At 37.0% G+C, this 72,089-nt stretch overlaps 3 protein-coding genes across 3 annotated transcripts; all 3 read right to left on the bottom strand.

The window, feature by feature from the left end:
* Positions 1–15,385: 15,385 nt before the first annotated feature.
* LOC122278341 (probable LRR receptor-like serine/threonine-protein kinase At3g47570) lies at positions 15,386–18,611 on the bottom strand. Its single transcript, XM_043088540.1, has 3 exons — positions 18,518–18,611; positions 16,046–18,043; positions 15,386–15,863 (listed from the first exon to the last, which is right to left on the bottom strand). The coding sequence occupies exons 1-3, from the start codon at positions 18,555–18,557 to the stop codon at positions 15,514–15,516; spliced, it is 2,388 nt and encodes a 795-aa protein (XP_042944474.1). The 5' UTR covers positions 18,558–18,611; the 3' UTR covers positions 15,386–15,513.
* Positions 18,612–18,652: 41 nt separating this feature from the next.
* Positions 18,653–19,728, bottom strand: LOC122278342 (LRR receptor-like serine/threonine-protein kinase ERECTA). Its single transcript, XM_043088541.1, has 2 exons — positions 18,859–19,728; positions 18,653–18,759 (listed from the first exon to the last, which is right to left on the bottom strand). Exons 1-2 carry the CDS (start codon positions 19,685–19,687, stop codon positions 18,653–18,655), a joined length of 936 nt encoding a protein of 311 aa, XP_042944475.1. The 5' UTR covers positions 19,688–19,728.
* Positions 19,729–25,259: 5,531 nt separating this feature from the next.
* On the bottom strand, positions 25,260–59,151 carry LOC122278264 (vacuolar protein sorting-associated protein 53 A). The gene is made up of 24 exons (XM_043088425.1): positions 58,879–59,151; positions 58,669–58,763; positions 58,309–58,365; positions 57,979–58,129; positions 53,332–53,402; positions 45,300–45,424; positions 44,218–44,378; positions 43,962–44,103; positions 43,103–43,166; positions 35,020–35,199; positions 34,894–34,935; positions 33,553–33,657; positions 33,424–33,483; positions 31,207–31,284; positions 30,876–30,983; positions 30,709–30,774; positions 29,857–29,934; positions 29,650–29,783; positions 29,470–29,563; positions 28,979–29,056; positions 28,404–28,466; positions 27,409–27,477; positions 27,208–27,303; positions 25,260–25,772 (listed from the first exon to the last, which is right to left on the bottom strand). The coding sequence occupies exons 1-24, from the start codon at positions 58,925–58,927 to the stop codon at positions 25,491–25,493; spliced, it is 2,448 nt and encodes an 815-aa protein (XP_042944359.1). The 5' UTR covers positions 58,928–59,151; the 3' UTR covers positions 25,260–25,490.
* Positions 59,152–72,089: the final 12,938 nt, after the last annotated feature.

The following is a 72,089-nucleotide window of genomic DNA, read 5'->3' as shown; positions in this document are numbered from 1 at the left end:
GGAGTTTACATAATTTTTTTATAAAAGTTGAGTTTGATCAATCTTGACCATGTAATGCCCTTTTGTACAGGACTCTTTTATAATTTGAAGAGAGATATAGTATGCAAAGTCCACTACATCTAAACAAAAAATTTGTAAAAATTCTTGATCATACTATTTCATGAGCATCTTTAAACAATGTTTATTGGCATTGATTCAATGATATCTATGAGACGTGGTTGGTGAGAATGAGTTACTAAAGCCAAACATACCGATAAAACATACAGTAGTAATTAGGGATACAATTCCCAATCAACAATCCCGCACTCCACTACAACACAATTTGTATTTTGTGACAGAGGAACCGTCACAAAAAATGACCTAAATGTCACCAAATACGTTTGGTGACAGTTTGAAACCATCATCAATGACCGTCACCTAATGTGCATCACATACTACAATTGGTTTGGTATAACGTTCGGAAGTGACCTTTTTTTGTGAAGGTTGAAAACTATCACAAAAAGTAACGTTCGAACATATGACATAACGTTCGAACGTTAACCCGACCGATTGGCATTCGAATGACAGAAGTTGACGTTCATTGATTATTGTTCAAATGTATCAGTAAACGTTTGAACATTGATACATCCAAACATTAACTGCAATAAACGTTCTAATTTTAGTTCAGACGTTAATGGTGGTCTGGCTCTTTTATGGGGACAGGAGGTTGATTTGTCTATTATCTTGTACTCTTCTAATCATTTTCATGTCATAATTTTTTATGCAACTTTTAGTTTGGGGCGTTGGTTTTTAACTGCTTTTTATGGCGGTCTTGAAACTCACTTGCGATCTCACTCTTGGGCGTTACTCTGCTCGCTGCGTTGTCCTCCCGGGGAGGCTTGGTTGGTTATGGGTGATTTTAACGAACTGTTATACCAGCACAAGAAGAGGGGGGGTAAGCCTCGTCCTGAGAGGCAATTATTAGCCTTTCGGGATGTTCTTGAGGACTACCAGTTGAGGGACTTAGGCTTCTCGGGTCCTAAGAGGGCTTTTCCATCCCGTGTTAGTGAACGTCTTGACCGTGTTTTGGTAAATTCTTCGTGGTGGGATTGTTGTCCTCATGCTCGGGTGACACATGGCATGGTCGTTTATTCTGATCACTTACCCATTTGGGTAACGATGGAGGGTGATTTTCCATCTTCATCTTTCAAAAAGCCTTTTCGGTTTGAAGCCATGTGGGTGGGTGAGCCTGCCTGTGTGGAGATTATTTAGCATGTTTGGGGTGGTGGTGATTTAATGGCAGTATCTAGGATGATTAACGAAAGTGGGACTTAGCTACGGCATTGGAACAGGCATTCCTTTGGCAATGTCCAAATGCATCTTGCAAAAGCTCAAAGGAATTTGCAAGGACTGGTTGAGTCGGAACAGGGGAGTGTGGATGCTGATGCAATTAACTTAGCGCGTCATGAGGTACAAAGTTGGTTAGAAAGGCAGGAAATTATGTGGCATCAGCGTTCAAGAGCAGTTTGGCTTAAGGAAGGGGATAAAAATACTCGGTATTTTCACATGAAAGCATCCCAACGACGGAGGAAGAATGGTTTATTCCATATTCAAGATGATCGAGGACAGTGGCAAGAAGGCATTCACATGGATAGGGTGGTCCTTGAGTATTTTCAGACCCTATACACCAGCTCCAATCCTAGCATAAATGTTTCCTCTGTGGATTTTCTTCAACCTTTGTCTGGGACAGTGACTTCGAAAATGAATTCTGATTTGATGAGAGAATTTCAGGCTGAGGTCAAGCTTGCGCTATTTTAGATGGATCCCATCTCAGCCCCTGGCCCCTATGGCATGTCACCTATTTTTTACCAAAAATACTGGCATGTTGTTGGGATCTCAGTAACCTCGGCAGTGCTTCATGCTTTGAATGCAGGTTCTTTTCGTTCCTCTCTTAATTGTACTCATATCTCTCTTATACCAAAAAAGAAGTGCCCTTCTCAGATGGGTGATTATCACCCGATTAGTTTGTGCAATGTGATTTACAAAATTATTACAAAGGTTCATGCTAACCGCCTGAAATTTGTTTTACCAAGTATCATTAGTGAGAGCCAAAGTGCTTTTGTCCCCGGACGCCTCATCTCGGATAATGTTTTAATTTCATGAGTTAATTCATTATCTTAAGCAGAAAAGGTATGGGAAAAAGGGGTATATGTCTTTAAAACTTTATATGAGCAAGGCTTACGATCGGGTGGAATGGATTTTTCTGCAATCTATTATGAAAATTATGGGGTTTCATCCTCGCTTTGTTCAGCTCATCATGTGTTGTGTTCGGTCGGTTTCTTTCTCGGTTTCTTCCATCTCTAGGGTTGAGACAAAGGGATCCACTATCCCCTTATCTCTTTCTTCTATGCACTGAGGGCTTCATTTCTCCGTTAAATATTGCTCGGCTGAACAAGTCAATAGCGGGTCTGAAAATCTGTCGGGGAGCCCCTATCATTAATCATCTTCTGTTTGCGGATGATAGCCTTGTGTTTTGTAAGGCTGATAAAGCTGAAAATTTGCAGATTCAGAAGTTGTTGGGCAAGTTTGAAGCTGTCTCGGGGTAGAAAATTAATAAGGAAAAAACAGCTATTGTTTTTAGCGGTAATGTTGATGCTGCAACGAGGAATGAGATTAAGATTTTGTGGTCCCCCTCTGAAATTCAACAATACGAAAAGTACCTTGGGCTGCCACCTATTGTTGGGAGGTCTAAAACTCGAGCTTTTGACTCTATTAAACATAAAGTTTGGAACACACTGCAGTCCTGGAAGGAGAAATTGCTGTCACAAGGCGGTAAGGAAATCCTTTTGAAAGCTGTCACCCTATCCATCCCCACGTATTCCATGAGTTGCTTTCTCCTCCCCTCTAAGTTATGTTCTAACTTGGTGGGGATGATGGCCAGATTCTGGTGGGGCCAAAGGGGGAGTGAGAGGAAAATCCATTGGTTGAGTTAGGAGAAGTTGTGCCAACGAAAAGCTCAAGAGGGCTTGGGGTTTAGAAATTTGCATAGTTTTAATCTAGCCTTATTGGCTAAACAAGGCTAGCGCTTGCTTACTGATGAGCATTCCTTACTACACAAGCTCCTAAAAGGTAAAGATTTTCCTCAATCCTCTTTTATTCATGCTGGTTTGGGTCACTGTCCATCTTACACCTGGAGGGGTATTTGGGAGGCGCGAAAATGGCTAGTGACTGGTTGCAAGTGGAGAATTGGGACTTGTACAGCAGTTAATATCTGGTCAGATCAATGGATTATAGGGCATAAGTCACTCCTTGCCGAAGGGGTAGTGGTGCGGGAGGAAGTTTGTAGGAATGTCGTTAACTCTCTGTTTTTACCGAATGCAAGAGCTTGGGACATACCTAAGCTTAGGGCTCTCTTCAATCCAAATGTAGTGAGTGACATCCTTAAGATACAGCTTTGTTCAGTTGAGATGGCTGATTGTAGGGTGTGGTCTCTTGAACAAAATGGTCTGTTTAGTGTTAAAAGTTGCTATCGGGTCATTCATGATGCGCTGGGCACTCCTTTCCCTAAGGCTTCTTCCCGAAGTAGGCCACTCCTTCTTTGGAAGCATTTATGGAAGATGAAGGTACCAAATAAGATCAAAATTTTTGCTTGGCATGCATGCCAAAATGGACTACCTGTGGGCACCAACTTATTGCATAAATGGAGATTATCAGATTCCACCTGCAAGCTGTGTTTGACTGCTCCTGAAAATACCACTCATGCCTTGGTATCTTGACCTTCTTTTCACGTTATTTTCTCCACTCAGTTTCCTGGTTTCTACTTTCATAATACACGTATTGTTGTGGACTTGGCTATGGATATAATTGCATCTCGTAAACCTAAGGATCTCTTTGTTTTCTTTTCTTTGGCCTGGAGTTTTTGGTTTCGGCGCAACAAGTTTGTGCATGAGCAGGTTGTAATTCCTCCTAGACAAGCAGCCGAAAATGCACTGGTCATGGTGCACAGGTTCAGGCAGATCCATAAACCAATGAGGGACCTATGTATGCATTATAGATGGAAAGTGCCTAGCCCGGATTGGTTGAAACTCAATGCTGACGGGCCTGTTTTCTCTAATTTGGGCAGAACTGGTGTGGGAGCTGTCTTGAGGGACCATACGGGTAAGGTGCTAATGGTTGTTAGTAAAGCTGAAGTGGAGATGGAGGGTTCCGAAACCCTGGAATCGATGGCAATTTTTTGAGGTATTTAGCTGTGCGTTACAATGGGCATACCCAAGCTTATGGTGGAGAGTGACAGCCTATTATGCATTGAAGCCCTTCAGCTCAATAACATGCATCAGTCCATGCTAGGGGGATTATATTCTGAAATTAAGCGCCTTGCTGTCAGATTTGAATGCTGTGAATTTTCCCATGTCTATAGGGAGGGTAATCAAGTGGCACACATGCTAGCTCGGAATGTTTCTAGGATTGATTCGATTGCTGTTTGGTGGGATTGTATTCCAGACTGTATTTTACAAGTTGTATGGCTTGATGAATGTCTGTAATCATTACTTCCTTGATTAAAGATAAGTTTTTGTTTTCATCATAAAAAGAAAAAGTATGTTTACATTTGAACATTTAGTTGAACGTTGGAACGTTATTTTTTAATTTTGTTTAATTACGTTCAAACGTTTGTTCAAATGTGAACCAACGTTTGAACATTTTGTATCTATATTCAAATTTACATAACAGAAATACTAATTTCATAAAATTAAAAAAATTAAAAAACATACTGATTCTATCATATTTACACACCATAGTTTAACAACTAACAATGTCTTACAATGTTTCAAAATTAGATATTAAAGCACTAATAAAATTGATAAAATTCATTTCTTCTTATTTCCTCCTTGCCCACCGCGATTTTGTTGCAAAGCCATAACACGCTCCATTTGCACCATCATCTCCTGCTGTACTTGCTCTTGGATTTCACTGTGTATTCTTTCCTCTTGGTCTATCTGTCGGTCCTGCAAATGCATCTCTAAATGAGACTGTCGCTTTAAGAGGGACTCCAACTCTTGCTGTCTCGACCTCATATACTCTTTCAAGATAATACTTAATCATTCTCTCCAAGACAGAAAGCTTGTGAGCATATTTACAATCTCTCTCTAGTTTATCAAAATAACACAACTATTTGTTTGACATTGTTATTATATATAAAAATAAAAAATATTTTTATTATATAATTGTTATTATTAATATTTAAATGTTATTATATATATTTTAAGAAGCTTGATACTTATTTATTTCTTATTATTTATATTATAACTTAGTAGAAGCACATATTAGTTATAATTAGTTATTATTTCTAAAATGTTTACTAATATCTATATACTTAGTTGAGTGAGTTATTTATTTATGAGAAATACTTTTTGCAGTCGGCAGATGCAGTCGGCGTGCAGTCAGCTGTAAAAAAATGAATTAATACGGGACCTACATGAAAAAAAAAAAAAATTATTTTTACAACTTTTTTTTATTCATGTAGGTCCCCCTGAATATAAAAAAAAATTATAAAAAATTTTTTTTATAAAATTATAAAAAAAATTTTATAAAAAATTTTTTATAATTTTTTTTATTCATTCCGTACAGCCGACTGCACGCCGACTGCATGTAGCAAAGCCCTTTATTTATATAGAAAAAAAGTATATAGTATATTCTAATTAAACATTTATTTGATCCATTATTATAAATTACTCTATTTTATATTAAATATGGAGTAATTTATTCCTTCCAACTCTCAACTTATTTGATGACTTCAATACCTCTTTTTTTATTAGTATTTTACTTTCTTAATTTATATATATATATATATATTTAATAATATAATGATTTCAAAAGTCACAAGGGTAGGAATATTTAATGTGTTACCACCAAATATAGTTATTATATGTACATTATACTTTATATATAGTTAAGTTATTTACTTATAAGTTGCAATAATCATATTCTAATTAAACTAGTATGAATATATTATATATACTTATTACATATTAAATATTTATTCCCATATTAAATGTTAATAATAATCATCACATTTTCACATATTCACAACATATTTAATAAATATTCTTACAACATAATCACAACAATTTCACATATTCACAACATAATTAATTAATATTCATACACAAATTCACAATCTATAAACATATTCCCCACATATTCAATAAAAATTTACAAACAATAATCACAATATATTGACATATTCCCAACATATTCAATAATACAAACAATAATCACAATATATAAACATATTCCAAACATATTAATAAAACAAACAATAATCACAATATATGCATATATTGACATATTTACAAACAAATTCTCAATAAATTCACAACAAAGTTTAGAAATATTCCTAGCCTAAAAAAAAATGTATCAAATCAAATAGTTGATTACAAGCTCCCCCAAATAATCCTTCAAAAAATATACAAACATAATTAGTTCACTTAGAGTAAATTTATTAACAAATAATATAAAAAATTTCTAAGTGAAAGTAATCTCACCTTACCCCACTTCAAGAACTTGCTAATTTTTGTCAATTAGCAATTACTTTCTAACTCTCTCTCTCACTCAAGCTCTCTCACTCTAACCCTCTCTCACATATTTTCTCTCTCTCTCTCTCTCTCTCTCTCTCTCTCTCTCTCTCTCTCACACACACACACACTCTGAAGCATACCCACTTCCCGTCTCCCTCTCTCTCACTCAAGGTCTCTCTCACTCAACTCTCTCTCACTCAACATCTCTCTCACTGTAACCCTCTCTTGTTCGCACATGGGATGAAGCAAAAATGAGGCTGCTTTTTATCTCGTGCGTGATTTGATTCTAAAACATTTCATTTGTTCTAATTTTTGAACGTATAAGTTATACGTTCGAACGCTAAATAGAAATGTTCGATCGTTTCATATTTTATAAATAATATTCTGTTGTTAATATATTAATATAAATATGTTATAACTAATAATTAAAATATATATATCAGTTCTATATCTTCTAACTAATATATAATATATTTTAATATAACATAATATATTAATATTTTAATATATTAATATGATATGTTATAAATAATATATAAATTTGCATTGTCCCATATGCAAGATAATATATATATTCTTAAAAAATAGTTGATTATTTTTTAAAAATTAAAATATTCTATAAAAAAATTGATTTCAATTAATAATTTATGGCATAGGGGAAATTATTTATGGCATCAAAAAATGGTTACTTTCAATATATCATCGTCACTCTTAATCAGCTCAAACACACTAAACATCTCCTGCTTGCAGTTTATTGTCCCTTGCAAAAGTGTACCAACCACCAGACATGGTTAGGGCTATAAAATGAACAGACTATTCGACAGGCAGCTCGAATTCGACTCGATTAAAGTCGAAATCAACTCGAATCGAATATTAAATGGGCCGTTCGTAAATATAAAATTATGCTCGATTATTAAACGATACAAACTCGTATAAAGCTCGACCGGCTCGATTAATATTCGTGAACAAACTCATATAAAACTCGACTCGACTCGTGAGCTCGACTCGTATATATTTATACATATATAATACAATATATATGATAGCCAAAAGTTATATATATAATTTATAATATTCATAATTATGTATATAGACTTAGTCTTACTTATAGTACACTACATATACTATATATAAATTTATAATATGAACTTCTAGTCTATAAGACTAGAAGTTATGATGAATACATGAGTCCAATAAATATATAACATTTATAAGTTTACAAATTATGATGAATACATAAGTTTTATACAAAAATAATATTATACAAAATATTTTTTATATATAAGTTTTATATATAATAAATATATATAAAAATAAAGAAAATCACTCAAATATTATTACTAAATTTTGATAATTACATAAGACATTAGTAGGCTAATATAGATTATAATTATAGTTATACTAAATCACTATAACTAATACTAACATATAACTAATACTAATAGTCTAATATAGACTATAGTTATAGTTATACTAATATAGTTATACTAAATCACTATAACTAATACGAATAGTCTAATATTAATACTATTATATGGTTATATTAATCACTATAACTAAATCACTATAGTTTATAACTATATATATTTATTATCAATGTATTATTATAGTGATACTAATAGTCTATAACTAGTATTATAGATATATACAAAGATAATTATCAACCAATGGGATGATGACAACTATTAAAAGGATGGACATGCAACTCTAGAGCCACCAATGAGAGCTACCGTTAGTAGTTTTACTGTGTTTTCTTTTAGTCTTTTTATTATATGTATTTTTTTATCATCTTTAAATATTTTTTTAAAAAAATATTCACAATATTATTAAAAATTATGTTTTTAACAACAAAGTAAAAAAATAAATAAATAAAAAGGCTAGTGGTGGGTAGCTCATAGCTGGGAGCATACCTTTAGCATTATTCCAAAAGATATAACAAACATTACAAATATAAATGCTGATAAAGTAGTAAACTAATGATAAAGGACTTGGAAGAAAAAAAAAAAAAACTAATGATAAAGGACTTAATAGTAATTTCCACTACCGTAAGACTAGTGTTGTTGCTTCCACGTGTGATTTCCATCTTCTTTCCCAGTGCATGATCCAACGGCTACGATCCCATTGCACTTCACATCACCTTTTTGACCAAAAGACTTCAGACCAGATTCTCATCATTTCGTCTTGTTCCTTCCCAAAACCTCCAAGACTCAACCTTTCTTCTCAAACCGTCGATTGTAACAGAGAGCCATGCCTTGAGGGAGAAGAGAGAGAGGTTACGAAGAGAAAATCGTGCGGCAGTTCGTTCGCACACCTGGTGACGATGGCGTTAAGCCATGCTTGACTTGAGGAGCGGCTGGGAAATGGGTGGGTGTTAGATGTCAACAATTTTTTCCTTTTATTTATGTTGCCTTTTTTTCCCTCTAGATCCGAACAGATCTTCATATATTTTGAGAGATCGTGTTAGATGTCAGCTTTGTTAACTCTCTTTTTTTTCCCTTTCGGCTGATCATTATTTTTTATTTTTCTTTCAGTCTCCTCTTCTCTGTTCTTTTTCTCTTTTGTTTGTTTTTTCTTCCATCTCGGATCTGCAGGGAAATGAATACATGTTGTTCATTTCCTACAAATCCAAGTTAATGTACATTTTTTTAAAAACCTTTTATTTCGGTTGTTGGTTTTCTTCCCCTATAGATCCTAACATATGTTGATATATTTGAAGAGATCGTGTTCATATCTCAGTGTGCTTAATTATTATATTTTTTTGACCTTTCCAATTGATCTGCTAAAATTTTGCATTAGCGAGCCGAGCTCGAGTCGAGCTTGGGCTCGGCTCGTTAACAGAACTGAGTTCGAGCCGAGCTCGAGCTCGAGCTCATTTTCCTTGTACACGAGCCGAGCTCGGACGTTCTCATAGGCCCGGACGAGCCGGGCTCGACTCGAGTAGTGAACGAGCCAAGTTCGCACACCCCATGCTTACTCGAACTCGGCTCGTTTACAGCCCTAGACATGGTAACCCAAGAACTAGTACTCAAAACATACAAAATAGGTCACTACTGAAAAAAATAGCAGCATGGAAAATCACAACTTAGAAAGAAGTTTCGATGCCCTTATTCACTCGAAAAACACAAATGTCACCTACTTCCAAATTATTGTCCCTTGCAAACACTCTCCAACCACATCCAAACACGCCTCTTAACATTGTAGCACTTATTTGGAAAATGTACTTGACAGGCTAGTATCTCCGATTTGAAACCTGAAGAATTATATCATCTATCTTATTATTCAAATAACTCTTTAAAAAGCTTAAAGGTAGATTCTAGTTTATTCAACACAGAAATGAAGATATTAATTATAGTGTTGTTCTGAAAGATATAAAGTATATTATATATAATATACTATATAATACTTATACAAACTTATATATTATATATATATAGAATATTATATATATATATATAAGTATATATAACATAGTTATATATATAATATTCTATATATATAAATATATATTATAGTATAATATACTATATACTAGACTATATATATAAGTCTAGTATATAGTATATTATAGCATATATATATAGTTTATTATATAAGTATATATATAGTAAATAAACTATATAGTATAAACATATATAGTCTATAATTATACTAGTAAAGTATATAATATATATTATATATCTAGTCTAGTATATAGTATATTATAGCATATATATATACTATATTATATAAGTATATATAAGTATAAGTATCTAGGGTACTTATATAATATTGTGTACTTATATAGTATACTATATATATAGTTGGTTTTATATATACTTATACTATAAAACCAACTATATTATATATATAGTATTTTTTATAATATATAAAATAAAATAAAATATTTTATATTATATATTAACTATAGAGAATATTATAATATATAAAATATTATAATAGACTATATTTTCTAACATATAAACATTCGAATGTACTATTTTATAACGTTGGAACGTACTAAAATATATATAAAATATAATAAATTTGAACGTTTTAATTATCACATTCAGTCGTTTAATTTTACGTTCAAATTTAAAATTCATAAACGTTCAGATGTTAACATTAACGCCCGAATGTTAATCAGACTATGTTAGAATGTATTCTCTATTTAAGCCAAAAACTGAAACAGGAAAAGTTATTTTCACGATGTTTCCCATTTCGGTCTACCGTCAACGTAGCCGTTAAACACTCGCCGCCGCCATCAAATTCCACCACAATGTTAATAGAATATTTAAGAAATTTAGGTGACCGAAGTTTCAACTCCATTTTCTGGCCACCACGAGTTGCCATTGGCTAATTGGCCATCATTTCTTGAAGTGTATACTTCATTTCTACGGCGGCATTTGGCCATTTAAACCAAAATGTAAGTGATTTTCAAGAATGACCGACTCAGCCATTCTCTGTCATAACGTTCTGACGTTTCAACCAGAACATTCAAACGTATGACAATTCAAATGCAAAGCCATTTGAATTCCACGTTCAGATGCACATTTTAGTACATTTGAACGTTCCATGTATTAGTATAGTTACGTTCGAACGTTTAATATAAACATTCGGACATAGTACTTCCCAAATTTATTGCCGTTTTGTCTTTTATGTTCGAATGGGTATATTTTATGTTTGCACATAAATTTTGATGTTCAAACTTGTAAGGAATAACATTCGAACACACGGAATAAAAAATTTTAGCTGTTACACATTAACTTTCGAACGTGTATGCTATATGTTCAAACAAGTAGTAATTATGTTTCAACATGAACACATACGTTCGAATGTTAAGTTAAACGTTCGAACGTATGTCCAGTTGTGTTCGAACAGTAATGCAGAGCAATTTAAAAGCTACTCTTATGCTAATAATTTTTTTTTGCTTTTCTATTTTCAGGATATGACTCATCCTTTGCATACCAGAAAACGGGGGAGGGAAGTAGCCACTGAGGACACTGCTATGATCGGGGCTCACACTGTTATGGTAGAGCAAGAGCTCCTGATTAATCAATTTGACAGGCTCAAATGGGAGCAGACGTGACTCAGAGGTGTCTTCTTCAATAGAGGCTGGTGAAATATCTGCTCATTGAGGCGGAAGGTATACCCCTCAATGGTTCAGGAGTTCTATATGGGGATGCACTCCATGCCTCAGGACACATCTTCTCACATTGTGATTGTACGCGGTTTGTCGTTTGAGATTTCACCGGATATCATCACTTACCACCTCTGGATTCGTTGAGTAGTTGAGACATCAACTACAGCTGACTCTCAGACTAGCGATGCAGCCATGGTTCGCACATCTACATCTACATCTGCACACGACACACTCAAGGCAAGTGAAGGCACTTCTACTAGCCCAGTTGAGCCATCATCAGCTAGAGGTCAGATCGGTCAAAGGTCAAGGGTACTGACCGTGTTGCTCGGGATGATGATCGAGACGATGATTTCTACATCCTCACCAGGAGAGACTGCATGCCGATCGAGAGGAAGAATGCCTTCAACCAAATACATCTGCTACCTTTCTTCCGCATGTTGCAACTTATTGTTGCAACAAACGTGGATCCTATGGCACGTAAGACCACATTTAGTAGGACTCGGGCATAGTTTTTTATCCAAATGGCACGTGGAGATCCCCTCAATTTGCCACTGCGCATCTTTGAGAGGATCCATTACGAGGCGAGCATCGTCTTCACGGATAACCTCCCATATGATGTCATCATCAACTAGCTATTACTTGATTGGAGCGTGCCAGTCTAGCCGGGTGAGCGGGTGGCAGAGTAGATGAACCCCCTCAACATGACCACGCATCGACATAGCATTGAACAGGCGAGGGGGCATCCTCGACATTAGCCACCCCCTTTAGCAGATCTAGTTCCTCCAACGCAGCTTGGGCCCAATGTGGGGACTAGTAGTAAGCAGCCGATGAGTACATCTGAGGGAGATGCATGGCAGCTTGGGTGGATGGGTGATCTCACAGCTGACTGTACATACTGATCGACAAATCATGGCTGTAGAGAAGTCTGTGGCCGAGATAGCCCATCGCGTAGATATCCTTAATGACAAGGTTGAATCCTTGACTGAGGAGATACGAAGTACGAATTTCGTGGACAACACGTTCATCTAGGTGTTGTTTACAAAATTCTATCATATTTTGTATTTTTCTTTTAATATATGTGAGGAAAAATATTATTTAATATATCTATTATTTTTTAATTTCAATTCTCAATCTTCTTTAATATTAGATTTTCCAACTATAATATTAAATCACTGCACTTCAAATATATATAAATATACAATTATATTTTACAAATTATGTATATATAAATATATATTACAATTTTTAGACTTAAAGTTACAACTAACATTCAAACATTAATTACTAACGTTCGAAAGTTGGTGCCAAACCATTTCACGTTCGCACGTTAATAGCCTCAATGTTCGAATGCATATGTAACTTTCGAACGTAATTTTTATCTCCTTTCGAACGTAAAAAAAAATCTTATCTGTCTTTAGTGACGGTTTTCAAAAACTTTCACAGAAAATACTTTTTAGTGACGGTTTGGAGACTGTCATAATTTCCCAACCGTCACGAAAAGCTAAATATATTGTAGCAAGGGTACTTAGGGTAGATTCAGACATATGTTTAAGTTGGTCAAGAATGCAACCGTGAAAGATTCAGACTTATGTTCAAGTTGGTCAAAGTTATTTTAATGAATCACTTTTGCTTTTGCCTTAATAGGAATAGAATGCATACATATCATATGATTGCCATTTATCACCTATGGCATGTTAGCGTAGCCACGTGAATCGTGATAGAATTTTTCTATTATTTATTATTTTTTTAAAATTTAATTCCTCACAATTTTGTTTTAATAATTTTGTATTATATAAAGGCCAAATCGCATACCTTGCGCCTTGAATATAAAGGTCGGGATACACTCATGTGACGCAAATAAATAGAAAAGAAATGAAACTAATAAAAGCTATAATTATTCTTCGGTATCGTCATGCTTTTTATTTGTAGGTGAGGATGGATTGAGCCGAATAATGACCACAACCCAATGCAAGATTCCTGAAGCCTAGATAGGTGTACCAATGAAAGGAGAAAGCATCTTCTATTCTTATTAAAGGAAAAGGACCACAAAAGTTAGAAAGTAGAGGCATTTGCGTTTGGGTATTGAGGAATTTTGAGGTATTTTGTGAATGGTAGTGAAAAAATGATAAAAAAAATAATGATAGAATACTGAATAGTAATAAAGATTATGTAAAAAATAATAAAAAAATAATAAATAATAATAAAATATTCTCAGAATACCTTGACACCCAAATAACAGCAACACTAGACTACTGAGACTGCTACAAGATGGAGGCAATAATACCAGGAGTGTACGTTAGATCTATAAAGAAATTCATTTGTCTAGTTTAATGTAATATGTTATCAAATCTATTTTATAATAAAAAATATTTTATAATATAATGTATTATATAAACTATTTCATTTTATAAATTTTGATATTTTTTATAAGATTTTTTGTAAATCAAGCATTTCTCATAATAAAAAAACTCGGCAACAAAAATAATGATCCAAACTAGTTTACCAAAAACTGTATAAATGTGTATACAGTCTTTGGTAAACTATGCTTTTATAAGACTATGCTAAGAGCTAGTTTGGGAACACATGTATTCTCAAATATTTTCATATGTTTCCTTTCGAACACCACTTAAATACAAAACACTTTTCAATTTCAAATTTTTAAGTTTTTCATCTAATCGTTGTCTAATCATTACAATTTTCACAAACTTCTAAACAAAATACAAAAAGAAATACTATTTTTTCAAATTTCAAAACAATAATAATATTAAAAAACTATATTCAAATAATATTCTTGTTCAATTTTTTTCTCTTTCTTCTCAAAACTCAAACTATTTTATTACTATTTATAAATAATTTTACTACTATTTACAGATATTTTGAAATATTATAAGCGTTCAAAATAGGCCTAAGTGTCGACTTTATTTATATTTTAGATGAGTACGACTTTTTATCTAGTCTGATCCAAAATATCGCATCTATTGCTAGGAACATAATTTACATTATTGTAATATAAAGGTTCATTTGTCAGTTGGCTTGTCGTTTGCAACAAACTAGCTAGCTAGAAACTTGATGAAGCTTATTAATGAGAGGTCGGCGTTTCAGGTTGGTGATAATGAAGCCGAAATTATGTTTACTGTAACTTTATTGTGCACAAATGTAACTCCATCACTTAGGCCGGCCATGTATGTATGAGATTAGTTTATGCTTAAACTCGCTTTATGGAAGGATAAATGACTGTTTCAGACCTAACCCCAGTGCCAAACATTAGTATAGTGAAGATTTGAGGCTTAAGGCCATTAGAGACCTCCATTGATAGAGGAAAAATTAGAATTTTTGGGTTTGTCCCATTTTTAAGACTTGGCTGCCTAGTGCAAATGGAGGGGCTATATATAGCCCCCCTCCCTTTAGATGATTGGTACAAATAGAATCTCTCTCTCAAATGTGTTTAGCTCTCTAATCTTGACATTTAAGCGGTGGAATATGTGAGTGCTATTCTGGTTTTACCACGTGACACGTTCCACCATTGACGATGACGTTTTCAAGCGAACAACTACGATGGAGAAGTTTGTGGAACAACCTTACAATTCTGATATAAATTTTCTAGCACCTAGATATATATGAGAAATAGATGACACGATACATTCATAACATTAATTGACAGAAAAAGTTGTAGTTTGGGAACAAAATGAAAACTTAGATAGTTCCATGATAATATTGCAAAAGAACTAATAGTTTAAGGTGTAAATTGTAATTTTTTCTAAACACAATGAAGCATAACGCCTAAATCCCAAACATAAGAGGCAAAAACATGAGGAGTTGTAAGCAAACTTGACACTAAACTTAGCTTCTTCTATCTAGTATAAACTTTAATTTGACCTTATTGAGTGTCACTGAAACATTTTTTATGTCAATTCTTTGTATAGGTGACTCTGCACAACAATCCAAAGCCAATCTCATAACTGAAGATATGCAGTCCTCCATGGCAGCATGTTCTTGTTCATTTCTCAACAAATTGGCATCAACAATATCGAGTATTGAAGTGAGCAGTGATTCATCTACCCAATGTTTCAAGGTCATTTCTCCAATAAACATGCCATCCGTAGGCTTCTTTCTTGTGAAAGTTTCCATTAGTAGAATGCCATAACTATACACATCGCCTCTTGTAGAAACAACTCCATCTAGTCCATACTCTGTGGATAAAATTCTATCTCATCATATATACTTTCTTATTTTATAATAGTGAACAAACAAATATGAAAAAAAAAACTACTTGTAGATCAAACTCAAATATATATATAAAAGATATTTAATTGCATGTGAATGAGTAGAAGGATGAACATGAAATTTGAAATAGAAAAGTTTGAAAATTTACCTGGTGCCATGTACCCGAAAGTAGCAAGAGTCATGGTCTGCAACATAGAGTCCTTATCATCTAAGAGTTTGGCCATGCCGAAATCGGCAACATGTGCAACCATTTCTTCATCTAATAAGACATTGCTAGGTTTCATATCACAATGAATAATTGTTGTTGAATAACCATGATGAAGGTATTCTAATGCTGATGCGATATCAATCATGATATTTAGCCTTTGTAAGATATTTAGATAGTGATCTTGAGAGTGCAACCATTTCTCTAAGTTTCCATTAGGCATGTATTCCAATACAAGGGCTTTGAAGTCAATATTGCTACAAATGGTGATGATTTTGACAAGATTTCGGTGACGAATATTTCGTAGCACCTCACACTCTGCATCAAAACTTTTGAATGCCCCTTTTACTTGCAAGTTCATAATTTTGATTGCAATATTCATCCCATCTGAAAGTGTTCCTTGGTATACTGACCCAAAACTCCCTTCACCAAGTAAATTATTAGAGCTGAATCCATTCGTTGCTTGTACAAGTTGTTGTTGAGAAACTCTTCTCCATGTAACTAGAGGGTACAAGTCTGATTGAGCAGGAGATTTTCGATTCCTCTTTTTCCATCTTTTCCAAGCAAATGCAAGGGTCATTACAAGCATTATAAACCCAATTGTTGGCAATACATACCTTAGAATATGTGGCCATGTTGTCTTCTTTTTGCGAGGATCAGCTTCTTCACATGGGGGAACTTTCAATCGAGATGCACCACAAAGTGCGTTGTTTGACATAAATGATGCAGCTGAGAAGTTTAGAAATGGTCCACTTGTGGGAATTGCTCCTTGTAGTTTATTGAATGAGAGATTTAGATATCTGAGGTAATGGAGTCCTTCTAAGGACTTGGGAATCTCTCCAGATAAATTGTTATCGGAAAGATCCAAGAACTCCAAACTTACCAATTCACCAAAAGATACAGGAATTGAGCCTTCTAGTCGATTTCTTGCTAAGGAGAGATTAGTCAAATCTTTAAGACCACCAACTATTTTGGGGATATCACCTGATAGTTGATTTCTTGACAAATTCAATATCCTCAAGACCTTCATTTTCTCAATCTCAGATGAAAGAGGGCCACTTAAAGAATTGGATGAGAAGTCAACCTCCAAGAGATTTGTAAGCCTCCACAAGCTCAATGGAATCACAGAAGTTAATTGATTGAAGCCTAAGTAGAGAGCTCTTAGTGAGGTCATATTATCCATGCATCTAGGAATGTGTCCAGATAGATCATTACCAACTAAAGATAATTCAAACAAGCTCCTTAGATAACATAGTTCTGGTGGTATGGTTCCTTTTAGTCTATTACCATAAAGGCTCAAACCTTGAAGCATGGGCAAGCTTCCTATTGTGGTTGGAACAAGTCCTCTCAATTCGTTGTTGGATAAGATCAACGTAGTCAAACCACTTAAATTCCCGACCTCTATTGGAATGCTACCCTTAAGTTCGCAGTTATCTAGGTCAAGTATTTGAAGAGAAAGAGAGAGGTTTCCAATGGACTTGGGAAGGAAGCCATCCAAGTTATTTTTGCTCAAAAATAAACCAACGAGATTTATACAACTCGACAAATAGGAGAAAATACTCAATTCTGGAGATTCAACGGTCAAATAATTCAAATGTAGTTTGATCCGCTGGATGAATCTTAAATTTCCAAGCGATTTTGGAATAAAGCCCGAGAATGAGTTCACAGATAAGTCTAGGCGAGTGAGGAATGAAGCATTAGAGATAGAGGTTGGAATTGTTCCGCTCAATTTATTTCCCCAAAGAATAAGTCGTTGAAGATTTGGAAGGAAGAGACCCATATTTGATGGAAGATGACCTGATAGGTTATTTATCGACATTCCAATCCATCTTGTTGTTGAGATATTGAAGATCCCAAATGGAATTGTGCCAAAAAAACTATTAACTCCAATTTCGAAATCCTCTAGATTTTGCAGATTACCAATTTGATTTGGTATTAAACCTGTCACAATATGAATAGTCATTGGTATTTTCTATTCAAGATGATAAAGAAGATATAATGAACCTAGAATACTCATTATCAGTAAGAAAATAACCATGACCTCAAATATCATGCATGGGGCTAGCTGGCACATTTCACATTGATTTATGGCTCCCCTCCCAGTTCAAATTATACCAAGGAGGTGTCACAAATAGTTATGAATGTTTCTGGGTCCTCTTGCAATTTTGTTACTAGACTTGTTGAAATCTTTTAGTTTTAATATATTTTGAACAAAGTATTTTGTACTTCAAATTGAAATTAATTGTTCAATCAGAGATGATCATAGAACATGTATACTAAATCAATAATGGTATCGATGTAATTGACTCATATAAGACTATATATGCTTACCTTCAAAGTACGATCAGAAAACATGTCTACTAAATGATCAATAGCCTTATCTATGTAAATTGTTTCAAATAAGACTAAGAATACCTTCAAAGTTGTTGTTGGCAAGGTATAAATCCGTAAGCATGGTTAAGTTTCCTATTTCTGGGGGTAGTCTTCCTGTAAATTTATTAGTCAATAAATATAGAATTTCTACTATTTGTATTTGAACAAAAAGGATAACTATATATTGGAGGTTGATAGCCGACTAAACATACCTTCAAAGTTGTTGTCACCAAGGTATAGCACTGTAAGCATAGTTAAATCCCCTATTTCTAGGGGTAGTGTTCCTGTAAATTTATTAGTCAATAAATATAGAATTTGCTACTATTTGTATTTGAACAAAAAGGATAACTATATATTGGTGGTTGATAGCCGACTATACATACCTTCAAAGTTGTTGTCATGAAGGTATAGCTCTGTAAGCATAGTTAAATTCCCTATTTTCGGGAGTTCACCTGACAATTGATTATTAGAAATAGAAAGATACTGTAGATTGGGAAGATGATCAAACATATGTGTAGATAGTCCACCATATAGCATATTGTAGCTGAGTTCAATGATTTGTAGTGAAGTTATGTTGAAGAAAATGGAGGGCATTGGTCCTGAAAGCTTGTTCACTCCAAGATAAATTTCTTGCAAGGAAGATATCTTGAAGATAGAGGAAGGTATGGTACCTGAAAGCTGATTGTATCCAAGACTAATAGCTTGCAATGTAGTTATGTTAGACAAAGATGGTGGAATAGTACCTATGAAATTGTTTCTGTTAAGATACAATGTTCTAAGTTTAGTTAGCGATCCCATCTGTGATGGAATTGCTCCATTGAATTCATTGTATCTAAAGTCAAAGAATTTCAACCGAGTAAGATGAGACAACTCAATTGGGATTGAGCCATGAAAACTATTGTTTTCCATGCTTAGGCTCACAAGAAATGAAAGGTTTCCGATATGAGGAGGAATGGTACCTACAAGGCCCATGAAAGAAAGGTTTAAGACCATGACTCGGTTATGCCTAGAACCACAGACGACACCTTTCCAATTGCAAACGGAAGTATTAGTGGACCAGTTTTTTGTCAAATGATTTTGGGGATCAAAAGAAATATGAGCTTTCAAGGCAAGAAGAGCAGATTGATCTGTGGTAATGTTGGGAGTTGCTGCCAAGGCAATGCTAAGCTCGCACACAAAATAAAGCATCAGGAAACTTGTTGGGGCAGCCATGTGAAGTGTATGTCGGTTTGGGCACTCAAATTGAGGATTAACAAGTGAGACTGATTTTTATAAGAGATTGCAGCCAAAGAGGGAGGGAGGGAGAGGGTGGTTTGCACGTTGTTTCCATCATTGACTTGTGCGGTAAAATTAACGTGGAAAGACCACCAATCGTGGAAAACTTCTTACCAAACTCCAATCAGGCTTGTACTCTACAACCAAGCGTCTAAAATCAAGACTGCATAAAGCTAATGACGTGGCATTAGATGATTTGAGACTATTTATTATATTTCACTTGTAAACCTATTATCTAATATCACATCATGGGATAATGAGAGAATGATGAAAATTTAGACGATGAATAGATTTTTTCTTTTATATATGAGTAGAGCCACATGGGGATCCCAATCGATTGGGGTCCCGGCAGTGCAATTTCTTTTTTTGCTTTTTTTTTCATGTACTTTTTTAATACTTTTAAATATTTTTTTAAAACATTACAACATCATTAAAAAAATACATTACAACATCATTAAAAAAAAAAAAAAAAACCACTATCGGGATCCCCATGTGTGTGGCTTTAGCATTTCTATTTATATATTTAAGATGTCATCATTTTTTAAGTTAAAAAAAGCCATAAAAGATTGATAAAAACAAAGGAAAAATATTTTGTATTTGAATGATATTTCAGAAATAATGAAATTATGAAAAATGTTGAGAAGTTTTAAGAATTTTGGTGGTGTCCAAATATGGTATTAGTTTTTTATATTTTTTTACTTAATGGTTAATGAAGTTTTTTTAAATATTTATAATTTTTTTTTATTTTTAAAATAATAATTTTTTTAAATATTTATATTTTTTTATTTTTTAAAATAATAAAAGATGTTTAATTTAAAAAATAGTTGAATATTTTAAAACATGTCATAAAATTATAAAACGGAATCCTACTCTGGCCGGTCACGATGCCTTGTGTCTCGTACTTAATTAAAACATATCATGATAAGGTTGTTGATCACATGTAATGGAGGTTGCAAAAGACATGCCCATTAATTAAAAGTTGTGGATGATTTTGAGTGGAATATCTACATTTTCTAACCCCTTAAATGGTGCACGGCAGCCTTAAAAAGTCGAGTGCTAGTTGAAAACTGCATGTTTCCACATGAATGCATGACTGCTATTGGGAAAAGAATCTATTGGCTCGGCTTGAATTTAATATAACTGTTATAATATAACTGCTAGTTACTCCCCTTGATTTTTGTAGACATCTGGTCAACGCAAAAGACATGACCATTAATTAAAAGTTGTGGATGATTTTGAGTGGAATATCTACATTTTCTAACCCCTTAAATGGTGCACGGCAGCCTTACAAAGTCGACTTAACTCAATCTTGACTCTTGTTAGTTGAAAACTGCATGTTTCCACATGTCCGCTATTGGGGAAAGAATATATTGGCCGTCGGCTTGAATTTATCCACTTCGTGTAGTATACGCACTCAAAAAAGTCTATAATTTAATATGAATGTTATAATCACAAAAAAGATTATATAAAAATAATTTTAAAAATTGACATAATTTTTGTGTGGTTTATTAGATTTATTTTATAATAAAAATAATTTTATAATTGATAAATTATATGAAATTATTTTAATTTATAAAATTAATTTTATATATTTTATTTGTATATAAATATTTATTATAATTTAAGTGTATGTTTTTTTAGATTGTTTTTCTATATATATTTTCAAAATCATATTTTTTAAAGATTGATTGAGGAACGTCTATATTTGTGTTGCAGTTGTACTCAAACGAAGAACGAGTGAGGCTGATATTTAAGGCTAGTTTGGTTTCACAAAATTAAACTATCACATTTCATATAATTATTATAATTTTTTTAAATTTTTATACAAAATATAATAAACAATTCAAATTTTTTCAAATTTTAAAATAAAAATAAAATTATAATAATATTTTATTTAACTTTTAACTAAACATAATATCTTATCTCATCTTATATGAATTGCGTAAATAATTCTTGAATGACTTGTGCAATAAAAGTAATTTTGTTATTATTATTATTATTATTATTATTAATTGTTTAATTTATAACGTCAGTTCTGGGCGATTGCATTACCCATGCATGACTCTCCGTTGTCATATGAGCCTTGTTTCGATTCTATCGATCATAAAGCTACAAAAAAGGGAGATATTTTTAAATTCTTGACCGAATTTGAATATCTTAAATAAGAGAAATATCCAGATAAGTCCTAGATAGTATTGCCTTTCATCGAAGGGATGAGAATTGGTATGATTTTTGTTCTCTTCTGCTGCTAGAAAGTTATCATAAACAACGGCCGGATCATAATTTGTACTATTTGTTTTTAAGAAATATAACATTATTTTGTGGAAGCATATCCACGTAGATAGACATATTGAAGTTAGCATAGATTTGCTTGGAAATAAATTAAAAACAGTAATAAAGGAAAATAAGGCTGAGAACCTCTTCAATTTTCTATCTAAATTAGATAATTTATAACTACAGATCATTGAGAGAAAAAAAAGCAAACATTAAGCGGTGAGTTGAAATTCATAATACTTGAAAAATCCATATAGATGGCATTACTATTGAGACTACTATTGAGACGACAATGCTATTATATATTACACCATCATTTGATTTTTCTAAATACGTTAATGCAGAATTATCCATTATTTTTTTAAAATCATGTTAATATAAAACCTAATAAATATTGAGGTTACATTCATTAAGTGATATGACGAATGAAATGTAGATTTATAATTACTTGAGGATTTTCTATAATTTGAATCAAGATAGATATAATATATATGGACCGCACTGTATTTAATCCTGAAATTCATATTATTTATGAGTACTAATATTTAATACCGTGAACTTAATATTATCTACTCTCTTGAAATCTTTTTAAAATATTTAAATTATAAAAAAAAAATATTGTTCTGGTCATGACGTCTTGTCATCTGTGGTCTTTAAGTAGACAATGATAAAGTTGTTGTTCACATGCCAATAGGGGTTGTGACCGCTAGGAATAATATACGAGGCATTAACTTTATCATATCCATTTTATCAAATTCATCGAATTAGACTGCTTACTCCAATAGTGCATTTTTAGACCCTCTAATCAATGCAAAGGACATGATGCCCATTAATTAGTCATGGTAGATTTTTCATTGGAATGTCTACATTTTCTAGCCCCTTAAAATGGTGCACGGCAACCTTAATGTCGAGCTAGCTCGGTCTTAATCTTTGGTTGAAAACTGCATGTTTCCACATGTTGGTGACCCTGCTCTTGGGCAACGAACCTATTGACCGTTGGCTTGAGCTATCAACTTCGTGTAGTACACGCACTCTAAAAATCAAAAATTTTTTTTTCCTTCTCACAAAAGTACAAGTTCTCAATTAGTGAGCTTGCAATTCTTGGACCTGTCCTAATACTTCTCAATATATTTTACTATTATTTATTATTTTATTATTACCTTTTACTTACTTTTTATTACTATTCATTAATTTTTACTACTATTTAATATTTTATTATTATTTTTTACATACTTTTTCACTACTATTTATAACATACCTCAACATTTCTCAACACCTAAACCCAACCTAAATGAATATTATTTGGATTTTTCATATAACGATGAGAATTTTGTAGTGTTGTAGCTTTGCTGGAAGTCCTTTTATAGAGATAGCTTGAGCTGTAATCGAGTTAAGTTGAGTTGGTTTATTATTGGGTTTTTTTTCATATATTCATAAATTATCTTTTAAACGAATTTGAATTTGTTGTTCATGAATTTTTTAGTTGATTTATTATTTGTTAGATGAAATAAATGTCATTAATGAAATTATATATATATATATATATTCTCCAATTTTTATTATTAACGAGTTACATTATTTAAATTAATTGGTTAGGTAAATTATGTATAAAAATCTTGTAGTCGTAACAATTAAACCACTCATAACTTTTTACACAAATTTAGACGAACTAGAGTACTCGATCGGCTTTCTACATAAACTTTTACCTACATATCTATATCATTGAATAAATTGAAATTTAAATTATTAAATATATCGCGCTACAATTTTTATCTTTTTATATATTTAAGCCATAACATATTGATAAATACAAAGTTTTATGACAACAATAGAAAAAGATACGAAAATTTTTCGTTTTTTGTTTCATAGATGAGATAAGATAAGTTAAGATTAAAATTTAAAAATTAAATAAAATATTGTTAGAATATATTTTTTAATATTATTTTTGTTTTGAAATTTGAAAAAGTTAAATTTTTTATTTTAAGTTGTGAGAATTTAAGAAAGTTGTAATGATGAGATATGAGGTTTTCAAAGTTTTTACTCTTGATAGCAATATAGTTGGAATGTTAGAAGGGCTTCTCTCCAAGCTTCCACTAGTTGCTCTAGAGCTAAGAGGCTTGTAATTTGAGATATAAAGCTTGTTTTTGGGAGGTGCGAAAATTGAAGAAGAATTATTCTTATTGCAGTCCTCTTAAGTGGACTGCATTGCAAACAAATGAAACGCAGCGTTTTATTTGTTCCAAACGCTGCGTTTCCTTTTACAGAAATAAGACTTAGCCTAAAGACCTCGTCCCTTGTCCAGAATTCAAAGAGGACTTCGCCCCTGTCCATCTGAAACCATACCCAAAGCCGCCCCTTGCCATTGCCGCCATCGCCATCATCGAGCACATCCTCGCATCACCATCGCTGTCGCCGCTCCCAAAATGGTTTTGGTGAGGGCTTTCCTTCTTTAACGTGTTTTGGTTCTTGAAATGTCCCAAGAAATTTCATGTGTTTAGTTCTGGAAATCCCTTCAAAAGAGACCAATATTTTGAATATTTACTTGTTTGTGGTTAGATATTTAATTGTTTGTAAAAATTTTCTGATTTTACCAGCTGAGGAAAGTGAAAGCTAGGAACAAGGACTTCAATCTGCTACTGTTCCTGAAATGCAAACTATTTCCTCCCGAAGTTAAAGGCTGATGGCGTTATTCTTGAAATGCACTTACTCAATCGTTGTGGTTGGGGGGGCTGGGGGGCACGCACGGCAGAGGCCAGATGGAAACTGAACATTTGAAGTGTTTGGGAGATTTAGGTTATAGAAGAAAGAGGATAATTTAGTCTATTCAAATTTAAAAATTAGGACAATTTAGTAATTTTAGACTATGACTGCAATACAATCCTCTTAAGAGGACTGTATATAGAACAACTCATTGAAGAAAGTGCAGGGAAAATGTGGGGAGGGGATGGTCGGCCTAGAAGAGAGAGAAGAAATAGTGAGAGCGTTAGTGTGTAAAATGGGATTGTATGGGTTTATAGGGCTGGGAGGATTCCACTATGCATATTGTGGAATTTGCTTCCTAGATGGCAGCAACTGCTGCCCCATTTATTATTGTTATTGTTGTTGTAATTATTATCATTATATTGTTATCATGCTAAGTTTATTTTCTAAAATAATTTCCCATCTTTATGATCTGTCTCTTAGTTTCATCTGTCTATTGTAACTCAAAATTAGGGACAGTCTTTACACGAACCCCTCACATGAACAGTAGCTTTTATAGTTAATGCAAACGGTAAAAAACTGTTCAAATTAGCGATCCGTGTACGCGGGCTCGTGTCCATATCATTTCTGTTTAACCCCTCACATGAACCATTGAGAAACTAATCCCTCCCCACCCACCACCCCCGCGCGCAGGGACTGCAGGGTGTATTTTTTACCCAATGACACCAGTACCAAAACTACATGTAAAATTGGGATTCAAATGCGGTCATGGATTAAAGAGCTTTCTAAAGGGCCCATCTTTGCGATCTTTTGCAGCTTCTGTTAAAGCAAGGAACCTCTTGAACCCTGTTGTAGCAGCACCTCTTCCAAGTGCAGCTGCTCTGGTTAACACATCCTCTCTGGAAGCCACTAGTCCGATTGAAGCCGGACTGGGTATCACAGGAGCTGCCGCTGGGACTACTGATGGCATGATAGAGGGTTGTGTGATCCCTGGCCCATGTTTGTTGAAGTCATCTAGTACACTTTGCTGATCAGCTTTTTTTAGACCCTGCACATGGAAAGCACAGTATTAGCCAACAATAAAAACACCTTTAATTCCATCTCCTAACACTTCTGGAAAGTTCAAAATACTTTTGGCCAATAGACATTGATCGTAACTACAGATTGCCATCCTCAAGGTTTAACAGTTTAATATAACTCCACCCATCACGTCAAATGCATATTAGCTACTATTAACTAATACATCTACTATCCATCTGATGGAACACCCTGATCCGACAAAGCTACCTCTAAACTTCTAATGATCCAGATAAAAAAATAAAGATAAAATCAAATAAGAAGAGCGACTAAAGATTAAAGCAAGCATCTTGAAAAATTACTTAATGAACCAAGGGAATGCATAAAACATGTACTACAACGTTAGCAACGAAATTGCCATCTAGCATATGAAAATCTGTTTGGTAGATCCATGCACCAACTGCAATAATTTATCTCTTGTAGCGTTCCGAACAATAAAAATGATATATATTTTTTTCATAAAAGAAAGAACAAATACAAGATATAAATCAAATCCATGAAAGATTGGATTAGGCAAACATTTTCCCATCTGGGAGATACACTGATACAGTGATCGGCTTAGGAGGAAAATAACTTGAGCAATAAATAATGTTTTGGTAACAGTTGAACGTTTTACAGCCCCTCCTATATTTTTCATTTAGTCATTCTGTAACCATGTACAAGCAATAATTGAAGCATCATAGGAGGTCTAGTTTATTGCGCCCCTTAAGACGCTAGGAAACTAGGAACCCCCACCAACAACAAGAACATGCAGTCAAGATTAAACATGATTTTTGAACACCAAATTCTAATGTCTCTTCCCAAGGAACCTTTGTTGAAATAGTAGGAAGTAGCCTGTTAGTGTCATGTCATGCCTGAGTCGAAATATAATCAAGAAGTCAAACTATGCACTTAACAGTGAAAGCATATGTTCTTTCATGTAATTCATAAGATGCCAAGATTCATTATTCATGATTAACTTGCTCAATTCTTCAGAAGACATGTAGGAATAATGGACAAACCCACGACACAATTCTGTTGGGCAGCTATAATGAACGTTTCAAAGGCACCCCTTTTCTGAAGTGGCGATGCTAGATGTCTTGTGGTTAGTAAGGGCTAAAAAGAAGACCAACATACGAAAATTTATCAGACATCGTATCCAAGGTGCCTATCCAGCATCATTAGCAGATAATGGGGCACACAATTTCAAGTCTTGAAAACAGGTTTGCATAACGACTTTCATTTATCTTAGACTCAATGCTTCAGAAACCTCAACAATTTCACCAGTCGATTGGTAGATTTATTGAGTCACATCTCATAGTCTTTATCCATATCCATCCAATGTTTTTGAGCTTGACATTAAATCGATCATGCAGTAACTACAGTATGACTAAACCCTATATCAAACAGCAAGAATAGACCAAAACCTTAAGCTCCAAAATTCGCTGAAACTCCATTGGTGTGCCTTCTGGTAGCAATGCTCGATATGTATCCGCCACCGAATCAAATGGGGACAGAATAACCTGAATAATAAATACATGTAAACTTGAGTAAGATTTTTTTCGTATAATCATGACAAGAAAATAAAACCAAACTTAGCAAAATGTAGACAAAATATAATCATAAACCTTCAAAAGTGCTTCAGCTTTGCTCATTTCACGGCTCACAAATTTTGAATAGCTAGCTGCACCAGTTGTCTGTTTCAGAAAGGATGAAAAGGATATGTGAAAGAGGTTTGTTTTATGCAATCAGAGACCACTACAAGCCCCAACAGATGGCAGGTGATGCCTTTTTCTTGTCCACTTATTATCATTACATTCAGAAACTGTAAATTCTAAATCCTAATCACGTGAAAAATATCAAACTTTCTCCGTCTCCAGTCAGCAACACATGCTTGATCACAAAGCCACTTAATCAGAGGCCAAGTTTCCTACTGAATAGCATCTTACAAATATTTCTGTACCATTTAGTTCCTGCCCATACACGAGTGCACATGCTGCTTTTGTCATCTTCCTCCCAAACATATAAACATAAAAATCTTCTTACTAAAATTTTAAAAAATACCAAAAATTGAAAAAATTATTTTCTAAATAATATTTTTAACAAAAAATTATAACAAAAGCAGCAGCTACCCCGTGGTGGCCAGCCCAGCCATCAAGGGCGGCTCAATATAGACCCAGGCAGCCCAGATCGCGCTGCCGGTGGTGTCTGACGCCATTGGCGGTCTGATCTGGGCTGCCCGTGGTGGCCTGATGGGTGGCAACCACCACTGTTGTGATTTCTTTATTCTATGCTTATTGTTTTCAATTAATAACATTTGGAATACCATATGTTGTCCACAAAAGTCTGTTGTAATGGATATAATCAAAGCAAACTTAAATTGGAATATCAATCAAGGTAATAAATGCGATAAGAGTTTTTGTGTCTGAAATCGACTAAACACTTCTCACTCAACAAAAGAAAACATATACAGATATAATGTTTATTTCGGAAAAGAAGAAAAGAGAAGGTCGATTGTAATAAACATAAGCTTTCTCATCAAACTACAAGCCACCCATTACAGTTCTAAGGAAAGAGGCATCATTTAAAGATAACATGTATCTTTTTTAAATCTGTAACTCACTTGTCGGCCAAGTGAAGGAATGTCTAGAAGAATTGTCTTTACTGCTTGAGTGTCCAATAGCATCTGCCAAAGCATCAAACAATTTATTTATGGCGAATCAACCAGAAAGATTACATTCAAGGAAAAAACAATTAGAAGGATGGTCTAGAGTAATCACATTTATAAATGGCAAGGATACACATCTACAAATTTGACAAACATTGACTATAGAGTGACTTGTATTTCTACACTGTTCATCAATGTGCATGGTTATATACATAATTTTCCAGGGATTTTCTTTTACCGTAGGTGTTGCATCTTCTCTTGAATTAGGTCTAAGCCTGAGAACATTAGATGCAAGGCATTTATATTAAATATTGAGTCATTTTAATGTGCACATACGTGACTTGTAAACACTATACACCCTTGGCATGACATAAAAAGTGCCATAGTTTTCAAGACTAAAAAGGATCCTTACTAAGTATCCCACAAGCCAAAGGATATAAACCTTTACACTAATTCAAACAAGTCCTTTCTTGATGCCAAAAAAGTTAATCTAGAAAGGAATAAAAATAAACAATGAAAAAAGTCAATACTTGTTGGGCTCCAGTTTCTGATATGTGCTTGCATTTGAAAATGTTTGCATAAAAGCGAGGACCAAGAGAAGATGCGAGCTGCATAGAATGAGAAAGAAATTAGGATATTTAGCTGAATAAAAATTGAAAGCAAGATTCTTTGAAAGAATCTTAGTATGTCACTAACTACTTAAAAAATTTAGAAGTTAACTAGATTTTGCACTGATAAGGATGCCCAAATCCTATGGAGGGATAATTTTTTTGGGGGGCAAGTACGGAGGCATGATCTTTGAAAGAACAATAACCACACGAATATTTAATTGAGCATAGAATAGTCTAGCGTTAGCCAATCAAATATGCAAAAGCCTCTTTTATATTAGTAAACATAAGGGATCAGTAGTAGAAAACGAATCCAAATAAATAACAAACCCATATGCAAGATTCTTGAACCTCAGACCAAGATCTTTGTTGAGAAGCAAAACCTAAGATAACATCATCCTCTTTAGAATCACCTTGTCCAAGAAGAACTGGAAGTAAACAGGTGAAAGAAGGCTTCCAAGTACAGGAATGCTACTAGTAAGGATCATATTTATGCCATTAACATACCTGCAAGAAAGTACATGTGATCAACTGTGGAAAGTTGTGTCAGCCACTAGAACTTGTGGTTAAAAATTTCAAATATATGTACTCACTCTGATTGGTCACCAACACTTTCAAGGGTACCCCATGGGACGCGTGTCATGGCAGCCATTTCAGCATCAAATTTACTTTCAAGGCCATGCACTAGGGTTACTAAAGCTTTTGTGATCACTGCCGAAAACTCATCCTGCATAATATCATTACTCCCCTAGAAATGAAGAGAAAACTAACCATGGCATTATTAAAGCGGTAGTCAATACCTGCACTTCTGACATATCCACTCCCTCCGCTAATTGAGTCTCGATAATTTTTGATACACTTTCTGCCAATTCACCAGACTGTCAAAAAAATCCCAAGTTTTTAAGACTGCAAATCAGTATTCATTTTGAGCTAAAAACTATGACAGTAATATATGGAAACATATACAATTAAGTACCACCCTATCCAGTCCATGTGGTTACTAATCTTTGGAGGATATATCATACACATATGTACTCAAGAAGGATTGTTGCGTGGGTTTACAAACTTGTAATTACAACCATTTTATGTTGTATGGACAAGAGATATCATTAACCTTTAGGTAAACTGAAATAGATATCAATAACATCTAATTAGTATTAGCACAGAAAACGGTTTTTGTTGCACTTCATTAATCTGGCAAGGCTTTAACTAAAGCAAAATGATTTATACATTCCTAGACTAAGCAAGCCCCACACACTCCCTTTGAAAAAAGTAGGGGAACTATGGGACCCACATGAAAAAAAAAAACTTTTTCATGGTAGACCCCACTTTTTTCAAAGGTGGTGCGGCTTGCACACCCTAGGAATCTATAATAGGATTACTCTTAACTAAAATTTAAAACATATAACTTTTCAAAAATAGAAATAATAGGATGAGTAACCAAATAGCTAATTAAGCTCCTTGATAAATGAAGAATTTGAAAGCAGAGATCAACATGAAACCCCATCTCGGCCCTTTGGTTTTTTCCATAATTTAAATGTGTCATGTATCTGAATGCTGCAATATAGACTCTTTCATCCTGTCTTCCAACATGCATAGATCAAGCTGAAAGTCAACAACCAACACCATATACCATGAATTTAGAAACGAACCGTTTTATGACAATATTCAGCTGAATTCACAATATAACAAATCACCCTTTCATCCCTGTCAGAAGTCTGCTCAAAATATTAACAAGGCAACAAAGCCAAAATTAGTATCTCGTACAGAAGAAACAATGCTCAAAGCAATCATGAAAATAAAAATGGTCAGCTGATACCTTTATTTGTCCATCCATACCCGTGGCTGCTGCAACTATCCCCGTTCCACCCCTAGGCAGTCTTGCAAAAAGTTTTGTTGCATATGCTTTGAGAATTCTTTGGAACACCTACAGGGGAAAGGGGCTCAACATTATTTCCTATAGAAACCCCGTAATGCACCCTACACATGCACCCTTTTCTCACCCCTCACTCTATTCCTTGTCATACGTGGCAAAAACAGAATAATCAATTCACAGAGAAGAATTCAATATAAAAATGCACATCATTAACCTCATTGCGATAGAGTACATAACAGAAAAGGAAATAAGAAAATGGATTTCAAGAATGCACCTTGAATAAATTAAATAACGTCTGATTCTTTGTTAGAGCGCTGCATCTCTTTAAGCTCCTCTTGATTATAAGAAACAACTACAAAACATAATCAAGGTAGACTAAAAAAATGCAAGAAAAAGGAAATTACAAACAGAACAGTCTTGTATGGATGTAGGCCAAACAAAAGGAATTATGTAATCTAATTATGTAATCTTAGCAATCAAGTCTACATATTCTCTTGAAGAAATACAAGGACCAACCCAGGAGCTTTAAATTGCTTATTTTAACAATCCAAAATTCAATGAATCTTCCCATCCATTAACATGTCGACCATGAAGCCCTTTAATTGCAGTAATTGAACTACAGATAATTACCACCAGAAATGCCGGCATTTACTCTTTGTTTATTAAGCAAATAAACAAATCAAAAGAACAAGTTAAGTACCAGACAGTATACCAAGATTTTTCACCTAGCTCTTACAGCATTGATTAAAAACAGAAAGTCCTATGAAAATTACAATGAAGGCTGCCTAGCCTAGAACACTGCTCAAATCAGATTTGGATGGCATGCTTTTCAAGTTTTGTTATAGACCTGCTACTTTTTCATTTTTAAGTAAAAGAAATTTTATTAATACAAAGATAGGCATAGCCCAAGTAGACTTTTACAAAGAATGCACCTAATTTTTTTTTTTTGGATAGGTAAAAGTAAGTTTTATTAATGAAAAAAGGCATAGCCTGAGTACACTAGAGGTATACAAAGATCATGCCAGGTTACAACTAAGAACTAGTGAGAGTTACAAGCAAAGTATGGAGATCATCTGTATTACAAAGAATGCACCTAATTAAGAACTATAGATTGATACAAGGAAATCATGGAAACTAATAACATTAAAATCTGTAGCTATAGCCCATAAATAAAGTCTTAAAGAAGAAACTTTTAAGATCTTCAAGAGAATGCTCCCGATCCTAAAAGTTCCAGTCATTTCTTTCCCTCTAAATGCTCCACAGAAGGGGAAATGGGTGCCATCTTCCACACTGCTGCAATACGGGTGATACCCTTAAGACCTCTCCAACTAGCTAGAAGATCTACCACCTTTCCAAGCATGACCCATGCTAACTTGACTCTACTGAAAAAATCACCCCACAAGGCCCTGGCAATCTCAACATGGAGTCAGTAATCCACTGCTTCACCGCTATTTTTGCATATATAACACCAGTCAATAACAATAATTGTCCTTAGATTGTCTGTGGCAGAATCTTCCGAGGAAGCCGTCCAGGCAAAACATGTGACCTTAAGGGGCACCTTCCTTCTCTAGAGACTCTTCAAAGGGAAGTGATTGCTGCCCTGAGTAGTGTGAGTGCCATAGAAGGAGCATACAGAGAATTTTCCTTGCTAGAAGTAACCCAAATTATCTTGTCCAACTCTTCATCGCCTACCCCAAATGAGTGCAACAGATTGAAAATTTTGTGAAAACACGAACTTCCCAGTCACGAGCCTCCCTAATAAAGCTGACATTCTACTGTTGTGAGCCAAAAGACATTTCCCTTAATTCAGCCACTGAGGCCTCATGCTCCTGTGAAACTTGAAACTGTAGGATAAGCGTCCTTAAGGGATATATATCGCATCAAAAACTAATCCCAAAGACATCACCCACCACCAATCTGGTATGGCTAGAAAAGCTCCCCAACCTCTGGATATTCTTCCATGACCCCACTTTATATGTCCCTCGGACCTCATTAAAACACCACCCTTAGCACCTCCATAATTTTTTTATAAGTAGAAAGATATTTTTATTAATACTGAAACAGGCATAGCCCAAGTACACCCTAGCACCTCCATACTTCTAATCTATCACAACCTTCCATAAGGCTTCCCTCTCATAACTATAGCACAGCAACCACTTCCCTAGGAGAGCCTTCTTGAATACCTCAAAGTTATGAATCCCCAACCCGCCATGCCAGTAATCAAAGAACAAACCTTGGCTCAGCCAATGAGATGGAACTTTAACTCGTAAGATCAGAATAAGATAATTTTTTTTTTTTTATAAGTATGATCGGAACAATATTTTTTCTACGTTCAATGAATTTCTTACTGTTAAAAAAAAGAGAGTAATTATAGCTTGTCAAGCTTTCAGCAGACAACAGAGTTATCAAGGGAAAAACATTTTATAGATGATCCAAATCCCGGGCAGATTCCATAATTGTCATAATAACAGAAAAATGTCTCCTTTCTTACCTGCATGCTACTAGCTAAAACATTATTCTGACTTCCTTCCTCGATATCCCATGTTTCCTCCTAAAAAAATGCACAAAAAGAATTACAAAAGTACAAACAATGTAGTAAAAAAATAACCCGGTCAACTACCTGAATAAGTTTCTCTAGATTCTCCATCAATGTCTTCTCTTCCAATTCTATGTAAACCGTTAAGTGAATTTCAAAGCTAGATGAAATGATTCCACGGAAATTGAACTGCCAAATCAAATAGTGCAGATAATTCTCAGAAGCTATGTTAATTTCTACAAGTAAAAGCCAGAAGGAAGACAAACTATCGTCTTGAATTATGGATTGTTTTTAACCTTTTTTTTTTTTTTTTTTTGGGGGGGGGGGGGGGGGGGGGAGTTCCAATTCCCCATTAAAAATTTATAAAAAAAATTATTGTTCACCTTTAAAAGTTTAAAAAAAAAAAAAATCAACTATTCAAAAAATTATAATAATCTTATTATTTTGCACAAAAGTTTAAAATAAAATTAATGAATTCATAATATAGCTCTAAATCTTAATAAAATTTGAATTTTTCTTAAAAACTTCAAGTTTTGGCTCTAGAATCTAAAAGTAAAAATTTCTATATTAAAAAAACTCATAGCATGTAATCATTTTGTATTATTCTTTAGGTCTCCTTTTTCTTATTATTTTAGAATTTATCTTTCTTATGCATGACTTTGCATTTTTACATTCCTTCAAACATTTTTCCTTCTAGTTAATGATACATTTATACATTTATTTATTGTTAAAGAAGGAAAACTCGTATCTATCTTGGAATTATGATAGATCATATGTTATTAATAATCCAAGTTATATTATAATATTATGTATTTTATAGATTACAATATACATTATGAAAATATATATAAACATTTTTAACATTTTAATAATAATTCACCCCCAAAGATAAATTTCTAGATCTGCCACCGATCATCTCAACCAAAGTCGCTTATAAGAAGGCCTACAAAGATATCCCAAAAAAGAACAGCAGGGTTATAATAGCAAATTTCATGTAAAAGACCCAACCTAGATCTCGCTTGCACAATCTCTATTGTTCAAAAGCATTAACACGGATAAAAGCCCTTTTCATGACAAATGCCAACAACTACAAATTTCAGCATCATACATCGAAGCATTTAACTGATGAAATTACCTCAGCTTTGTAACTGGAGGACTAAAACGACTAAATATCATGCATAACTTGGAATAAAAGTGGTTTGATGAGAAATTCTATCAGTAATCGAATAAAATTTTTTCTGTAAAAATGCCCAATAATATCCAGTTGACAAGGCAGACATACCAAAGAGGTGAGTATCCAATATAGAGGCATTCCTGCCTACTGTGGCATGTACATTTGGAGATTTTACATATTTCGCAGCTATATAGAATTGTTTATACCATCAATAAATTATATGAAAGAACAACCATAAACAGATGATATACCCCAGCTCCAGGTGCAGACAAATCTTTATTTTCATCCTTTTCCTGTCAAAGAGAACAAATGGAACAGTGGGTGACAAAATCTTACACAAATTTTACCAAACAATGGCAAATAATTTATATGCATACTTCAGTCCCACTTCCTTGATGAGCAGCAAGCTTCCTCTCGTACTTCTTTCGAATATCTGAAACACTTTGACTAGTATTTTCACCAATTTCCTCAATCTCGCTACCATTCTCCCTGCTTCGAGTGCCTCCCCCAAATTTCTCAGCCAATTCATCCTCGAATTCCAGAGTTCGTTGTAGCGCCTAAAAAAGCCTCCAAGCAAGTGATACATTAATGGAAGAAGAAAAAACAGGCATACATAAATATATTGGTCATGAGGCAGGACACAACATACCAAGTATATAATGAATATTTCATCTAATATTCACTGTTATAGCAATCATGTTAAACAAAGTGATGTAGAACCTTGGTTTCTGAGACCCCACCGAAGTGGTGCATTAAAAAGAATCTAGGCAGATGCAGAGAGTAGAAACAAAATCTAATTTGTGTATAATTTTTTGGTAAGTGATTTGGGTATAATTTCAATATAATAAATAATTGGAAAGAAGACATGTAGGGTGTTCTGCAAGAAAGCTACTACCTCTGTGCCACAAAGTCAATGGCCACAACTTCACTACTTTTCCTAACTTACTGTTTACTTTATTAGAAAAGTCATAGCCTCTTTTCTATTTGCTTTAATTGGGTCCAAATTAAAGAGGGTAGTTACGAAAAATGGAACCTTATTTTCTCCAAGTAAATATATTATGTCCCCCTTTTCTTAATAAATAAGTTTTATTAATGACCAAAAACAGATACAGCATCATTGGAGCAAAACAGGGTATCTAAAACAAATACGCCTGAGTAGAGAAAGAAAATAAATTAAGAAAATCTTGAAGTCAACGCTAAGTGGCATGGGCGGGCTGTCATCCAATGTAAAGTAAATTGAAAAAGAAAGCCTAGAAGATCTTCCACAATTTTTTTTCTATCTTCAAAACTTCAGTCATTTTTTTCCCTCCATATGCACCACATCAAACAAAGAGGGCTCATTTGTTCCCTCCAACAGGTCCTGGGGATTTATCTCCATTTATTGCTTTTACGACATCCTGTACTTCACTTTTCTCAATAGGTTTTTCTAGCCAATTTTCCTCTTCTGCTCCCAACACCTCGAACACCAAGCCATCCAACTTGGGTCTCCCACTGAACTCTTCTTAATAGTCTCTTATAAAACTGTACTATGTGATCACTAATCTCATGGTGGATGGATATTTCTGGTGTGACTCACATTCAATAAGTATAGAAACTTGCTTCACCGGTGCGAGTTGGCCACCTGGAGGAAAAAATTTATGCATCTCTTTCCCTCAACTGCAAGGCCCTTGGTTTTTTGTCTCCAACAAATCTCTTTCATAAAGGCAAGTCTTCCACCTCATTTCTAGTGAAAACCTTCCACAGTTTCTCTTCATCACCTAACACCCTCCCCCTCTTAAGTGAATTCACAGTTTGCAAAGACGGAGCCTTTTTGTCTCCCCACATTGCCAAACTCCTCGTTCTAAGCTCTCAATTCAATTTTCACAGCACTGTGTTTGAAATGTTTGAGATTTTTTAACAAATACAAGAAAATCATGAAAATATACGCTATTAAAGTCCACCGCAATGGCCCAAATACAAAGAGTTCTAATAAAGTAAGCTTTCAATTCCTCCATTGATCTCTCTTTGTCCTCGAACATCCGGTCATTACGCTCTTGTCACAAACACCACATGATGCATATAGAAATCATCCACCACAATGCTTTAATCTGTTGGATACCTCTCAACTCTGTCCAACTGGCCAAAACCACTACCACAGTCTCAGGCATAACCCAAGCCAAATCAACTCTACCAAGAACTTCATTCCACAACCCTCTTGCTATTTCGCAATGTAATAATAGATGGTTCACAGATTCATCCCCTTCCTACGCATGCAACACCAATCTGCGATAATCACACTACGTTTCCTCAAATTATCTGTTGTGAGGATCTTACCCAGTGATGCAGTCCACACAAAAAACGCCGCTTTTGGTAGCGCCTTATGTCTCCACAGCTTTTTCCAAGGAAACTGGATATGTGAACCTTGAGTTAAGGACTTACAAAAAGAGCAAACCGAGAAATTACCTTTACCTACAGGTATACAAAAGTCTGAAAAAAGCTTCAAAGTTGCCCATCTCCCAATCTTGTGCAGCCCTAGTAAAATTGATATTCCACTGGATTTGCTCCCCCGATCTCACCAATACTTCCGCCACTGATACATCGATGTCACTTGCAAACCAGAACAGTGAAGGAAAGGAATCCTTTAGAGCTATGTTATCACACCATGTGTCATGCTAAAATTTAATTCGGTTTCCCTCTCCTAGACAAAGCCTAGTGTGGCGAGAGAAGACCTCCCAACCACGTCTTATATTTTTCCACAACCCCACACCATATGCCTCTCTCACTTCTTTTGTGCACCAATCCCCCCAAAGACCCCCATATTTGCTCTCAATCACCATCTTCCACAAGGCTTCAGGTTCCTTGTGATACCTCCACAACCATTTTCCAAGTAGCGCCTGATTAAAAGATCTCATATTTCTAATGCCCAAGCCTTCTCCCACCTAACAAGGTGAAACATGAATTCCTCCCCATAAGTCCCTTTGAAGTTTCTCCAGACGAAGTGCCACCTTTGCTGGTATAGGAAATAAGGACAAAAACTAAGTAGGTAGATTAGAAAGAGTACTCTTAATCAGGGTAATCCTACCACCTTTTGACAGGTACATTCTCTTCCATCCTGCTAGACGTCGCTCCACTTTCTCTATCACTGAATCCCAAATTGGAGCCGCTCTTGAGGCAGCTCCCAGTGGAAGACCAAGTTAAGTCATCGATAGTGATGCAATCTCACACCCTAGAATACTCGCCAAGTGTCTGATGCGCCAAACACCTCCAATAGGCACCATCTCTGATTTTTCCAAGTTTACTTTCAAACCCGATGTTGCTTCGAAACAAAGGAGGAATGAGAAATAACAAATGAGAAATAGGTATCATCTGCAAATAACAAATGAGAAATGTTAACAAGTCCCCTATCAGGGGAACCTATTGCAAAACCAGTCACCAAACCATTCTCAACCAGTGCCGCGGAAATTCTGCTCAATGCCTCCATCACAATAACAAAAAGTAATAGGGACAGCGAATCTCCTTGCCTTAAGCCTCGTGTGCTACAGAAAAAACCAGTAGGGCTTCCATTTATCAAAACGAAAAATTTCACCGTTGTTATGCACCATCGAATCCATGAGCACCATCTCTCCCCAAAACCACATTTCCCCATAAGATCAAGAAGAAAGTCCCAGTTAACATGGTCATATGCCTTCTCCATGTCTAACTTGCAAATAATCCCCGCATCGCCAGTTTTCAGACGACTATCTATGCATTCATTTGCAATAAGAACCACATCTAGAATATGTCTATCCTTTACAAATGCATTTTGTGGTTTTGAAATTATCTTTCCCACTACCTCACTCAAGCAGTTCGTCCTTGGAAATAATCTTGTATACCCCATTAACTAAGCTAATAGGCCAAAACTCCTTGATCTCGTCAACCCCCACCTTCTTCGGTATTAGTGCAAGGAAAGTAAGACTTTTTTCAAACTTCCCCGCTGAGTAGAATTTCTGGAACACCTTCATAAGATCATCTTTTATGACAATCCAACAAGTTTGGAAAAAACCCATTGAAAAACCATCAGGACCCGGGGCCTTGTCTTTAGCCATTTTCGTCACAACATCATAAACCTCCATTTCCTCAAAAGGCCTCTCCATTCGGCATACATCACTAGGCTCAATGAAATCAAAACTCAGCCCTTCAAGTTTAGGCCTCCAACTCACCTGATCAGAAAGTAATTGCTCAAAAAAGTCTACCACATGATTGTTTATCGCTTGCTCTTCCCTACACTCCACACCCTCAATTTTCAACATCTTTATATGTTAGTGAATCTCCTGTGTGAGTTAGCTACTCTATGGAAGAATTTAGTGCTTCAATCTCCTTCCTTCAACCATACTGCTCTTGACTTTTGACGCCATGAAGTCTCTTCTAAAAGAGCAATTCTTTCTAGATCTGCTTCCAGCACGATTTTTAGGGCTATCTCTTCCTGAGTTAAGGTCCCGGCTTCTTGAGTCCTTTCTAACCCCTGAATCTCCATTACCTTTGCTTTTCTTTCGTTCCCCTATGTGACCAAAAGACTGCATATTCCAAAGCTTTAAATCTGTCTTTAAAGCCTTCAATTTGCTTGCAAAGATAAAACTAGGAGTTCCCTATATCTGATAGGAGGCCCACAATTTCCTGACTCTATCCTCGAATCCTTCCACTTTTAACCACATGTTTTCAAATTTGAAATGCCTACGCCGCCTTTGCAGCCCTCCACAATCCAACATAATTGGCCAATGGTCCAAACACAAACAAGTCAAATCTCTTTTGCCTCACATCCAAAAAATGGCATTCCCACTCCAGAGAAATTAAGAATCTATCTATCCGCGACCACGTTTGGTTATTAGACCACGTACAAACCCCCCCTGCTAATGGTAAATCCACTAGATTCAAATAAAAAATGCACTTTGAAAATTCTGACACAGCTTGTTCTCCTATTTCCAAAGCACTCAGTTGGAAATCTTGTAATGTTAAAATCTCCACCAATGCACCAAGGTAGATCCCACCAACTATGTAAGCCTGCCAGTTCATCCCACAACAATCTTCTCTCATGGTCTACATTGGGGCCATATACACCCGCGAAAGCCCACATAAAATCATCTGCCACGCTTCTAAAGGAGTAAGCCATCGAGTACACTCCTATAAAATCCTCCATTTTCTCCACCACCAACCTATCCCACATTACCAGAATACCACCTGAAGCCCCCTGAGCTGCCAAATATACCCAATCTACATACAAACAGCTCCAAATACTTCTCACCATTTTCCTATTAATAAGTTTCAGCTTTGTCTCTTGCAAGCAAACTATATCCGCCTTCCACTCACACAACAAGTGTCTTATTTGGAGACGCTGACCTCATTCAGCCCACAGACATTCCAAGATACAATTTTTTGCTTCATTTAGAAAAGGCCAGCGCCTTCCCTTTAGATTTGTCCCTTCCGGAGCTTCCCTCCGAGTTCATAGACCAATCTAGCCTTCTCAACTCTCGTTGCTTTTTTGAAGTTGTTTTCCTATGTTGTTGGTAGCCTGCTCAATAACAATAAGTAGTGCCATAAACTGTTCCTCATAACCCTCGCATCTTAGTCCCACCAAATGCTAGATGTCCTTCACCATGTTGAACACCCAGTCTGAAACACAGGGCTCTAGAAACATGAAATTCAGAGGTACAGGCTCACCCACTTCAAATTGATCTGAGTAATCCCTTTGCACAAGACCACCTTCCCCAAGTGGTTCATTAATCACCTTGATCATTCTCTGGGCATTTTCCTCATCTGATAAGAACAAATCGTCACTATCTGAGTCATCTGCCTCCATCTTTTCACTACCTTCCAACAAAGAAACATCATCTGTGTTCAATGTGGGTTTCACCTAAGCAAAAACCACTTCCCCTCCACCCATCGGTCTGTTCTGCTCTCCCCCCGACAGTGAAACTAGGGTTGAACCTACTAGACACTACACCGAGACTAGCTGAGTACCAAGCATGCAAGATATCTGCTCCGTAACGTGTTGTCCCACCTCTGACAACCACCTCCTTCACCGGCGCATTCTGTTCACCGGCCAGCAAGTCCTCCCCTATCTGTTGGCTTCCCGACGAAGAACCCGACTGCATGGCAACTCTATCCCCTGCCCCGATAAGCTCTAGGTTTTTTTCTTGCCGAGCTGGACACTATTTCCATTCCTTCCAGGCTACTTTTGTCCCCATGGGTTGAGGCCCGTTTTGTTCCTTCCAACCCACAACAGAACGTTTGGGTTCCACTTCACTTGCTTTCGAGTGGGCTTTTCTTGGCCTAGCCCTTTGCCCATAAACTTCTGAACGACCCAGCTTTTGAGCGTTAGGGACCTCAAAACGCCCCGTTTTGTCTTTTTCCAACACATTTTAGAATTTAAGAAACTTCTCCCCGCAACTTCCATAGTTGCACCTGCATCTCCCTCATCAAACTGCGAACATCCTCATCCTCCCTCCCAACAACTTCCCTACCAACCTCCCCTATCTGAACAGTACAATGGGCTCGATGCACCCCTCCTTTGTGTCCCTTAGGCAAAGCACCGCCCCCCCCCAACTCCAGGTCTTGATTCACGTTGTTCTCTTGTCGTCGCGAGCACCTCCCTGTACGATCGCTGGTCATGGTTGCGTGCTACCGTCTCCGACCGTCGCTGGTGTCCTCCATAAGGCCCTTCTGTTTTTCTGCCCTCCTGAGAGAGCTCCCCCATCACCTCCCTTAATCTTCTCCATCCCTACCCCCCTCATCTTCTGGTATTAAAATGAAATTTCTTCTGCCTCCTTCCCCATATTCAGCCACCACCATGTAGCTGCCCCTCCTGTTTGAACACCTCTGAGCAATGAAACAACGGTATCCATCCCTCGTTGATGTGTAAAAGTCCTTCCTATCTCCTTTCAGACAGTCGTCTAAAGCTCTCCCTAGCCATCGGGTAGTGTCATGTCCCAGCAATAGCTCATTTCTAAACTTCCAACCTCTCTCAATAATCCGTATCAAGTTACCTTCCTTTACAAGTGTAAATAGTTTCGTTTCGATCACAATCTCCTTAGGATGAACCATCTTAACATCAACAAAGTGCTAACTATGTTCTACCATCCTCAAACGAAAGAGAAATCGCACTCATACGAATGAAAATCGCACTTGTACGGAGAGAAAAATCCAGCCCAACATGAAAATTAATATCCCAAAGGGGTATGTATTGATATGAACAACAACAGTATAATATTTGAAGAAAACTTGAAATATGTATTGCCAACCAGTTAATAAATATTACATCAAAAACCTTTTTTTTATAAGTAAAAATTTATTAATACTAATAGGCATAGCTAAGCACACCGGATGTATCAAGAGGAAACACCTAGTTGTGGTGCAAGGAAAAAAAGAACATTAAGCCCATCTAGAAAAAGGATCCTAACAAAGCCCAAGCACAAAGACGCGTGTGATACCCCATTATGATAAATGCTAAGGGTAGGTGGTGTATGGGATCCCACAGTGCTTAGGAATGAGAAGTTCTTGCTTTTTATAATGTTTCAATAGGGTTCCAATTGTATCATTGACTATTCATTTTGGAGTATAAGCCATGTGGCTTGGGCCTTCCATTGGCGCATTACAACGCGCCTACTCTGAGCTCTCACCAAACCACCACTAGTGCACCAATGCCTATCCCACCAAACCAGGTTTTGCCCATACACTTAGCCGCTGTAAATTCCCCAACACACTCCTCAATACTTGTAAACTCCAAAGGAGCCTACTAGAAATACACAATTGGTTCTATCTTCCCTCTAATCCTCCCTCGACTTGGACTAGCCCCCTTAGCGCCATAGTTGATTGCCTAAGTAAGACGCTTTAACTCTCTACTCTTTTTAGATCTTGATTTTGTTCCAAGTACGTGACCCGCCTCTACTGCAGTGAGTGGTGCTGTGAATTGATCCTCAAATCCTCCGCATGTAATCCCCACACACTGTTGTATTGTTAATCGGTGGAAGAGAGATCCGGGGGAATATTGCATCAAAAACCTATAAACCAAGACATGCCTCAAGTAGCACTGCTTCAAGGGAAATAAGGTAGTGCTTGGCAATAAAGAACTTCCTTATACACATTAGAGTGACCTGTACCAAGTTAGTTACAATGCCACGTCTATAAATTTGAATGCATTCATCGATTTGAATTGAATTAAAGAAGTTTTGTTGATGTCTTCCAGTTGATAGTGAAGAAGCAGAGAGATCTTTAAGTTGGATTTTAAAGAGGATTAAACCTAGAGAATTGATTAAGCCTGTTTTCTTTTTGGCACAACATAGTATTTGGTGTCTAAGGATAAAAGAAGATTAAAAAAATTTTAAAAAAATAGTCAATAAACCCACGGTTAGATGGAATAACTTATTACTCAATAAATAAATAAACACAAAATCCAAACCAAATAGGTCATCAAATGTCTATCAAAACTTGGCTAAAAACATGGCTCACCAACAATAACGTCCCAACATCAGGTTTTTCTTTCAGATTATCAAGGATCTCCTCGAGTTGTTTCCTGGAAACACAAAACCATACCTCACAATCTAAGGCATTGCACAAAATTAACCTGGAATAGAATTCTTATACGGCAACCCATGAAAAACTTTGAAGTGGTTAATATATTAACAGCATGAAAGTAGACGAGGGCATGTTTGAGTAACACCAAACATCCCAAAATTCTCAAAATTTCTCATAACATCATTCTCAAATGTTACTCAAATACAAAATACTTCTCTATTTCAAATTTTTAAACTTTTCATCTGATCATTACCTATTGATTACTCAAACACAAAAATCAATACAACCTTTACAAACTTCAAAACAAAAAAACATTAACAAAGTATATTCAAACAACTTTTTAACTTTATCTATTCACTTTCATAAACTCCAATACAATACTTAATTTAAAAAATATTTTTATTCAACTTTTTCTCTCCTTTCCCAAAACCCAATAAAACATCTTCATTCAAACCATTTCGCTACTATTCAAAAAAATTTGAGATACCTTAAGCATCCAATCGTGCCCTGTCCAATCTTCAGCCTTTCTTTATTTTTTCAAGATTAAAAAGGAAATGTAACATGGAAGAAAAAGGGGTACTTGCCATCCAGAAAGATGCACACTGGATATTAAACTGGTTATTAAAACAGGGTCCTAGTTATACATAAAGCAAAAAGTTCAACAATTAAAAGGAACAATGAGATGCAGAAAGATGCACACTGCATTACCAGTAAAACCCTCATAAGTAAATACTTATAGCACACGAAGCATTTTGTTTTCATGCCAATGTCAAAAGACAGCTAGATAGCATACCTTGTTTTCTTACAGAACTGGATACAGAGACGATAAGGAACATGCCATGAAGGAGGAAAGATCTTCCATATTTCCTCATTTGTTCTCATTCGACGCTTGATCCATGCATATCTCCTTTCCGTTTTGTCCAATTTGGCCAGTTCTAATGATAGTACAAAAGGCAGGTTCAAATTCAATGTCATCTGAACTGATCTTTTAATTTATTTCATTTTTTTTCTTTTGCAAAATCATAAGAAAAGTAGGAAGTTCCACATACCGGCTCCATCAAAAATTTGTTCATACGAAGTAAGCTCCCGGCTGCAAAAATTGTTTACTAACTCTTCCCTCACAGATGGCTCCAAAGCATCAACAACTAAGCAAGCATCAGATAACTGCTGCAGTAGATTAGTTTCTTCTGTTTCTTTGCCAGTACCTAAGCTGAGATACAAACAGGAAATGTGCGCTTTACTTCAATAAGGTATGCGTTTGTGCATTGCATTGTCACCAAGGCACTATACAGAATGATCCTCATCTCCTAAGCATCGTCACCAATGTAAGTGAACCCATGATCTCTTAACCTCCAAACCTCACGAGGTGATCTTTACAACTAAGCTAATCCCAACTGTGGTAGATGTCCATGGACTTGAAAATGAACTAGCAATGCTTTCTTGCATTGACAACTGTTATGGAATATCAATTTCGGCAATGCCCAACAAATTATACCAGTCTATGTCTAAGTTCGCTAGACATGTCTAAAACAATGAAATGAACTTAAGGAGACCATGCAAACGCAACATTTCTTTTACCCACTTAAACCCCAGACTCATGTAACATGCCCACATCACACCGATCACGTAAATCATCAGCTTTTCATTGATGGGATGTGGCCCCTTGAAATTGTTCGCACCTAAGACTTGAACCTTAGACCAGGGGAGCATATCCCCAATATCAAGGTCCTCAGCACTTGAGCCAACCCCAAGCGGTTCTAAACAACAGTTAAAAGAAGAAGCTTTGGAAATAATTCTGTTAGGGCAGTGTAACGGGGTAACCAACCACCCAGATGGGTCGTAGAGCTGGGTCAGTAGGGTTTAACGGGTAAAACTCCAGCCGTTACCCCGGGTATACACAAAGTCCTGCATCAATAGTTTGTTGAGTAGATAAAGCCATAAAGATTATATAAAAATCGAGAGGCATTTGAAGAACCCAAAAAAAAAAAAGAGAGAAACAAAACAAAACCTTAAATTGCTGTCCCTTTTTCACAAATCTTAGAAACATAGCCAAATGACGAGGAAGAAATAACTCAGAAAATTAGCACTTTAGTGGTATGTAGAGTGGTTTTTAAATATGGCAAAAACTTACCCAGAGAAATCCGAAAACACATGCGACTTGAGAATTTTTCTGATATTTTTGAACTTCTCCCTGAGTTCCGTGATCTTTGGAACATCCCTATAGGCTTCAAAGTGACTACATAATTGGTTCACAGCCTGGAATACATCATCAACAAAATTTTTAAAAAGAATGCAACTTCATATGGATAATACTAATGTATTGCACAAATGGAAAAAGAATGTAATCATTATGACAAACAAAATCATAGTCTTTCAACTAGATCACTTTTGCCAGATGCCACAACCAACAACTGGAACCATTAAATTAAACCCCAAAAAACATCTAGCTCTATGACTAGAATTTTTTTTTTTTTGATAAGTAAATGATTGTATTAATGAGAATAGGCATAGCCAAGCACACAGGGTATACATGAGCTAACACCTAATTAAGAGAAGGAATTGGAAACAAGAAAATTATCAAAGTTTAGGCTATTGAAATCTACAGCTTTTAGCCCATAGGAATAAAGTTCTAACTAAGAGTAATCTAATCTCCTCCAATGAGCGCTCCTTATCTTCAAAAGTAAAATCATTTCATTCCTTCCATAGGCACCATAGAATACAAATAGAAACCATTTTCCACACAGCTGTGATTTTTGGAAAACTGCCTAGGTTCGTCCAACTGGCCAGAAGCTCGACCACAGTAGCAGGCATAGCCCAAGCTAGCTCTAACCTTCTGAAGACATCATCCCATAACGCCATAGCAACCTCACAATGCAGTAGAAGACGATCCACAGTCTCTCCACTGTTTCTACACATACAACACCAGTTCAGTATAATCATAATGAGTTTCTGTAAATTATCTATCGTCAAAATCTTACCCAAAGAAGCTGTACAAAAAATACTGCCTTTGGAGGCGCCTTATTTCTCCAAATCCTTCTCTATGGAAAGTGGTTGTTCTGCGGATGTGTGAGGGACTTAAAGGAATGAACAGAAAATGCACCTTTACTAGCGAGTACCCACCACAAACTATCAATTCTTTGAGTACTCGATCTCATGGAGTGCAAGAGCCTGAAAAAATTCGACAAGCTGCCAACTTCACAATCATGGGCCGCCCTAATAAAGCTCATATTCCGTTGGACTAAGCCACCAGACATCTCCATGAGGTCAGCCATTGACGCTTCTTTTTCATGTGCAATCCTGAAAACTGTAGGGAATATGTCCTTAAGGGCTCTATCTCCACACCATAAGTCATAACAGAATTTTATTCTAGATCTGTATCCCATCACAATTCTAGTGTGTCAAGCAAAAATCTTCTAACCTCGTCTAATGTGCTTCCAGACTCCCACTTCATAAACCCCTTGTACCTCCCTAGTGCTCCAACCCCCAACCCCCCCCCCCCCCCCCCCCCTCCCCTTTTTTCTCCTCCCCCTCCTCTTTCACAAACCCCCATACTTGAAGTCAGTCACCAACATCCATTAAGCTTCCCCTTCCATGTTATACCGCCACAACCATTTCCCAATAAGAGCCCGATTGATTACCCCATGGTTTCTACTTCCCAGCCCACCGATAGAGATTGGAGAGCATTCCTTATCCCACTTAACCAGATGGTTAGAATTCATACACCAGCCCACTCCAAAGGAACTCACGATATAGTTTCTTAATTCAGATCGCCACACTGGCTGGAATTTTTTTGTTTTAATAAGTGAGAATTTTTATTGATCCTCATAATTAGGCAAAACCCAAGTACACATGTAGTATACAAGAGAGAAATAGCTAATTACAGCCTATGAGCTAAAAAAAGCAGCATAAAAATCATTAAACTTAGCCCCCTCCAATACAATAGCCTTAGCCCAAAGTAACAAAGAACGGAAAAATAAATCTCTAATCCCCCCCCCCCCCTCCCAGTGAGCGCTCTCTATTTTCAAAACAACGTCCACTCCTCTCATTCCATATTACCACATAAGACATAATGACACCATCTTCCAAACAGCTGCTATTTGACGATTGCCCTAAATTGATGTACCAACCCAAGACGACACCTTACAACCCAAGATTTCAGCCAAGTCTCCAAAGTGATGTACCAAGCCAATTGGTACCATTTCAGATTTAGACAAATTTACCTTAAGGCCAGAAATAGCTTCAAAGCAAAGCAAAAGAGCTCTCAATGACCAAATCAGATTAGGATCTGCCTCACAAAGAATTAATGTATCATCAACAAAGAGAAGATGAGATATATTGACGCTCCCAAATGAAGAACCACCCAATGAAAAACCAGTCAAAAAAGACCCATCTGCTGCTGCCTCCAACATTCTGCTCAATACATCCATATCTAAAACAAAGGGAAAGGGAGATAAAGGATCTCCTTGTCTCAAACCACGGGAGCTATTAAAGAAAACCTCATGGGTACCATTAACCAGCACCAAGAATCTAGCAATAGTGATGCAGTGCTTCATCCAATTGCACCACCTGTCTCCAAAACCATATCTGCTGAGAATATAAACCCAAAAGTCCCAATTAACATGATCAAAGGCATCCCCCATATCTAGTTTGCAGAGAATACCAGGAACACTGCATCTAATTCTATTATCCAAACATTTGTTTGCAATGAGAACCGAATCAAGTATTTTTCTCCACTTAACAAAAGCATTTTGTGGCTTCAAAATAATCTTTCTCCATAACCATGCTCATATGATTGGCAAGAACCTTGGAGATGATCTTGTACGCTCCACTCATAAGATTGATGGGACAAAAACCTTTCACCTCCACAAACTCTGCCTTCTTCGGAATAATAGCTGCGAAAGTTGCATTAAGGCTTTTCTCAAATTTTATATATGAGTGATATTCAACAAAAACCTTCATAACATCCTCCTTAATAATGTCCCAACAAAATCTGAAAAAAACCATTGAAAATCCATCTGGTCTTGGCGCTTTATCGCTGTCCATGCCTCTTAACACATTAAGCACCTCATCCTCTTCAAACATCCTCTCCAACCAATCAGCACACAACTGGTTGATCGAGTCAAAAGCCAACCCATCAACCTTAGGTCTCCAAGGGTATTGCTCCGTAAGGAGTTTCTCAAAAAACTGTACAATATGTTCCTTAATTTTAGATCTGTCCAAAACAACATTACCTTCCGAATGCAGCACCTCAATGGCATTAAATCTTTTAAGAGAACTAGCCACTATGAAAAAATATTTTGCACTTGTCCCCTTCCTTCAATCAAAGGGCCCGAGACTTTTGTCTGCAACAAACCTCTTCCATGAGTGTAAGTTTTTCCAAATCAGCCGCAACAGCATTCTTCCTTGTCTTCTCCTCATCCAAAAGAACCCCGACAGTCTCCTTTTCATCAAAGCAAGAAATCTCCTAAAAAAGGGGTCAGAATAGTTTCTGGCATGATTGCTCAGCTCCCAACAGTAGAAGGGCCTGCTATACTCTCGCAGCCTCCTCTGGCCCGCCACATAAGTCAGCCTATCTCAACACTGAGCCCTATTTTATTCTTTCTTTTTCTGTTTTTTTATCCCAACCCATGCTTAAGGCCCACGAAAGCGGCCCATCTGATAAGGGATGTTTTTTTGATAAGTAAATAAATTTTATTGATCCACGTAAATAGGCAAAGCCCTAATACACAGGGAGTATACAAGCAAGAGCCTAATTACAATCTAAGAGCTACGGATAGTAGACTCGTTCCAGTCAAAACTATAGTAGATGCCCAAAGGAGAAGGGTGTGAAAGAAAAAAGCTCGAAAAGCATCCGGAGAGCGTTCCTTATTCTCAAAACAGCGGCCATTTCTTTCTGTCCACGTGCACCACATTAAGCATAAAGGTACCATCTTCCATACAGCTGCAATCTGTCGATTCCCCCTTAGTCTTTGCCAACAAGACAGTAAATCGATCACCCTTCGTGGCATGACCCAAGCAATGCCCAACCTTGAGAGGATCTCATCCCACAAAACTTTAACTGCGTCGCAATGAAGGAGGAGGTGGTCCACTGATTCACCATTGTGTTTGCACATGAAACACCAATCCATTATGAACAGTCCACGTTTCCTTAGCTTGTCCACCGTTAGTATTTTACCATGAGATGCCACCCACCCGAAGAAAGCAACCTTGAGGGGAACCTTGCTTCTCCAAATGTTCTTCCAGGGGAAGGCATTTGGCGTGTGATTTAATAAGGCCTTATAGTGCGAACGGACTGAAAATTTCTTATTCCCTGTGCACGTCCATAATAGTCTGTCTTCCCCTCCAGACCCTATCTTCAAGTCATGTAGAGCGCTGTAGAAATCAGTGATGGCGCCTAACTCCCAATCCTGTGCTGCTCTAGAGAATCTCACAGACCAATGTACGGAAGCAGCGGTATGGCACATATTGTCAGCCACTGAGGAATTCTGATCTAACGCTATCCTGTAGATGGGAGGGAAAACGTTTTTTAGAGCGACATCACCACACCAAATATCATGCCAAAATCTAATCTTTGTGCCCCTTCCCACCACAAACCTGCAAAGACTACGGAAGTTGTCCCATCCGTTCCGAATATGTTTCCATACTCCCACACCATAAGCTCCCCTTACTTCCTTTGTGCACCAGCCACCCCACACACTTCCATATTTGCATTCTAAAATGTTCTTCCATAGAGCGTCTCCCTCAAGATGATACCGCCATAACCACTTACCTAGGAGAGCCTTATTAAAGGTTCTCAAACTCCTTATGCCCAAACCACCACAAGACAGAGGAGTACATACTTTATTCCATTTGATCAAATGGAATTTCTTTGTGTCGTCCAAACCTCCCCATAAGAAGTCCCGAAAAATCCTCTCCAGCCTATTCGCCACTCTTGCTGGCACAGGGAATAAAGAGAGAAAGTACGTTGGAAGGTTAGATAACGTACTTTTTATAAGTGTGATTCTTCCCCCCTTTGACAAGTAGATTCTCTTCCACCCTGCCAGTTTTCCTTCAATCTTCTCAATAATCCCTTCCCACACTGTCTTAGATTTATGAGGGGCCCCCAAAGGGAGTCCAAGATACTTCATAGGCAAGGATGAAACCTTGCAGCCCATGATGGTTGCCACCGTACCTAAGTTGTTGACCGAGCCCACGGGGACTACTTCCGACTTGGATAAGTTCACCTTAAGGCCTGATACAGCTTCAAAACATAGGAGAAGTGCACGTAAAGAGCGGAACTGTTCCTGATCTGGGTCACAGAAAATCAAAGTGTCGTCAGCGAAAAGGAGGTGGGAAACTGTCAAGCTGCCATGTGTGGAACCACCCACCGTGAAACCAGAGAGAAAACCCCTTTCCACCGCCCTTCCCAGCATTCCACTTAGCACATCCATGACCAGAATAAATAAAAGCGGGGAGAGAGAATCCCCTTGTCTCAAACCCCGAGAACTGTTGAAGAAGCCTTCAGGTGTGCCATTGACCAAAACAGAGAATCTGGCTGTTGTGATACAGTGCTTTATCCACTGACACCATCGTGCCCCAAAGCCGTACCTACCAAGAATGTACAACAAAAAATCCCAATGCACATGATCAAAAGCCTTTTCCATGTCTAGTTTACATAGGATACCTGGAATGCCGGATCGGATTCTACTCTCTAGGCACTCATTTGCGATAAGGGCTGAGTCAAGAATTTGCCTTCCTTTTACAAAAGCGTTTTGGGACTTCAAGACGATCTTCCCCAAGACTTCACTCAACCGCTTCGCTAAAACCTTGGAAATGATTTTGTAGACCCCACTTATTAGACTTATGGGACGGAAATCATTCACTTCCACCGACCCTACCCTCTTGGGAATGAGAGCGATGAATGAGGCATTGAGGCTTTTCTCGAATTTCGTGAAAGAATGAAATTCAATAAAGACCTTCATAAGATCCTCCTTGACAACGTCCCAACAAGCATAAAAGAAAGCCATAGAAAAACCATCAGGTCCTGGAGCTTTATCTTTATTCATACCTTTTAGCACTCCAAGAACCTCGCTTTCATCAAAAGGCCTCTCCAACCAAGCCGCACTTGAGTGGTCAATGGTATTGAAAGCCAGCCCGTCAACCTTGGGCCTCCAAGGGTATTGCTCTGTCAAAAGCTTCTCATAATACTGGACAATATGCTCCTTGATGACGTCTCTACCCAGTAAGACTCTGCCATCCGCCTGGAGGACCTCTATAACATTATTTCTTCGATGAGAATTTGCAACCCTATGAAAAAACTTTGTGTTCCTATCCCCTTCCTTCAGCCAAAGGGCCCGTGATTTTTGTCTCCACATAATCTCCTCCATAGCAGTAACTTTTTCCAGTTCAGCCTCAACAGTCAATTTTCTTGCCCTATCATCTTCTGATAAACTCCTTTCTACTTCTTTTTCATCAAAAAGTTGTAGTTCGATTGAGCAACTAAGGGACCTGCCGTACATTGAGCTGTCCCAAGACCATGACCATTGCTATGACCAATGGTGGTTCCTCCCATACCCACCAATTCCGCTTTACCTTCTCCCCTATTCTAAGGTCGGGATGACAAAGAGACCATCAACTGTTGCAGCACTTCCTAATATGAATGTTTATTCCCTTGGCTTACCTCAACCATCGACCTCATTCCTCCAGTAATTTCCTCCTTTCAGCCAAAACCCAACCTCCCTTGGTAATGACCCACGTTACCTCCAACCTCCAAGTTGCCTCTAATTCTCTCAAAGCAACGACTGATTTCTTCCATCCCTTACCCTCCATTTTTTCAGCTATGAAGATAAAATTTCGCCTGCCACCACCTCCATACTCGACTAGGGCCATGAATCGCCCATGGGCATTAGTGCATCTTTGTGCAATGAAACTTCTACCACCATCCCTTGAAGTAGCATAGAATTCCCTGTTAATGCCCGTCAAATAATCCTCCAGCATTTTAGTGAACAAGTTCAACATGTACATCCCAAGAACCATCTCCTTCATGAACTTCTCTCAGTTATATGAATGGAGTTGGCCTCCACCGTTAATGTAAAAGCTTTAGCATCAACTAGTAACTGTTTTGAAACCCCCATGCTTCTCGTTAGTCTCTCCTTGATCACTAAACACTTGGAAACAGAAAATCATCTTAAACTTCGCAAACCATCAAATGAAAGTCTTGGTTCTAAAATTAGTTACCATCGAGCATAGACAAATGCAAAGCCTCTAAATTGTAATTAGCTACATTTTATGTGTTCCAAGCTAGGCGTATATGACACACACATAAATGGCCAACTTGAGGAGTGCTAAGGAAAGAATCTATGACTAGAATTTGCATTATACCAAATACAAACTTAAACCAGTGTTAAAACAATTCAATTATTTCTAGTACAATGATGAAATGCATATATCCAGTGTACGATCAGAAAAAGAGCCATCTTCCCTGCATCATAAAGTTAGTTACAGATTGTAACAAATCGATAATGGCAAGGAAGGAGATGCTAAACGTAGAGCTTGGGACTGCGAGTGAAGTTGTAATAAGGTAGCCATACTGGAAAGTGCAGGATCACCTGCTTCTAAAGAGAGCCAACCCTTGTTGGGTAGTTTCACATCCAAAAAGAAACAAGCTGCACCAAGGATAAACTTATGAGTCTTCTTCATTTCTCAACAATGAAGTAAGACTAAGCTCATGATCTTATTTTCCTAGGTCAAAAGAACTTGATAGAATCCCCCTCTTCATGCCCACGTCGTAACATTGGAACATGGTGACGTGAAAGAGAGAGAGGAATTTAGTTTCTTTTTCTTTTAGCTAGTGGGCACTAAAGGGAGGCCCGAACAATGTGCTATTAGCTTAGTGGTAGAGTACACTTTTGATAAGAATATTTCTGTACCGCAAGTTAGTCAAAAGACGGTTGTCAGTTCCAAGACACAATGTGCCTCTTCTTTTTGATGGAACGGGCAGAGCATATACCTTTCAGCCTAAAGTGGTAGCATTCAAATGTGGCAAAATATATCTGCCATTAAAGAGTAGAATTACCAAGCTAGAGTACACAAGGGAAAAAAATAGAACTATAAAAGCAAAAAACCCTTAACCCACATAAAAAATTACTAAATGACTACACATGATCCATTAACAGATGAGGTACCTCCAGCTGTGCAGCTGCCTCCTTATATTGTCGTTTTGAAGCCATAATTTGAAGCTGCTCAACAGCAGAGACTGCCATAGCAGGGAAAAGAATCAAGAATATATAAATATATATATATATAAGGCGTACATCTTAAGTACCCCAAGTCAGAGACAACCAGCAAAGTTAATTGTGCATCCATTAAAATGTTACAGGCATGTTTTAATGCAATTACAAATGTATACCTAAATACCTATGTGTGTGTGCACAAGTACTATGTGGAGAATACACCCAACATGGTAGATATGCAAGGTAGTAGAAGAAAATAAAACTTTGTCAGTGGGTATCAGAAACTTGGCAGGGCAATATCCAGGCAGTATATAAAACAATATAATTCATGGTCGCTAGACTGTCATCTAGTGTCACACTCGAGCCCTATATCTTAGGGTTAGGGCTGGATTTTGGAGTTCAGGCCCACCGGCCCATAATTCTTGCATGACTGATTGAGTGTTATAGGTTAACTTTTGGCACAATATTGTATATTGGCTGCCAGCATACGTATTGGACTTGAGATGTTGCAAAAGCCTGATTTTAAGCCCAAGAACCCTAGGAGTTACACCTGGCCAAGACACGCATACTACTAGAATCCTAGTCCAATTCAAAGTCAAGAAATGTAGAAACCTCTGCTGACCTACCAATAAGATCCTCTAATAGGACTCCAAATCCTTCTGGGAGAACCCTGCATGGCAACTACTGAGACTCCTAACCAAACAAGGAATCCTAATTCTGTAAGGAATCAAAGAAGTGCCAAGAATATCTAAACCACACAGATCTACCACTCCTTATTAATTTGCCACAAGAACCTAGACATGGTAAAACACACACCAGCCGTTTAAAACAACCCATAAAATACATCTACTGCACAGAGACACAACTGCAGCCACTGGTTGGAGTCCTAACAACCCAAGCTGCCACCCCCTTATCTCAAGGAATTATCTCTTAGCTGCTGCAAGTTCTAATCAAACACAAGAAACTTGCAATCTAAGAGTCCTAAACCCTAGACAAGACCTAAGATCCAAACCCTACCACACCACTAGGTCACTGCCCCATTCTTCTTAGAGCATAGAAATTGTTCCAGAAGTTCAGCCCTAAAATATATGATTGCGGTTCTATGGAAATTGGTCATTGAAAAGAAATATGGAGGCTTATGGGGAGAGTGGTGTGCTAGGGAAGTTAGTGGGGCTCATGGAGTTGGATTGTGGAAACACATTAGAAGAGGCTGGGAGGTGTTTAATCGCTTTGTTAAGCTTCAGGTGGGTACAGGAACCAGGATTAAATTATGGAGCGACGTATGGTGTGATAGCAGGGCTTTAAAAGACTTGTCCCCTCACTATTTCAATTGGCGAGTGTAAAGGATTTATCAATGGCGGATGCTATGGAGGTGTCGGGGGGACGGATTACTTGGATCATTAATTTCGGTAGAGCAGTTCAGGATTGGGAGATGAGTAGCATTGCAGATTTTTACAGTTTTATTTATTCTATAAGAGTAAACAGCCAGCAAGAAGATGTCATGTGGTGGATTCTAGCAAGAAAAGGAATTTTCTCGGTCAAGTCTTTCTATAAGGCTCTCACCCCAGAGTCCAACTCTCATTTCCCTTGGAGAAAGATCTGGAGTCACAAGGCACCTCCAAAAGCCTCATTCTTTGTCTGGACAGCCTCCTTGGGTAAGATTCTTACCACTGATAATCTAAGGAAAAGAATGATCATTATCGCAAACTGGTGTTGCATGTGTAAAGGGGGGGAGAATCGGTAAATCATCTTCTGTTACATTGCGATGTAGCAAGGACTCTATGGAACGGAGTGTTCGTTCGTTTGGCATTGGTTTGGGTAATGCCAAAAACGGTGGAGGCAGCGTTGGCCAGTTGGCCTAGCATAAGAGGCAGGCAACCGATTAGAGCTATGTGGAAGATGATCCCTATTTGCATCTTGTGGAGTTTGTGGAGGGAGCGCAACGAGCGGACTTTCGAAGACAAGGAAAGATCTGTAGAGGAGCTTAAATTCTTATTTTTAGAACTCTTTGTAGTTGGGCCATGGCTGTAGATTTTAATGGCATAGCCCTTCGAGATTTTCTTGCCTCTAATGTGCCCACTTAGGTGGGGTATCAGAGTTGTAATCAGGCATTTTGCCATTCTTTGATCAATATAATTATTTATTTATCAAAAAAATATATATATGATTGGTGCCACCAGTTCAAGCTAACGAAAAACAAGGCTTTCCCTTTTCCAAGTCTTGAGCCAAATACAACTCCAGCCAGCATAAATTCTGCCATTGCTGCCACTCTTGATAAGCCTCCAAACTCCTGCACCCGTTTTAGTCATAAGCAGCCAACTGTTTATGTCTTTATAATAAGAATCAAATTATAATTTCTGCATATTTCCGCAAGGTAGCCAACAGACTTAGGTTAGAACCCTCTTCAAGAGACTTTAAAATCCTCTTTGAAAACCAGGAATTTTATGCCACTACACATGTTTACATCGCATCATATACCTGTCTAAAGTTTCCTGATAGCATTTACAGGAGCCATAACTGAGCTCTCACCAAAAAGCCTTGTAAACATGCCATGTTTTCATCAAACCACGACAAGGGGCTGATGTCAGCAGGCCCAAAACTGACCTAAGCGTCAAAATTCCTCTTTTTCAGCCCTAAAAAGCCACCAAATCACATTTTTCTCACAATAGACATGCTAAAAGTCAAGTTAAGCACTCATGAGCTCCACGTGTTAAACAAAATTCAAGAATATGTCAAACGCCCACTGTTAAGACTTTGACAGCACCATGTTCGCATCCATGAAACACTATACAAGCATGATTTCTTAGTTAAAGTAGAAGTTGACTGCCCCCACATACTCTTTTTGCTATCATAACTCTCTTTTTCCAAACAAAGTGATCATCTTTTTCTGTAATAAGTGCATGCTTTGATGTATGGCTTATTCTTTGGTAGCCCATGTTCCATGCACCCATGTAATTAATTTATGAGAACTATGTATACAAAAGAACTGTAAGACTGCTTCCGCATGTAATATTATGTCTATTTATGCAATGTAATGAATGAAAAGACAAGAAGATGATAAGGATAAGGCATGAAAAGAACACGATAAGGTACGATAAGACAAGGAAGCAAGTTCATGACTGAATGTACGATATGTAAGATAGGTAATGGCCTATATATGATAAATATGATTGGTACCATAAAATAAGGACACTGCAATGCTTGGATAGGCATACTGGTAGTGCACCTATTGATGCCATCCTTATGTATGGATTCCCAACCTATGGCCATGGGTGGAGGGAAGATCACAAGGATCGCTAAACCTGGAATAACAGTGGGTACAAGCCTTGGGGAAGTGGAACTAAGTACATATGAATGCATGTATGTATGTATAAAAACGTTTTATTGAGCAAATTTTGTTCAAAAAGGGAACACTATGTTATTATGCTGCTAATTGTTTCATGTGGTTACTTACAAAGTATTCAACTCACATTTGTTTTTATGTTTTAACCGTCCCAAATGAAGAAAGTTATGACAAGGAAGTTTGCACAAACAGGCGTAGCCTGTGGGGATGATAATCTTAGAACTTTATGGCTTATTAAGAGATTTTTTAAGCATATGTTTTTTGTTATTAGTGGGATGTTTTTGTGAATAAGCACAAGACTGTGACAACAAAGTTGCACAAGCAGGCAAAGCTTGTGGGGATGATAATCTTACAACTTTATGGCTTTTTAAGAGATTTTAAGTTTATGCCTTTCGTTATTAGTGGGAGATTTTGTTAATAAGCACAAGACTTGGAAAAGTTTTTTGTAAGTGCTATTATGACTATTTATTTAATACAGATTCAATTTTTTTTTTTTTTATAGAATCTTTTATACCTGGTTTGTACAAAAATATTTTAAATGTTAGTAGTATTCCTAACCCTAGAGAATGAGAATGTTACATCTAGATTCTCATTTTAACTGATTTTCGTGTGGTATCATAAATCATATCACTTTCTAGTTCATAAATATCATGCAGTATGAAACCTATAATTTTAACCAAACTTGAATCTTCCAAATAAAGTAGTTAAAACCAAACTAGAGGTCAAAGTGGTAAGTCTACAGGTTCATGAGACTAAAAGCTCAAATAAATAAACCAATTGGATCAACAGAACTTCATGAGTGAGGAAAAGGGAAAAAAAGATACAACAAGTGATATTGGTTCAAACATAATAAGAAATAAGAAGAGATCAAATAACCAACACTCATATACAAAACAAAGCTCCCATCACATATATTAAAAGCTAGGATTCTCAATGAGTTCAAAAGGCTTAGCAAATTGACTGCTACGGCAGTAAAATGTCTTAGTCTGTTAACCGGTCATTCCTGCTCTGCTGTGAAGCAGAGCAGGAATGGCAATGCTTGAAAAGAGAGCCACCTTCAAACTATATCTCAATTTTGAATTGAAGACCAAGTAGTAGCATAAGATTATTGTCAAGTGAGGGAGAAGATATGTTATTTAAGTGTTTAAGATCATAAACAGGCATCCAGGACAAAATTAGTTCCAAATCAATCTTTAAGTGACTGCCTATTGACTTTCATGCCTAACAATAAATATAGTAGGGTAACATAAACAAACCTAGCATTGTAAGACGATGAAGAGCTGTAATTGTAGTCGTTACATGCTTCTTCGCAAAGTCCAACTTTTTAATGTCACGACATATTTCCTGAACCATCATTTCACTTTGCTCAGCTTTGCTTTTTATTTCTCGGATCTTATACATGAGTTCCTGCATTAGCAGAAAAAAAATGGTCCAAAAATGATAACTCCAAATAAAGACTAGAAATGCCAAATACAGCATTAAGAGGCTTAATCATAAGAGTAACGCAAAATGCTTAAGATGGACAAACTAAATCCAAGTGACTGGTTTTGAAGAGAACATGAATAGATGCTTAGAATCAGACAGACCTCCACAGCACCCGTAGCAGCAGCAAGATCCTCTTTGGCTTTGGTTCCTGAATTACTCTGAAGTCACAGAAGCTGAGGCATCAAAAAACTAAAGAGGATGGTATGAAGCATATCTTTTGAAAGCCCAAGCATGTTCATTGTCCTACTAATCGTGCTAACATAAATGAATGATCTTGCAAATACCCTGCAATTTATCTTAATTTTTATTAAGTTCTGGATTTTATAGAAAACTCGTGACATCCAAAGCCTCAGCCCACGGTGTTACGAATGGAAAAGCCCACACAAAGACCGTAACACAGTCTATATAACATTGAGAATTGAGATGAAGACATCAAAATACAAGTAGCCAAATATCATGACCTGTTGGCGAACAGCTGCCAATATTCCAGCATCCACGCGACGAATCTCACTGTGTATCTTTTGCATGAGTGGCTCAACACCAGATAAAGATGCCTCTGGATATTCACCACATAACGCCAACATCATAATAAGCACCACATAATAATAAAATTATGGAAAACATAATTTGGGGAACAAAATTAACATAAAATAGCAGGAGAAAGAATAAACCTGTAGGGAACATCTGATTGATGTATTCCAGCGCGCTCGACTTGTCCATGGTCGGTGGCGTGGTGTCGTGATCCTCGTGGAAGCTTGAACCGAAGCTTACATGAATTTCTAATGGATCTCAATTTCCTTTTGAATCCATTAGAGAGAGAGCGAGATAGAGAGAAGGTCCGGTCCGAAAGGTGCTCAATGGTGCAGCAAAGATGGTGCGCCACGTGAGGGTGCTGTGCAATGTCACGAACTGCAGGGACTGGAACTGAGATCTGAGGAGTTAAGAGGAACGGAAATGAAGTCGCGGGTGGGAGAGTGACTAGAAGGAAGACGTGGGCTAGCTACGGGCTTGGGCTTACACACCAGGCTGCGCGAGATTGGAATTAGTCTGCGTGGTTGGATTACTTTAATGGGTTTAGGCCCACTTAAACGAGACTTTTTTTTTCTTTTTTCTTTTTTATTGGCTAGAACAAGACATGTTATTAGTTGGACATGTAATAGGCTTTTTCTTTTTTTCTTTTTTTTTTCCTTATGTTGCTTATATTATTAGCTTAACGCCTCATTTGTTTTCAGAAAACTTTTCAATTTATCTCATTTAATTATTATAATTTTTTAAATTTTTATATAAAATAAAATAAATAATTCAACTTTTATAAATTTCAAAATAAAAATAATATTAAAAAAATATATTATAACAATATATTATTCAATTTGTAATTTTAATCTCAATTCATCTCTTTTCATCTATGAAAACAAACTAGGCCTAATAGTAGTTGGCCTACGAGGCCCATTAGAGAGGAAGAATTCCCTCAAATAACTGTAGTGGAGCAGACAATATTTTTCATTTAAAAAGTATCATAATCTCTTTTGAGAAATACTTTAGACACAAATAGATTACATAAAAATAAACTTACAAACTGATGTGGCTTAATGTGATACGTAAAGTTGTAGAGTTATTTTTATTGTAAAGTAAATTTAACAGATTCCGTGAAACCACGTCAGTTTATAAATTTACTTTGTATAATTTTTTTATATATGTAGCGGCTCTCTAACCTATTTCCTTTACCTTCTTTCTTCTTCCTTCTACTGCTCGGAGGTTTTCTCACTCTCGAAGTGAGATATTTCATTTACAATACTGTTGTGCTTCAGGCCTGTCCGAAAATCATACAAAACAATTTTAAAGTGGTTCAGCAAATTGCTTACTTCCACTGGAGCCTCTTTTATAGAATTTATACGAGATTTACAAAACACTCAAAAATTCTATTTCTCTCTCACGTTCCTCTTTCTCTCTTCACCCACTGCATTTATCATCAGAGGTCTCTTCTATTTATAGGAGAAGAGCAGCCCACCTGTTGCAGCTTCTTCTGACTTGGGAGAGGGTGGGTGGCCTAACTATGGTAGGTGGTGGTGGGTGAGCATGAGTTGGTGGCTGCAAACTAAAACTCATTTCACACTCACACTTACACTTGGGTTGATTTCAACAATCACCCCATCCACCTAAGTGTGCCATATCAGGATGCTTACAAACTGATTCATTCTTCAAATGAATGCACCACATTCTTTGACATGAGAGACTTCTGCTATCGAATACGCTCCAATGCACCCGAGGGTGCTCAGCAGTGTTCAATACTGATCAAGTCCAAACAGTGTTGGAACTTGATCCCTGTGACGACCTTCGTCAACATATCTGCTGGATTATCTTCAGTGCCAATCTTCTGAAGTTTGATGTCATCTTCTTCCAATATTTCACGTACAAAGTGAAATCTGACATCTATATGTTTTGTTCGAGAGTGATATACTTGATTCTTGGCCAAATGAATTGCACTCTGACTGTCACAGTAAACGGTAACCTCTTGCTGCTCAAAGCCCAAATCTGTTACCAATCCCTGTAACCAAATAGTTTCTTTCATGGCTTCTGTTACAGCCATGTATTCAGTCTCAGTTGATGATAGTGCAATTGTTGACTGCAAAGTTGATCGCCAACTAACTAGTCCTCCAGCCATAGTGAACACATAACCAGTTGTCGATCGACGTTTGTCAAGATCACCTGCATAGTCTGAGTCAACATATCCAGTTACTAGACTATCTTCACTCTTCTCGAACCTCAAACCAACATCTACGGTCCCTGCAATATACCGTAGAATCCACTTAGCCACATGCCAATGAACCTTTCCAGGATTATGCATATAGCGACTAACCAAGCTAACGGCCTGGGAGATATCAGGTCGTGTACACACCATGGCATACATTAAGCTTCCAACAACACTTGCATATGGTATATTCTTCATGTAGTCTCGCTCTTCATCGGTTTTAGGAGACTGCAATGCACTGAGCTTGAAATATGGGGCCATAGGAGTACTCACCGGCTTCGTCTTCGAGTCGATGTTGAATCGTTGCAGTATTCTCTTCAGATATTGTTTCTGAGTAAGGTGAACTGTACCTTTCACCCTATCTCTGCTGATCTCCATTCCCAGTATTCTTCGTGCTTCTCCTAGATCTTTCATTTCAAACTCATTACTTAACTGAGTTTTTAAGCGATCTATCTCCCCCTTGCTTTTACATGCAATTAACATATCATCTACATATAAAAGCAAATAAATGAAAGATCCATTTGCAAGTTTTCTGAAATATACACAATGATCGTATTGGCAACGAGTGTATTTCAGATCCAACATAAAGCGGTCGAAACGCTTGTACCATTGCCGAGATGACTGCTTCAAGCCATAGAGAGACTTCTTCAGACTGCATACCCAATTCTCTTTGCCAGCTTCTTTGAATCCTTCTGGTTGAAACAGATAAATCTCCTCTTCCAGATCACCATGTAAGAAAGCTGTCTTTACATCAAGCTGTGCTAACTCAAGATCATATTGTGCAACCAAAGCTAACAATATCCGAATGGACAAATGCTTCACAACAGGAGAGAATACTTCACTGTAGTCAATTCCCTCTGTCTGAGCGTAGCCCTTGGCTACCAACCTAGCTTTGTATCGCACTCCATTTTTAGCAACTTGATCATCTTTCTGATTGAAGATCCACTTACAGCCAATTGTCTTCTTTCCTTTCGGAAGCGGCACAAGCTCCCAAGTCTGGTTCTGGTGAAGAGACTGCATCTCTTCATTCATCGCCTTTGTCCATTCAACTTGTTCACTAGACTGTACGGCTTCTCTGTAAGTGGTTGGGATCTCACCCCCTTCAGCTGGTAATGCATATGTCACATAGTCTGAATAACGTGTCGGTACACGTTTCTCTCTTCTCGATCTGTTGGTTGCTATTGACTCAGGTTGACTTGGAGGTACTGTGACTGGATTATCAACCTCATCTTGTCCATGCTTTCCCAACTTTTTTGAAGTAATAAACTCCACACTCTGCGAATCATCTAATGTTTCGCCATCACTGCTGCCTTCACTGGAATCTTTATGCTTATGTGACTTAAGCATCTCAGATTCGTTGAATGTAACATCTCTACTGATGATTACCTTTTTGGACTCTATACACCAGAGTCTATACCCTTTTACACCGATACTAAAGTCCAAGAATTTTACTTTCTTGGCTCTAGGATCAAGCTTATTTTCTTTAGCATGATAGTAAGCAGGACATCCGAAAATGTGTAAAAAGTCATAATCAGTAGCATGTTTACCTCTCCACATTTCAATGGGTGTCTTCCCATTATTGGCAGCTGCTGGTAGTCGATTGATGAGGTGGCAGGCATAGGTCACAACTTCAGCCCAAAATTGTTTACTGAATCCAGCATTCAGCAACATACATCGCACTTTCTCTAATAAAGTACGATTCATTCGTTCTGCCACACCGTTCTGCTGCGGTGTACCTCGTACCGTGAAGTGTCTGACAATTCCCTCTCTCCGGCATACTTCCATGAAGGGGTCTGAAGTGTACTCACCTCCATTATCAAATCTGAGCCGCTTGATCTTCCTGCCGGTCTGAGTCTCAACCATTTTCTTCCAATCAAGGAAGATTTTCAGCACTTCATCTTTATTCTTCATCGTATACACCCACACACGACGAGAATAATCATCAACAAAAGTTACAAACCAATGTTTACCTCCCAAAGATGCATTTTGGGTAGGTCCCCAAACATCAGAATGCACATAGTCAAGAATTCCCTGTGTATTGTGTACTGCGGTTCCAAACTTGATCCGCCTCTGCTTCCCCAATACACAGTGCTCACAGAAAGACAGTTTACATGTCTTGGCACCTTTGAGTAAGCCTTGCTTTACCAGTGTTTGCAAAACTTTTTCTCCTGCGTGTCCCATACGCATATGCCAAAGACTGGTGGTGTCAGCATCAGTCTCATCTAGCTTCTCACAGCCTGTGGAAGCTCTTCCATCAACAGTACTTCCTTGCAAGAAGTACAAGTTTCCTCGCCTCAAACCCTTCATTGCCACCCGAACTCCCATTAGTACTTTGAGAGTTCCGTCTTCAATGGCGATTCTGAATCCCTTTGAATCCAGAGATCCCAGTGAGATGAGATTCTTCCGCAAGTCTGGAACGTACCGAATTTCTGTCAGAGTCTTGACGCTGCCATCGTGCAGCTTTAACCGAATGCTACCTATTCCCTGAGTCTTACAGGCACTATCATTGCCCATAAGTACTGCTCCACCATCAATCTTTGTGAAGTCAGTAAACCAGTCCCGATTGGGACACATATGATAGGTACATCCGGAATCCATAATCCATTCATCGGAACGACAAATGAATGATGAACTTGCCAAGGCAAAATCTGACTCGTCATCTCTTTCCACGACATTGGCTGTGTTGGGTTGATTATGCTGTTGTCCCTTCCGGTTTGGACAATCTTTCCTCCAGTGTCCTTTGTTGTGACAAAAGGAACACTCGTCTTTGGCGAGTTTTCTGCCGATTGATGAACCACGTGATGTGGCTCGGGTTTTCGAATGAAAACCTTTCCTCCTTCCGGGATACCTTGACTGTGGTCTCCCCCTTGCTGTTAGCGCTTCACTTGATGTATCTTGGTGTACCTGTTTATCTTTTCTCCGGTACTCATTGCTAATTAAAGAGCTAGATACATCTTCAAAACTAATCTTTTCCTTCCCATACAATAAAGTAGTAATTAAATGCTCATATGTATCAGGCAAGGAATTCAACAGTAGTAAGGCCTTATCTTCATCTTCGATTTTAACATCCAAGTTTAACAAATCAGCAAGAATTTGATTATAATTATTCAGATGTTCAGACATTGAAATACCTTCACGAAATTGGAATCTGAAGAGCTTTTTCTTCAAGTGCAAACGACTCTCAATGCTCTTCTTCATGAACTTATCCTCCAATTTCTGCCAAACTATCCTAGCATCTGTCTCTCTCACGACAAAATACTTTTGTTCTTTGGTAAGGCATAATCGGATTGTACTACAAGCTTGAGTATTAAGCTTCTTCCAACCCTAATCAGTCATATCATCTGGCTTTCCTCCCAACGCAATATCCAACTCTTGTTGGATCAACACGTCCATGACTTCACACTGCCACATGCCGAAGTTGCTTGTTCCATCGAACTTTTCAACTTCAAACTTGGCATTTGACACAGTGGACCGACGTCCCGAGCTACTGGCATGTTCAGAGCTCCTATCTCTTCTAGATCCTTCCATTTGAATTTAAAAAATTTAGACTCAAAATTTTAAAATTCTAACCGTACGGATGAGTCCGGAACGATCCAAATAGTAGGAAAGCACTATTTGAGTGTTGAAATCGGACTCCAAATGGCTTAGATCAAGCCGAAATTGGATCTGAAAAATGGACGGTTGTGATCTGTCTGGCGCGTGGGATGCACGCGCTGAACAGTGCGCGTGGCGGTGAGTAGGCGCGTGGAATACACGTGCTACAGCACTGTCTGCGCGTGGGGAGCGCGTGAGGCGCGTGTCAGTCACGCGCTGAACCTTTGTAGGGCTCGTGGGGGCGCGTGAGGCGCATTTCCGCCACGCGTCTTCAACCTCTGGAGCGCGTGAGGGCGCGTGTGTCTCAGTCGTCTTCCTCCTCCAACGCGCGTGGGGGCGCGTGGATGACAGTAGTGCACGCGCGGACCTTCTAGGGGCGCGTGTGAGCTACTCCGACCTCCGTTTTCAATTCCGTTTACGGCAACGGATTCGTCTTGACACGAGGAACACCCTGGAGTTGTCAAAAATTAATTTTGAGCAACTTGAATTTTCAGACAGCTCGAACCAGAGCTCTGATACCAATTGTTGTGCTTCAGGCCTGTCCGAAAATCACACAAAATAATTTTAAAGTGGTTCAGCAAATTACTTACGTCCACTGGAGCCTCTTTTATAGAATTTATACGAGATTTACAAAACACTCAAAAATTCTATTTCTCTCTCACGTTCCTCTTTCTCTCTTCACCCACTGCATTTATCATCAGAGGTCTCTTCTATTTATAGGAGAAGAGCAGCCCACCTGTTGCAGCTTCTTCTGACTTGGGAGAGGGTGGGTGGCCTAACTATGGTAGGTGGTGGTGGGTGGTGGTGGGTGAGCATGAGTTGGTGGTTGCAAACTAAAACTCATTTCACACTCACACTTACACTTGGGTTGATTTCAACAAATACTCTATTAATTCATACAAATCACTGGCGTGTTACATGCAAATTGTTACTCGTGAGTTGAAGCGGAAGTGCAGTAGTGCTTTTCGGGGAAGCAATATCAGCAGTGTGCACGAGGTTTGCTGCAGTATGTTTTGCTGAATACGGCGTGCGACATGATGATGGCCTGGCAAGGCGTCTTTGCGGTCCGTTTAGTGCTACGGAAGATCGGTTTCGATCGCGAGATATGTTGTGAAAGAAAGGGTATATTTGGCAACAAGGATAGTAGTCATACATCACTTGCAACTAATTCACAATGGAAAAATACTATATATAATTATAAAATGTGCTAGCAATGCGCATTATTTTAAAAAAATAGGTAAATATAAAATATACATAAAAAGATTATTTTTTAATAATAAATTCTATTATGTTTCAAAGAAAGTGCGTGACACTTACACACTCTATAATTATATTATTATTACTCATTCACAATAATGCACAATAATACAAAAAGAAAAATTCTACTTATTATTCTTACACCATATACCTACTTTTATTTCTTATCTTTTTATTTTTTTATCTTTAACATATGCGTGATGTAAGGATGATAAGTAAAAGAACAATTGTAAAAAATAAGCATATTGTTTGGGCCATCTTAACCAAACCAAGCGATCACAACACTATTTGTTCTTTTTGCCTTAAAACTTTTCATTTCCTACTCCCACCTCTGCTTCCAATACAATTTTTATATCACCTAACCTCTTTTAAATCCTTTTATTTATTAGAAAAAACTACGAATCAGTCACTGTTCACAATAAATCCGTAGCACACCTAACGTGACTTTTTTTTTTCTCGTTTGCTGTCTGCTGAAACCTGGCTCTTACGCCCCAATTTCTCATCAGCAAAACGACTAACAGCCCTACCCCATAGAAACTCCAACTAAGAGCATCTTTAATGGATTAACTAAATGTTAAATTCATCCCATATTTAGTCAATAGATCACAAAATAATATCACATTAGATTAGTTAAAGTCTAAATATTTGGACTTTAGCTACAGTAACTTCCAAAAAATTTTCCTAACTTGGAAGTCACTATAGATAAGCTAAATGTGTATTTTATTATTATTTTTCTCTCCCTTCATCCTTCTACTCAACTTCAACCACTGTTTGGGCATGCCTTATAGAGCTGTAATGCAAGCTCAGATGTATGGGCTGAGAAAGATAGCAAAGTGCAGAAGCTAATATGCAGAGAAGAAACCTTTATGGAGACTTGGTAATATCTGATAAACAAGGTGCAAAAACAGGAACTAGAATATATGGCTTTTACCTTTAAACAAATATGGCAGAGAAGAAACAAATGAGTGTTTGAGAAAGTATTTAAAAGTCCTACAGAAGTGTGGACAGCAGCAAGGATAGAATGGAACAATTTCATTGAGGCCAAGGATGATATGGGAACCAGATCTCTACTTATTCATCAACCTATTAGAAGAGATATCAAGTGGCAACCTCCTGATGAAACCAGATACAAAGTCAATTGGGATGCTGGTTTCAAAACCTCTACCTCAAAAATGGGAGCAGGTATAATCATAAGGAATTTTGAGGGAGAAGTCATAGCAGCCTTAAGTATGCCTCTTACTCCAGTGAGTGATCCAAGTGTAGCAGAAGCTAATGCACTATGGAGAGCTGTTGTTTTATGTGAGGAAATTGGAATAACCAATGCAGTGTTTGAAGGTGATGCAAGGAACATTATCAGTGAAGTGCAACAAACTGACCAGAACTTTGCTTGGTATGGCCAAATTATTGAAGATATTAAGTTAATATACAATACTAGGCAGAGATGGACAATACAATATGCTCCAAGAGAATGTAACTTAGCTGCACATAAAATGGCTCAGTTTGCTCTTCAATGTGATAATGAGTTAGTTTGGTTAGAGGACATTCCAGAGTGGATGAATGAATGTATCCAACTGGAGAAAAATGTAATTCTGAGAATGAATATATGAGAATGAGATCTTTTCATCAAAAAAAAAAAAAAAACTTCAACCACTGTTTTCATAGAAAATCTATCGCATCCAACTCAAATAGAATAAATTATAAAATAGTAAAAAAAATCTAAAATAAAATGAATTAGCATCCAACTCAAATAGAATAAATTATAAAATAGTAAAAAAAATCTAAAATAAAATGAATTAGCATCCAACTCAAATCGAATAAATTATAAAATAGTAAAAAAAATCTAAAATAAAATGAATTAATATATAATTAAAAATTATTAAATATTTTTTAATTATTAATTATTTTATTAATATATAATAAATAAATAGATAATTTAATATAAAAATTTGATGTAAATAATTAAAATAAAATTTATCTTATATTATTTTATTATTTTATAATAAAAAAATAATTATTTCAATACGTGTAGTAATGTGAATAAAATAGTTAAAAGTTAAAATTTATCTTATAAACTGAGTAAAGTCTCAGCAAAACCCCGATGGAAAAGCCAAAACCTCCAACCGAACAAAGCCAACTGACAATCTCGTAATTCACAATCAGAACGAGATAAGGAAAATGAGTCACGTTCAGCTAAAAAATAGACACAGGTAGCAGTGGATAAAAAAGGGAAATTCAAGTTCAAAAATCCGGTGCTTTTGTGTCCTCAAAATAACGCCGGCTCTCAAGATTCATGGAAGACGATGCCCAGGTAACCATCATCTACCTAAGTACCAAAAGCTTCCACCTCAACTACTACTGCTGGCCTATTATTTTCCTAATTATGTATTTTTGATTTCTCCTTTCAAAGAAGTTGATTTTTCGTTCGTTCTTTTTTTTTTTTTTTTTGTGCAGAAAATGCTCTCGCTGAAGAAGGCGTACGCAGAGATAATCCTGAACAAGGCAAAGGAGGCCACAACACGTGTAATGGCATCGGAGCGGAAAGCTCTCCGCTTTCAGCAGGACTTGCGTGCCACCAAGGACGAGGCACTCCGAATGCTCGTCCGCTTGAAGCAAACGTTCGACTCCAAGGTGCTCGGTTACGTAAACCTCAATGTGCTCGAAATCTTGCAAAGACCATTGTTTATTTGGATTTGCTTCTCCCTCTTGGATGTTGTGAGAATTCATTGGTTTTCACGAGTGAGATCCATATGCGAGTGAGAATGTGGGGCGAAGGAAATAGTAGGGCGCCCAAACAAATTTCACGAAGAGGAAGAAGAAGCAAGAGCAGGGAGAGACGAAGATGAAACTGAACAAAAGGGGAGAACGTGGGGCGGAAGCTGGGTAAAGAGGAGAAGTTGTTGGACTTTTTGCTCCTTTGGTTAGTCCCACATGGGTGGGAAATGGGAAGGAGCAAGCTCTCAAGGCTTATAAATAAGAGGCTTAGCCTCTTAGTTTAAGTGCACCAATCAAATGTTTAGTTAGTAACTTTTGACTCTAGTTAAATTCCTCTATTGTCCATTTTTGTAAAATGGGAAGAGGTGTGAGTTAAAGTTTTCCTAGTGGGGAAAGCTTTGTGGGTGTGTTTGGGGTGAGGAGAGAAATTATGTGATTGTAATAATTTTTCACATAATGTATTTTCTTCTCTGAGTCTGGCGGTTTTTCTCCTGTTTAGGAGTTTCCACGTAAAATCTTGTGTTGTTATTATTTCTCTATTTTTCTTGTTATGCCTGCAAAGGGTAGATCCTAGGGGGGGTGAATTTGGAAGTCCAAATTCCCAACAATTGGTATCAGAGCCACTAGGTTCTTTTTGTGGGGTGGAGTTTTTGTGTGGTAGTGTGGATACGTATAGTCTAAGGAGGTTCTGTCTAGGAGATTGAAAATTTTAAGTATGTCCATTGTGACCCTCTAATCTTTCCTGGGAACTTACTTAGTGAGGTACTATTCATTTCTACGGTAAAAATTCATCAAGACGATGTTAGGAATGAGGTGGAGAAATTGGTTTACACAAGGTGTGGAAGGGCAGACCAACCCCTGAAGTCAGCAGTGATTCTAGCGACTGGTGAAACGGCTGGTACAAGAAACTGGTTCGGCAAGTGGCTCCAAGTCAGTAAATGGAGATACTGGTATTGATGCTAATGTTGTGTCTCTCTCCATGAAAAATGAGACATGTACATCCTTATGACATGCTGCTAATTCCCAAAGTTGTCATGATAGAGGATGTGTTAATATTAGTAGGTCCACAAGTTTGCACACGGGCATTGGCTTGGCATTAATGCAGGGTGTGTGGTGGAAATTCATGTCGATGGCTGATGAACTTCCAAGAGAGCCAAACGTGGAAGTTATACTATAATTTTCAGTAAGGTTGTTTTCGACATGGGCCGAAATGAAATGCTTGGAATTGGTTTATTCTAAGTGAGTATGCTTTTATGGTGAAGCATGATAGCGGAAGCTATAAAGATCTTCATTGAGGTGGAGCTTTGTGGGACCAGTCAAAGTCGCAAGGTGGAGATTGTTGGACTTTTTCCTCCTTTGGTTAGTCCCACATGGGTGGGAAATGAGAAGGAGCAAGCTCTCAAGGCTTATAAATAAGAGGCTTAGCCTCTTAGTTTAAGTGCACCAGTCAAATGCTTAGCTAGTAACTTTTGACTCTAGTTAAATTTTTCTGTTGTCCATTTTTGTAAAATGGGAAGAGGTGTGAGTTAAAGTTTTGCTAGTAGGGAAAGCTTTGTGGGTGTGTTTGGGGTGAGGAGAGAAATTATGTGATTGTAATAATTTTTTACATAGTATATTTTCTTCTCTGAGTTTGGTGGTTTTTCTCCTGTTTAGGAGTTTCCACGTAAAATCTTGTGTTGTTATTATTTTTCTATTTTTCTTGTTATGCCTGCAAAGGGTAGATCCAAGGGGGGGTGAATTTGGAAGGTCCAAATTCCCAACAGAAGTGGGGGAAGGTGGGAAATTTCGAAATTGGGGTATAGAAGGCGTGATTCAGCAGACAGCAGGTAAGAGAAACAAATAAAAAATAAAAAAATTTACATACATCATCAAACATAAATTCATGCTCCTGTACTCACTAAACTCAAGGATTCAAACAAGCACACTCACCTTTCAAGTAGCATTGTGACGTTGATTAAAAAAAAAAAGAGGGGTCATCACCCGAGTAGATGAATGTTTGACCGAGGTATTTCATGCTGTTACCTCTCTAATCGCTTACCCGACTTCAAGTTTTAATCACAAAAGAGTGAATGCATGTAAGATCAAGTTCTTTTATCTTCGCCACATATGAAGATGAAAAAAATGTAAACAATTGGGATTAAATACAACAATTACATATTTATTGAAACTATTTATATTCATATAATATTTGTATTAAAACTAGTCAATGAATATTATATTTTATACTCTTTTATACATGATACAAAATGTTTGAATTCCATTATATATGATTGTAATACTTTCTATCAACATTTAAAATAACCGATTCAAAATAGTTATAAATCACCCAATTCAATTTGTTGAATCGCCTGATTTATTGATTCGGTCTTTATGCAATTCTGAATCTAATTCTGATTTTTCAAGCCTAGTACATAGTGTTGCTCGTCAACAAGATGGACTAGTTGCACTTTGCAGCACTTGTAGCTATTTTTTACCAAATCAAAAAAGTGGCTCTCATCTTTGTCTTCCACTCACACTCAGTAGGTAGTCGTCCCCCTGCGCTGGCACAGTCATCACACGTTGTTTTGAATGTTCTAACCCCACATACATGGGGTGACTGAAATGCTCCTGGTAACAAATCAAGATCTCAACTACATTTCTTCAAATCCTACACTCTTATCTCAAGATTCAAATCCAAGTTTAGAAACTTCATATTTCTACACGCATGAATGAATGCATCACTTTCAAGTCTTGTCATGCGTGCACATTGTCATGATTTGCTTCTTATTCAAACATGCATCACATTAGTTCAGACCTCAAAGTACATCAAGCACGGCGTAAGTGAGAAATAGTACGAAAGATGGATGTAGTACTTACATTTTTTCCACAAGCTTCTTCTATTTGATTTTCTATAAAAGAACTTGTGATTTAAATGATGTTTGATAGTTTGTAAAACTTAGGAAAATGAGAAAAAAATGGGAGAGACTCAGGCACTCAGCAAAGGGGTTAAAGGATACACACACAGAGTTGTAGCTCTTTTCTTAAATTCTAGCCCATTTATGTATCAACTATTGAAATTCCTAAATTTGTTAATGTGTCTCATTAATTTACGTATCCTTTCATATTATTCATCCTCTTATGTCTATACAAGAGTGTCTTGAGAATCATTTGTACAACACAAAAAAATTGAGGTGAATATTATTAAGCTCCTCAAGAGCTACTTTTCTATTTTGTAATCTTTCAATTCTCTTACTATACCTCTTTAATTTTACAATAGTTTTCTCTCCCTAAGCTCTTTTAATATACTTTTTTAACCTCATTTAACTTTTTATTTATAACAATGATCAAAATCAAGAGAACAAAAAAAGAGGATAAACACCCACCCACAAGAGCCACACCTCGTTGTTAGCCACCGTCGGCCACCCTGCAATGGCCCTCTACAGGCTTCCATGTGTGGCCCAATCTAGTTAGCCAATGGTGGCCACCCGTTTGGGGGACTCGACCTAGCGCCCCCAATAAAGGGCCCATGAGGGTGTGGCCACCAAGGGAGTGTCCTTGTGGGTGGCCTTTTTTTTTTTCTCTCTTTTCAAA

The sequence above is a fragment of the Carya illinoinensis genome, chromosome 10, assembly GCF_018687715.1.
Source record: "Carya illinoinensis cultivar Pawnee chromosome 10, C.illinoinensisPawnee_v1, whole genome shotgun sequence".
Taxonomy (NCBI): Eukaryota; Viridiplantae; Streptophyta; class Magnoliopsida; order Fagales; family Juglandaceae; genus Carya; species Carya illinoinensis.
Note: the sequence above shows the minus strand (reverse complement) of the source record. Positions and strands in the feature narration are given on the sequence as shown.

Bases quoted from the DNA above. Each gene is read 5' to 3' on its own strand.
- LOC122278341 (XM_043088540.1), bottom strand. From the start codon at position 18,557: ATGCTTACGGATTTATACCTTGCCAACAACAACTTTGAAG. The intron at 18,044-18,517 runs GTATTCTTAGTC...ATATTGTGACAG, and splicing joins TGCCAACAACAACTTTGAAG to GTTTAATACCAAATCAAATT. The intron at 15,864-16,045 runs GTAAATTTTCAA...TTTTATCCACAG, and splicing joins TTTCGGGTACATGGCACCAG to AGTATGGACTAGATGGAGTT.
- LOC122278342 (XM_043088541.1), bottom strand. From the start codon at position 19,687: ATGGCTGCCCCAACAAGTTTCCTGATGCTTTATTTTGTGTGCGAGCTT. The intron at 18,760-18,858 runs GTATGTATAGTC...ATAAATTTACAG, and splicing joins TCATGACAACAACTTTGAAG to GAACACTACCCCTAGAAATA.
- LOC122278264 (XM_043088425.1), bottom strand. From the start codon at position 58,927: ATGGACAAGTCGAGCGCGCTGGAATACATCAATCAGATGTTCCCTACA. The intron at 58,764-58,878 runs GTTTATTCTTTC...GTGAATATCCAG, and splicing joins CAATCAGATGTTCCCTACAG to AGGCATCTTTATCTGGTGTT. The intron at 30,775-30,875 runs GTATCAGCTGAC...TATTTTGAGCAG, and splicing joins GTATGGATGGACAAATAAAG to ACTTCTGACAGGGATGAAAG.